The following is a 72,089-nucleotide window of genomic DNA, read 5'->3' on the forward strand; positions in this document are numbered from 1 at the left end:
TGATCTCGGAATCATTTATGATAGTTAGGTGGAGGTCACTACATAAATGCTTAAATACTTGTATTAAAATATACGAGTACTATAAAATGATAGATGTTCATTAATTCCTTCACTTCCTCTTTTGTAGTCAAAATTGTTTTATCAATCGCAATGGCAACTCCCATCACGTCCGTAACCACTAGTTCCAACACGCTCACCAATGTGTCATTGCTCCGATCCTTCAAGGATCGATGTAAGTTAGAAAAGAATGGGTCCAATTTCGCCAATTAGGACGCGCAACTTCGCTTGGCCGCGGAGGGTGACGATAAGCTTCGTTACCTTACCGAGGCATATCCCACCGAACCTAATGCTAGGTCCACCGCCGCCGCTAGGCAAGCCTATGTGGTTTATCAAAAGGAGTCGGCCACGATCAAAAACGTGTTGATCTTTGCGATGGAGGCCGATTTCCAAAGAAGTGCTATAAAGATTAGAACGGCTCATGAGATCTACATGAAACTTGTGAACATGTTTTCACGAGCTCCTAGGGTCATACAATATGAGGCGACTTCTGCATTCTTTGATCTTAACATCAAGGAGGGCCAAAAAGTTAGCCCTCATGTGCTCAAGTTGATGGAGCATGTTGAGACCTTGAAAATACATAAGGTGGAGATTCCCGATGAACTCGTGATTGATCGCATCCTTCATTCCCTCAACAAAATCAAAGCATATGTTCAATTCCGGGTGAATTTCAATATGCAAGATAAGAAGGTTTCCCTTGATGAGTTGCACAAAATGCTTGTGCAAGCCGAAAGGGATATGGGGCTAAGTGTTAACTCCACCAAAGATGTGCTCAATGTCAATCATAAGAGCAAGGGAACCTTCAAGAAGAGCGGGAAAAAGGGGAAGAAGCGAACTCCCAACAGGATTGTAGGTAAAGCTTGTGAAGCTAGTACCTCCAGGCCCAAGTACAGTGCCTCCACCGGAGACAAGTGCCACTATTGTTGTGGTGTTGGGCATTCGAAGAGAAACTGTTCCAAATACCTTGGCGACATCAAAGCTGGAAAGGTTATTCTAGTAGGTATATGACTATCCCTATCTTTTTTGTTTCTATCTCAACTTTGGTATGTTGATACAAGTTGTGATGATTACCCTCTTTATTGTAAATAGGGCCTCCTAGCAAGGACAAAGGCAAGAAGAAGCAAGCTTAGAGGATCATGTGGGAAGCTAGAGTAGCCAACCGTGATGATGGATCAATGGAAGCTTGGCTTTAATTTGCTTTGTCTTTAATTTTATGATATATTTGAAGATTTTAGAACTATTTTGATTTCCTTATGTGACTTGGAAATTGGTTTGTATCCTTTAAACAATTGTTGTGCTTTGGATATTTGTGATTTGGTTTTCAACCCAAATCACTTATTTTATTATATCACTTGTTCTAAAATCATCATCATATACTACTTGCATAGTGAAATATTAGATAAACAACTCAAATTGATCAAATAGACGATTATGATGATTGGATCATTATATGTCCATAAGCTATGAATTTGATTCTCCTTATGTCATTGTTACTAAAAGTAACAACTTACTTATGTAAGATCAATTATAAAGTTGAGATGAGCTATTGAACTCATAAAGTAGGGAATTTACGATAACATATGGACACATTATTCTAAACGGATGGTCAACCATGAGATACCTAGAATAGAGAGTCTATTAGACAGATGACATGGATAAGACTCATATATTACATGAATCAAACTGCCATGTTAGGGATGGCCTTTTGAAAGCTAATACATAGTCTATATAAGCCCCTAATATTCCACCATATATATGTTTGTAACTCACAAAGCTATCTCTCAAGAAGATAGATGTATTTCTGAGAGATAGAGTGAGAGTAGATTGGATCGTTACAAACATGTCTTATAGTGTTACTTTGTGAAAGTAATGAAACTATAGGGTGGGAGCATAGTTGCACATGTCTTATTGGTTAAAATATTAATTACTTTGTGAAAGTGATAGTATTATGACCTTGTTACATACGAGCCATTGCATTACAATCCAAAAATTGTTACTCCAGAGTAGATTTACTTTAAAGGGAGGGTCTCTTTAAAGGTAAATAGAGCTTTAGAGTACTCAAATTCATAAGATTGACATGAAGATGTTGATCAAGATTAGTCATGTTAGGCATTACCGTATTTCATTTTAATGAAAAATGGCAAATAAAATTCACTTTTCTAAAACGGGAATTTAGAGAAGGATGTGTTTGGAACACAAAATTTTAGATAAAGATCTAAGAGTCCTAATATCTTATGCGTAGCTATCTTAAGTGATCCTAGAATGGTCTTAAGCAAGCATTAAAGGATTATACATAAAGTTAAGTGGGAGCTAGAATTGTTTCTCCATGTCTTGTATGTTGATAACATATTACTTATTGAGAATAATGTACCAATACACTCTTCTGTGAAAGAGTGATTGGAGACTTGGAAAAGGGTGCAAAGTATTTTAGATTTTTGAATCTATGAGAGAGAATATTGACATAGAGTTGAGAATCTTATGAGGATAATATCTTTCGTAACTGTTGTACATCAACAAGGTTGAATAGGCTATTCATGTTGATGGAAGTGGAATTACTATGATGGAGTCATAGTCATTCACTGAACCTATTAAGTTGTTGATCACATGAAATCGATTAATAATGTTTCCGCCATTAGAATGATCATGTATGCCAACAGACGCACGTGTTGTGATGAACCATATGCTAGGAGCATAATGAGTCAATAACAAGTTAATTCATAAGATGGTCTTGTGAAAGCCTTAAAGAACAATTGAAGACTTGTTCGTATGTTTGGATGATAACCTAAGTTAGGTGTTGAAGGGTTGCACAAACTTTAGTTTCCAAACTTAAAGGGATTTGTTGTAATCCTAGGATGTCTTATTGACTTAGGAGTAAGAGACTAAGAAAAGTGTTTTAGTTTCATGCATTGCATATTCTACAAAAGGAATCTAAGTAAATTGTGATAAAATGGGCAACGTATGGATTAAGGGTCAATCCCTCTACAAATGACTTTAGCACAAGTTATGCGATAACAGTGGGAGCATCTTTCAAGTTAAAGAGCCCATGTCTAGCAAGAAAACTAGACAAATACTTAGAGATAAATTCAACTTATTAGAAATAACATTGAATAGAAGGAAATAGCAATTGACAAAGTTGGAATATATGGATATAGGGTATATCCACTTGCCAAGCTTTTATTGCATTTTAATTAGTGTTAATAATACACTAAAGATTATAAGATATAAAGTAGTAATAGTGTATTAACTATTCATATGTGATAATCGCATTTATCGTTAAGAGTTTTATTAAACTCGCCCGTTACCTTGTTGAATCCAAATGGGTTGTAGAGATAAATTGAACCCCATTAAAGTGAACTGGATTAACATGGTATTCGCCCCTAGTTACTTATATGAGGTGACGTCTCGAAGTGACTAGAGTGTGATGCGATTGATGGCAAGTTCAAGTGTCATAGAGTCATATGGGATGACTAATAGATCACATAGGCAGACTGTATGGGACACTCTGTCGGGCAGTGACCGCTTATAGAGTTCTGGTAATTCATAAAGCCTAGTCGTGGCAAGAGCTACTATAGTATTCTTGTGAGTCAATTATTTTGACTAGAGACTATTCGCCCAAGTTGGCACAAATTTCTGATTAGCTTTCATTTACACTCTACGGCTGTCGTAAATGAAGTCAAACTGGGTATATTTTGGGTTATGATGAACTGTGGCTAGGCGAATTGAATAGTGCGATAGGAATTGTCCACCCCCTTGTCAGGGTTGTTTGAAATCTCAAGGCCACTCGAGGAGTAGTGAATTGGAAATGCGTGGCCACGCTCGGAAGGTATCTATGGTAGATAATTCCGGTCAGACAGTTACTCTCCAGATCGAGGAAACCACTCAAGATATGATCAAGTGTAAGTACGACCTGCAAGACACCTTGCATTAGGTGGGAGATTGTAATAGGACAAGAGAATTGGTGACGCACACTTGTCTCGGACAAGTGGGAGATTGTTGGAAAATGTGTCCTCTACAATAGTGCGATCACATGATTTAATATCATAATTAAATCTCATATTAAGAATGCGTGAGGGATGATTTTTTATATAATCAACTGATCGTCATTAATCGGTAATAATTGGTTGACTAGAGTTTGACATTACTGTCGTATGACGGTGGTGGTCAGTTGATCCCTTAAGGTCACACCTAAAGGACAATTCCCTTAATGGATAAATTGATTAATTGTATGACGATACAAGGTAATCAATACCTTAAAATTGAGCAATTTACTTGTGAGAGAGAATATTGATATCTTATTGTAATGGGATTAAATAAAATTTATTTTGGTAATAAAACTGCTTTATAACTAAAATTGCTTATTGTTTGAGAAACGATAGAGATAAGAATGAATGGTTAATTATAATTACAAGATGTTATGAATTATAATTATATGACCCATTTTATTTATATGATTAAGTATCATTAGTCAATTTATTGTATGTAATTTAATTAATTTTTAAAATGATATTTATGTGATAAATATGCATTAAATTAATTAATAACATGTAACATGCTACATGTGACATATTGTGTGACAAATGACAAATTGACAAAATAAAATGGCAGTCCATTTTATGACATATGGACCAAATGGAGGGAGTATTAAGGGTGTGCGGATGACATTATTTTATGTGATAAAATAGAACATCATCATAGCTAGTGCATACTAGATTACACACCTAATATTTTGAGAAGACGAAAAGTAAAAGTAAGATGCCAATTTTTGGCACCTTCCGCTTGATCCCCACCAGTTATCCCTCCTATTTATGAGAATATTGTTCTCATTTTTACTACTTACTCATTCATTCACATCTCACACACGCAAATATACTCCTTCTCTCCCATATCTTTCTAAAACAAGTTTTTCGATACACAAGCTATTGTTCATCCATTCTAATATCAAGAAAAGATTACTAGTGTAGTAATAGTGATAATATTAGAATTAATTTTAAGGGTACTAGTATAATAATCTAGTTAATTAGTATACTAGTTTAAGGGTAAGTCTTGGGTGCAATCTAAGGAGTGGCTTCTATACTTGGAGTCTTTGGAGGATCATCCAACACATTAAGCTCAAGAACAAGTAAAGGAAGGTGACCTTACTTGTGCCCCGTATTTCGAACCATCTTACAATGTAAGGGACATTGTTTTTCTCATAAATCTTTCATTTAGTTATGCATGCACTAGATCTAAAGAACATATAATTAAGAAGTTAATTAGTTCACTATTAGAGGAGTCTAATAATAAGTATATGAACCTAACAGTAAAGAGGTATAAAATTAATTTTAGCAGTTGGGTGGGCTTCTTTTGAGGATTGATGCTGATGGTTGAGCTTGAAAGGGTATGCGGTTGTGTCCTTGTTGGGGGACTGCCTACGTATTCGCGTGTTTGCGAAATCAAACCAGATCGTAGTTTTAAGTGTGTGTGCAATGGGCTGCAAATTGAAGGTGTGAAAATTGAATGTGTGTGGTTGTGCCCTCGTAATAGGACTGTCTACGTATTCGCGTGTTTGCGAAATCAAACCAGATCGTAATTCTGCGTTTGTGTTGATAATTGATTTTGAGGTGTATGGTTGTGTCCTTGAAGGACTGCCTACGTATTCACGTGGTGTGAAATCAAACCAGATCGTAGTTCTGAATGTGTGTTGATAATTGATTTTGAGGTGTATGGTTGTGTCCTTGAAGGACTGCCTACGTATTCACGTGGTGTGAAATCAAACCAGATCTTAGTTCTGAATGTGTGTGCCTAAGCGAACTGTTAAGAACTTAAAGTGTGAGGGTCACGACGGTAAATTACGTTTGGTGACTCGAAAAATTGATTTGAGAGAATCCCTCCTTGATCATGAATCGAATAGGTGTGATTTGTGAAAATGTTCTTTATCATGTGAGCACACTAAAAAGTGGACCCTAAGGGTAGACTAGATATGTCCCGTTCTCGGTAGCAAAACACTAAGGACTCCGTATTTGGGTCCGGGTGAAAATAGCTTCGACATTATGGAATGTGGAGTTTGGTAATGATAGGTTTGTTTGACAGATAAAAATCTGGAGCTTAGGGTGATGACGGTCAATTCCGTTTGGTGACTCGAAGGTTGATTGGAGAGAAATCCCTCTTGATCATGAATCGAAGAGGCATAGTTTGTGAAAATGTTTCTTGTTACGTGAGCACACTAAAAAGTGTCTCTAAGAATGAAATGTGTATGTCCCGTCCCGGGGAACAATGTTTTTTGCAGACACCGTATCTGGGTCAGGGTGAAAGTGGCTTCGGCATTATGGAATGTGGAGCCTGGCAATAATAGGTTTGTTTGACAGATAAAAATCCGGAGTTTGTATTTTGTGGTGTTTAGGCCGATGGGTTACGGCTTGTAATGTGGTGCGGAATGAGGTCTTGGGCTTGATGTGGTCTGAGCACGAAATGGTTGGTAAACAAATGTAGGATCAGAATCCCATGTCTAGACCTTAAAGGTTAAGGTGTGATATTACGAGCTTGAGGGAAATCCTCAGAAGCTTAGATAGGTCTCCCTGTATCAGTCTCTAGAAGGACTTAGGGGTGAAGCAGTGTTGGTTGAGGTTTTGGTGTTTGGTGTATGGTGTTTTGGACTCATCGGTCCTGGATTTGGTGTGTTGTACTCATTGGTCCTGGGCTTTGGACTTGTTGGTCCTGGACTTGGTGTTTTGGACTTACTGGTCTGAGATTTTGTGTGTTGGACTCGTTGGTCTTCAGCTTTGGACTTATTGGTCCTGGACTTTGTATTTTGGACTCATTGGTCCGTGATTTTGTGTGTTGGACTCATTGGCCCTGGGCTTTGGACTTGTTGGTCCTGGACTTGGTGTTTTGGACTTATTGGTCCTAGGCTTTGGACTTGTTGGTCCTGGACTTGGTGTTTTGGACTCGTTGGTCCGCGATATTATGTGTTGGACTCAATGGTCCTGGGCTTTGGTGCTGGACTTATTGGTCCGAGGTTTGAAAAGTGACGGTTTTTAATTCCGTTGTTTGAGTCTTTGTGAAGATAACGAATTGAATTCCGTTATTTTATTTTTTGAAAAGTGACGGTATTTAATTCCTTCATTTGAAATTGTGGGAAAATAACGAATTTGAATTTCGCTATTTCATTTTTGTTTGGAAGAGGACGGTTTTTAAGTCCGACGTTTGAAATTTGTGAAAATAGCGAATTTGAATTTCGCTATTTTGTTTTTTGTTTGAAAAGGACGGTTTATTTCCGTCGTTTGGAATTTGTGAGAAAATAACAAATTTTGAATTCCGTTATTTCATTTTCTTGAAAAGTGACGGTTTTTTAATTCCGTCATTTGAAATTGTGGGAAAATAACGAATTTTGAATTTCGCTATTTCATATTTTGTTGAAAAGTGACGGTTTTTAACTTCGACGTTTGAAATTTGTGAAAATAGCGAATTTGAATTTCACTATTTGGTTTTTTGATTGAAAAGGACGGTTTTATTTCCGTCGTTTGGAATTTGTGTGAAAATGACAAATTTTGAATTCCGTTATTTCATTTTTTTGAAAAGTGACGGTTTTTTAATTCCGTCATTTGAAATTGTGGGAAAATAACGAATTTTGAAATTCGCTATTTCATTTTTGTTGAAAAGTGACTGTTTTAATTCCGTTGTTTGAAATTTGTGAAAATAGCGAATTTGAATTTCACTATTTTGCTTTTTGATTTGAAAATGAGGGTTTTTATTTCCGTCGTTTGAAATATATGAGCATAGAGAATTTGAATTTTAGTATTTTGTTTTTTTGATTTGAAAATGACGGTTTTTATTTCCGGTGTTTGAAATTTGTGAAAATAGCGAATTTGAATTTCACTATTTTGTTTTTTGATTTGAAAATGACGGTTTTATTTCCGACGTTTGAAATTGGTGAAAATAGCGAATTTGAATTTCACTATTTTGTTTTGTTTTTTTTTTTTTATTTGAAATTGGCGGTTTTTATTTCCGTCGTTTGAAATTTGTGAAAATAGCGAATTTGAATTTCACAATTTTTTTTTTGTTTTAGCTTTCGCTTTGGCTTTGGTTTTCGCCTTGTTTTGGCTTGGATCTATTGGTTCTTTGTCGTCCGTCGTTCGAGGAAGGTAAAGTTGCAGACGGGGATGTACCCGTTGGTGAGAGGTTGATACTTGGTGATGGGATGTTTTTATGGGGAATGGGCTTGCCTTCCGTCAATGATCGTGAACAAAGAGACGTTCTGGTTTGTTATCTGGGTTCGTCGTAGAATCCCTTTGATAAGAGCTCGTTCTAGATTGGGTGCTAATGAAAGGTTTCTATTGCCAGACATCGAATAGGTAAAGAGAATGGACACGGAGTTTCGAGTCCTTTGGTTGCTCGGACCGGAACGTCACTCGAGTGTACTCACGTTGAATTGGAACATGTTGTTTGTTTTAAATCAATTCTCAAATCAATTCTCGTTGTCAACAGGAAATGGTGAAGGGGAGAATATATGATAGTTAGAAATTGTGCTTTTATTTAGATAAATAAGATGTTAGCACAGACTCGATGAATACGTGTGACTCATGGGGACAACCCCCAGTTTGTCACTTAGCAATAAAAGGACAGACACTAGGATAGATATGAGAAATCCTAAGCCTCGGACTCAAACTCAAACTCAATCGTAGATACATACTCCTAATCATCACTTTCCTCTTCGAAGGTCTCTTTCACAGCATCCAGCGGCTTGAATGTTTGATCTTGAGCATTGACCCACTTGAGCACTTCACTCTCGTTGTTTGGGATGACATGAGGACAATAGTCCATGAGGCTTTCATCTCCTTGCAGAATGAGATGTTCATTAGGGTTATTTTCATCACTTGGTTGGCATAGGGATGAAGCTATCAGTTGATGGTTGTCAATCATATCTTGAATAGCATGTTTCAGTTTGAAGCACGTTTCAGTATCATGACCATTTCCTTGATGATATTGGCAATAGGCATTGCCGTCCCAGAAACGGGTTTTCCTACATTCAGACGGGTCCGGAGTGGGCCCGATTGGTTGTAGCTTCCCTTCAGTCACAAGTTGTTCAAGAGCTACGGCATAAGTTGTGTTGAGATTAATGTATGTCCTTTGAGAACGTTTGACTTTGTTGTTTGACTTGAGACATTTAGGAGGAATGTCTTGACTTAGAGGTGAGATTATGATTTTGCCAGCTTCGATCATATCTTGAATGGCATGTTTGAGTTTGAAGCAGGCTTCAGTATCATGGCCCTTGCCTTGATGATATTGGCAATAAGTGTAACACCCCCTCATACCAAGGTACCTTACCAAGAACTACCCTAGCATGAGAGGCTGTTGCCATCTCGGTTGCCCGAGGTTAGTATATCAAAAGCAACAATCCAAAACAACTTTAATAAAGTATAAAGAGTTTAATGATAACATAATCTCAGACCAACTCAAAATAAAAGCGTAAGGAACTCAATACAACTGAAATCAAAGACAGCTAAACTCGTAACAGCGGAAGCTAGACTCGAAGTGATGACTCCCCATGACTGTCCCATAGCTAAACATCTGCATAACCTATCAAAATCTGCTCACCATCCCCGAATGGATCACCGCAGGTTTTACAAAACAACAACACGGGGTCAGTACCGCTCAATCAATAAAAGACAACAAACAATACAACCAGCTGATCATCCTCCATCCCCGGTCTCCCGATCTCACACAGTAACCGACTACACACCGAAGTGTGTAGCCCTATCAGATTACCCATCGCAATAGGTAATCCTCGCCGCCAGTGGATAACCGCAGCCCATCCCCACCTAGTCCATCTCATCTACGAGCGACTAACAATCCCTGTCCCTTAATGTGCACATCCCTTCCCGTGACGGGTTCCACGGAGGGCGAACTAGGGTGTGAAGCCACTCCCGCAAGTGACTCTACCACAATCACACACACAACATCACAGCTGTCACAACACCACAACCGTCACAACACAACCACACCAACACCGTCACCACAACACCCAACCTCCAATGATCAGCAGATAACAACAATTATAAAACACATGTAATCTCAATCAATTAACAGTACTGAGTAGGAGAAACCCTACCTTTTCGCAATCCGCTTACGCTGCAATCAACCATACAAATGCATAACAAATACCACGTCGTCACCTACACCAACAATCACATAATACAATCACTAACTGCAAAACCCCAATTTCCCCCAATTCATAATCAAGAACAAACCCTAAAATATAAATCAGTGAATATGAAGATGGGGACTTACCGACGATGAATCAAAAGGAATGAATGTAATTGCTATGATCACCCACACACAAGGAGAGATTCGGAGATGATTAGGGCGTCGTAGAATGTTTTTAGGTTTGTAAAGCGTAATTAGAAACTATCTAGCGTAATATATATAATGCCCTAATCATTTCCGAATCAAACCGTGGAAAAACACTCGACAGACCGGATACTCGGTCGAGTATAGAGTATACTCGGCCGAGTACCCTCTACTCGGTCGAGTATTCCACATACTCGGTCGAGTATTCCTAGGCAGTAGCCAAACAGGGACCACGACACACTTTACTCGACCGAGTAGGCCATACTCGGTCGAGTACTAGCCTATAAAATCCGTAGTATTACAGTCTTCCCCCTCAAAAAGAACTTCGTCCCCGAAGTTCCAACTCAACCTATAAAACATGGACACCTAACATTAACTCCACCAACCACGCTTACTAGATAACATATTCTCTCGATATTGACTCCATAATATTATCGAATGACCACAATACAATGTTGCCAACCTTGTCTCACTTCCGTAACACTCACTAGCAACTCAATACCAAGACAATCCACAAAATAAGATCAACCATCAAAACAGAATGTTACATTCTACCATCCTTAAAACGAAATTCGTCCTCGAAGTTTACTCCCACACATAAACATCCTCACACAGTCCGTTACTCTCACTCATAAACATCATACTACTACGAGCACTGCCATTACCTGTAATAAAATCGGCAATCACACAAATCCATCCTTATTCTGCACCAACACTCAAAGTTTCAATTGCAACCTGTATGACCATCAAACTCTCTTGTCGCATCTTACTCCTCTTAAGATAAATGTTACGTCCTTGTAACTCACTAATACTAGGTCCTTTGCTATACCTCCCATAATCCTCATTACTACTGCATGACAACGATAACCCACTATAACCTTAACACCTACAACCATTCCTATATCCAGGACTCTCTTTCTTTAACAGTTCTCGTGACTCCAATTATTCTGCACTCCCATAACATATATCATAAAATCCTCAGTATAACCACTACTCCATCTCTTCTACATTACCACAACACAACATACTTCTAAATACATATACACCCATCTCCACCATCTTATCTCACAATCCTCAAGTGTGACACATACTTACATTAACTTCTCAAGTTCATCTTCTTTATTACCACTAGTCCCTTAACTTGACATGATACTAAGTCTTAAAACTCCATACTCCCCATCCCAAGGAAAGGTGCTAAACCACTTGTAGTTTCAAGTTCTATACCACACATGTTCCACAATTTCTTTTCACAACTATATCCACCAATGCCTCATCTAACACAAGATCAAAAGCACTCCAACAACCTCTCACAACGGTGTCCCATTAACAGAATATTACTATGCCATGACATCAACAACACCATACCCAACTCTCTCTCTCATACCATACTCTATTTTCACTCCTAAGCTGACACTGGTAAGAAACATCGGGAAACAACACAACGGTCTATATGCCCCGACCGACACTGACAAGAAGTAGTAGTAAAAAAACAACAATCGATGACAACACGAAAATACTCGTATCACAACACGAATTACCGTGCCCAGTGCACAACACCACATCGATAGTCATTACAACTCTTACAATCTCATAATACTGACTCAGCACAACTTCCTTGACCACAAGACTGTCTTAAAACTGCTCTACCAGATCACGGCGCAGCGCATTAGACGGGATCACAAATACCAACCTTATGAATATTAACCATACCATGACTCTTGAGGCCGGAACCTCACACCATAACTTACAGATATCATACATACACATATAACATATGACGCGGAACACATATAACGACTTGTAACTATCACGCCACACCATTACTCGTGAAGCCAGGACCTCACACAAATTTTTACACACCTCATGGACCCATAATCGAATCTAACTAGCCAATCCTGACCACGTAAGTTACCACTTGACAATAAATACCTCTCATCCGGACTTAACTCTGGTGCCTTTCATAACATATCCTCTCATACACACAATTATCACCCCTCCAACAAATGTAGCCATAACACTGTTGCTCAACTTCCAGCGAGCACATCATATATCTACATCTTATACTCCCTCACAACCAAACATACTAATCACTTCCACAAGATCAACCTCATTAGGACAGCTAACTTCCCTAAAGTAACATCATCCTCAACCACTAGTGACAATACTATGACGCCAACATCCTTCATGTGATTACTCTCTTACTATCACTTCTTAATATAACAATCTGTTTCCTCTCTTTGGTTATCATCCCAAATAACGAACATTCAATCCATCAAAAAAATCTACCTCAACATTATTCCCAATTCTGTCCTTTCTCATATCGTTACCTAACTCTCCACCGAAATCTCAGATCGTGCAAACACTCTACTAGCTTCTTATTCCCTTAATACCTCGAAACTCACGGCTAACACGTGGTCCTGCTCTCCTATATAACTATTAACTCACACCCTCTAGTGAGGCTATCGTACAAGCCATAATTTCCTACCTTCATGCTCCTTAACTCCGGTCAACGTTCTCTCAACTTACCTCCATCCCTCTTTCCCTCTTTTTACTCAATAATACCAATTAATAATTCATCTCCTTTCTCTTTCTACCTAACTCTTTAGTAATCCTATTACCTTCTTGTTACTCCACAACTCAAATTCCAGTAATTCATATCGATATCTTCTCTTTATTTCTTATCACTTATCTCCTCCCATCATACTATTCACTCGCACTTGTTACCATCAAGTCTACACACTAACGGTTATTCTTCAATAAGCCGTATCTCCCTGTGGTATCTCTAGGAAACCAAAAATTCATCTCATACCATTAATTGCCCAAAGAATTAAACACTAGGCTCACCTCTTGATTTTCCAAATTCCCAAATCAACCACTGTCTACTCATCGCGGCATAACTTGACCTCACTATACACTATTCGTTTCCATCTCTCTATAGCGACCTTTTACCACATATATCCTTAAGCAACTCAATCCAAACCGTCTCCCTCCATAAATCCTTACACATCCCAATATGCCACTATTCGTATCCCTCATCTCAATCTTTCATTCTCACGTTTCTTTACACTTACATCACCCTTGCCCATATACACTTACTTTTATATTACTCAACCCACGACTATATCACTCATCATATCTCACAAAACATGCTCCTTGTCTCGATTAGCTCATCAATCTACTCTTTTCTTGTTCCACTATCCCTCACAACCACATATAACTCATGTCCTTTATATCCAACACCTATCCCTCATACGCCGGCATCCTCCTTATCATAGCATTTGGTAACTTACGTATCAAGACCGTCACATATATAGAAGAATGCGTTAAGACTCAAAACATACGTGTGCACATACCCCACGACTCAAAACAAATGTAAGAACATAGCCACCGACTTAAAAAACATTAAGGTGAAAATATAGCCACCGACTCAAAATAGCCGCCCACTGAGGTACTCGGTCGAGTACATAGCATACTAGGTCGACTACAGGATACTCGGTCGAGTAACTATATTACTTGGCCGAGTTTTCGACTCCAGAAGCGAACGTAATTATCACAGAGTATTACTCGGTCGAGTATTGGGATTACTCGGCCGAGTAGCCCTTACTCGGTTGAGTATTACTTTACTCGGTCGAGTACCAACACAATTCTCAGCATCGTCCAGTTTTCGTAAAACAGTCATATCTCACACGTTACTTGGTCGTTTTGGGCGTGTGACCTATCGTTAGAAACGTAAGAAGATAAGATATCACCTCAACTTGGAATCACATCCATATCATTTCTAGAACTCGACTTACGACAGTTTTAAGACAACCCTTCCGTAATCAATCTTCATACAAATTAAATTTTCTAAACCCAAACAATTTGAACATGCATCAGGCAACAACAACAACTCAATACTTCAAGAAAGCAGTACATAATTGCACTCTTATCATACTCACATGAAAATTAAACACAACATTCATATATATATATATATATATATATATATATATATATATATATATATATATATATATATATATATATATATAAAATGCATGACCTTAGTCACATGCTACTACCAACAACCAAACATTAAAATCATCATGACCATATACGCATGTACCACTACCCTTTTGAAAGACACATAATAAACACTTAATATGCCAACATATTCCATACTAAAATTCAAATCAGTAAATCTCGCCACGCTTTTGTTGGAATATGTGTCCTCCGACAATAATGCGATCACAACTGTTGATCATGATGATCACATGTTTAAATCTCATTTTAAGAATACATGTGGGATGTAATATTTTACAGTCAACTGGTCCACACATATCGGTAATGATTGGTCGACTAGAGTTTGACATTACTGCGTGCGGCGACGGTGGTGATCAGTTGATCCCCTTAGGTCATACCTATAGGGAAATACTCTTAATTGATTATTTAATTAATCGTATACCGATACGAGTAAATTAAATTGCTTAAAATTGACGGATAATTTTGCGAGTATAATTTACGTATCTTATTGTAATATGATTAAATGAGACACGGTCTAAGTAATCGAATTGTTATATTACTTAGATGAAATTATTGTTTACAGAAACAATTGAAACTGAATGAATAAATTATTATAAATACAGAATGTTGTAGTTTATAATTCGGGAACACTTTTGGTACAAGTAATTACGAATTACTAGTCGATTTTGTAAATGACATATTTTATGAGTATGTTGATTTTTAATATGATAAAAATACATTGCATTGTAACATGTCATGTAACATGTTACATGTGACAAATTTGACAAATGACAAAATAAAATGGATTCTCCATTTCATGCATAAAACCGAAAATAAGGGTGTGTGTATGTAGTTTATATTGTGTTGTTTATTTTTAAATGGAGACACAATCATAACCCTAGGTTGTAGGCTTGGATGCCTAGTCTCTTGTGAAGAGCAAAAATGAAAAATATTGGGCAACCTACCCAAGCCAATTTTTTCGGCCAAAAAAAAGAAAAGAAAAGAGAAGAGTTTCTTCTTGACTACTCATTCATTCATTCAAGAATATAATTTTCTAGAGTAAGAAAATATATACTCTCTACATCTTATGAGATTTCTAGAGAAATAAACCACAAAAATACTCCCTCTTGACCGAAATATACAAGAGTAAAATACAATTTATTTTGTGTCAATTTTATAGTAAAACTAATATTATTACTAGATCTAAATAATATTGGTTATTATGAGTTTTCCTTGGGTATATGCTTTTGGGAGGGATTCTACACTTGAATCCTTATTCTTCCATTTGGAGAGCTCAAGAACAAGAGAGTAAGAGAACTCTCTTGTGCCATTAAGATCCGAAATAGCATTGTAAGAATGAAGTTTTCTTCCTTATTTTATTTATAGTTTGCATGCATAAGATCACCTTTTAATTTTATGACTAAATTAAAATTATAACATATATGAATATGTTGAGTAAAGAGATCTAGATTTATAACAAGCGGTATCATGAGCCTTTGGTTGTTTGCATGCAAATCGGTTATTGTTTTTCCGAGTTATATGATTAACAAACAAAACTTATAAATTTGTGTTTATTATGATATATCACGAAATTTATTATGCACGTTAAAGTTTCTGGTCCTAAAATGTTTTAGGATATTTTGGTTTAATTTATGGATTTTATTGTTCATTTTATATAATATGGGCATTAAAATGTGATTTTTATGATAAAAATGTCATTTTTGGACGAAAATTAGCTAAACTTCGAATTTTCCAGTGATTTTTGGATATGTTTTCACATATATTATTTTTAGATGATCTGGAAATGTTTAGAATTTTTGGAGTTTTTAAGCTCGAAATATGGATTTTTCATGATAAAAATCGGATTTAAATGAAAAATAGGTTAATATGAGATAAATTTCGAATCTGGTCATAGAAATTTAGTATGTTGTCACATGCAATTTTACAAGATGTGTGTAAAATAATAGGCTATAATGAAGTCTTCATGCATGATTTATGGATTTTTGATGAAAAATAGCATAAATAGTGCCTTAAGTAGTGAATAATTGCTAAAACATACTTCATGACTAAGGAAAAACGTCACATGTTGCATTTTATTATCTATTTCAGATCTAAAATTGAAAAGTTGATAAATATAATTTTTTAACCTTCGAAATTTTAACCTAATTTTTTAACCTAATTTTTTTGAACATTATGAGTGTCATGGTATTTTTCCAGAATGTTCATGAGTTTAAATTTCAAAATTTTGAATTTATTTGAAATTTTTATGATTTATTTGAAGTTTATGGCTTTTAATGTAATTTTAAGTCCTTTTAATGAACAATTTTAAGAAATATAAGTTAGTTATAGTCAAATGATTAGTGGAGACTAATTTTGAGTCCTACGTTGGTTAGGGTAATTAACTTGTGCATAAATATGAATTTATGTAATTATTGTGATTTTAAAAGGTTGAATCACGCAAATCCGTAAAAACCGATTAATATACGATATTGGCTCCTTAAAGGCGATTTAGCATAAAATTGGGCATGTTCATACATAATATAATGCTGCATTTTATTTATGATTGTCATAATTTTATTTTATGTAATTTTTGAATTATGTAATTTTTACTTAGTATGGCCTTATTTTTTAATTGGTATTACCCGAAATGTATGGGAATATCGATTCGGTTGTAATTTATTGTGATCTCGTATCACCGTTTTGTAATTTAATAGATTTATTTTATTTTAATTCTAAATGTATAATAGGAAATTATGTAATTTGTTATGTAATTTATTTATTCCGGAGTTCCTTGAAGACGGTGTCACTCAAGGAAGACGATTTATAAAGACGGTGTTACCTTGAGATGCGTGCCTCAACCGAAGTTCAAGGGACCAATGGAGTTGGTTTCCGAATATGTAATAGTTAATTAGATTTTCTATTTTAGGAAGGCCATACTAGGATTTATTTTTATGCTTTGTATTTTATTTATATGTCGTATGCATCGCTAAATCGCCATAACTAAAACATGCATTGTCATTTTAATCGAGTTTATCGACCGTGTCAATTAGAATTATCGTAGTTCACCGCTTTAGTTCACTTAAAACGTGATAGATAATAAATTGACATGACCTCTCGCTAAAATAATCAATTGAGACATAGCCTTACCAAAAAGTAGAAACCATGAAAACCTATTTCGTGAGGAAGTGCACTCGGCCACACCGGGGTACAAACCTTGTTACGTAGGGGAAGTGGGTGATAAATGTCTATCCACCGAATTTATGTTAATGAATGGTATTTCGGCACATCGTTCCCTAAGTTAATATGAGTTTGGATCATGGACACATTTATTCGAAATTTGGGTTGAACTCAACGAAAGTATTCACGACGTATTTCCGGATGTGTTTCGGGCTAGAGATAAATATTAATGTAATTTTATCGACCAAGAGTTCTAAGAGTAGAATCTATTAAAGAGTTAATCCACCGAGTTATATTAATAAAGGGTATTTCGGCACACCGTGCCCAAAGTTAATATGAATTTGGATCTTGGAATCATTTATCATAGTTGGGTAGAGGTCACTATGTAAATGCTTTACTTGTTATTTACAAGTATTATTATAACGATGAATGTTTTGTTTTCATTATTCCGTTATCATATTGTTCTATTTCTTCACCACAATTCATATACGATATCATTTCGATTTTTGATTCGAATCTCCATTAAAACATCGTAACTAAAGACAAATATGAATTTGCTTCTAAAACCTCAAATGAACCATTGCTAAGGATCTCTTATAAAGACTATAGATTAAAGTTATTCATTATCAAACAGGTTTTTGATTCTTGACTAACACATCTACTTATAATGGATTGTTTTTCATATACTTAATTAAATTAAGTACCTTGAAGCGATAAATTGTTTTGGTAATTAGATTTGTCGGAAATCGTAATAGACCAAAATACCGCAACCACTTCAATGAAAGTTTTAAGACTAAATAAACGAATGAGAAGTAGTCTTCATGAATATAATTTTGCTTCTCAAAGCAAAGACTCATTGAAATAAGTGGGAGCATTCTCTTAAACCGTTAAGAAAGGAATGAGGTTCAAGAAGTAAAGATTATATTGGAATTGATACAAGGTAATGTTGAAAGTAAAGTTGTTGAGAATAGCGATACTAAACCTATCAATCCCGACCGATAAAGTTTCCATTATCTTAAATGTTGGACACAAGAAAGGAAACTACCCCAAATTATTGAAGAATCAACAAGTTAGTTGTGGGACATCTAATGGGATCTTCTTCTTTAAATGTTTATTTGATTAACATAAATCTTGCTAGAACTACTTCGTCAATATTAGAAACCAATGGTGGTTTTCATCATTGTACTTGATACATAGGATGATTAGAATATGACGACTAGCAGCAATGAAGTCGAGAGATAGAGTCATTGTGTACTAAATCTAGTTTTCGGGTTTGGAGTTGTACTTAATTGTGACTATTAAGTGCATAAACTCTAAATAAGAATATAAACTTGTTAAGATACAAAAGAGGTTTCACTTTTGTGACCCTATACACCATATTTTGATGTATGGCTAGCCCATTATCAAGATGATTATATTCTAAACCAAACTAGAATGATATATCATGAAGATGATGTAAGACTCAAATTGGTAACCTAAGATTAAACCTTAGATTTTGGAATGATGAACGCAAAGAGTTATCGAGTACTCTTGAAACCATTAGATCTTATGGTATATGCGTATCTTGTATTCAAAGCAAGATGTCTCGTGATTTTTGGTTGAAAAGGAGATCGAGGTTGTAAATCATTGATCCAAAATAGGTTGACCATTCTCTTTAACCAACGATTTAAGTTGACGCTAAAATTTTCACTTAATAAGGTAAATAGAGAAATATTTGAAGAAGTTCAAAGTGTTCAAAGAATCACGATTTAGTCGTGATGGGATTATCAAAGTGAAGACTTTGATATAAGCCAAAGGAAATGTGTTATAGTATCACAAGTTAATATCTCTTAGCACGCATTATGGGATGATGTGTGGTTGGATAAGAAATCAAATGCTATTCGATATGGTTTGGACATCAATCAAGTTACTTTGAATTACTTGATTCTTTTGGGGATTTTATCATTTTGTCTAAGTTGTTTTTCCAATAAATCTAAATGAATCATATGAGATATGAAATGGTAGGGTACCATGTTTGTAAGTTTTCACAAGAAACAAATGCTCATTTTTCCCTTTCAATTATCACGAGTACGACGGGTTTGCGGCTCGTGAAGCTGTCTTTCTAAAATACAAGTTTATTTCTAGAAGACAGAGTGGGAGAAATTATTCAAGAGCCACAAAGAATGCCACAAAGAATGTTATGTCGCAAGAAACTGGTTTTTCTTGGCTACATGAGACATTTTGTGTAAAATGTTGTTCTTTAAAACCTAGGAGGTTAAACTCGTCACTTGTTGAAAATGATGAATTCATGCTACTTTTAAGAAAGTAAAGAGCTTATAAACTTACAAAAGAAATTGTTTGATTCAAGTTGATTACTTCTAGAAAGTAATGAACATATGACTTACATGAAAGTGTTTAAAGTCACAACTCAATACAAGGCTTAGAGCCATAAAAATCCGATATAAAAGGCTTACTTAGTGACAAAGGGTTTTGCACTAATAAAGAGAAATTTCAAAGCTTGATTGGTAGCAAAGGGTTTTGCACTAGTTGAAATGCTTAAGTCTATTTGGATCTTCTTAGGGATTGTGTTTCGTTATGAAATACATAGCGAGTGAATCTAAAACCAACTTCTTCAATTAGAAGGAATATATTCAATACATGTCATGAGTTTTATAGATTCTTACAATCCTAAGATAATGTGAAACTTAAGAGAGGGTCTTAAGTAGGACATCAATGAGTTGTTATGTTATAAAACTTTTCTCGATAAGTCGAGAAGTTGTGTTTATACATGGAGTTTAGTAGGAGTTACGGAAATTTTAATTAGTCTTATATGTGGATGACACATTGATCATTGGGAATGATCTAAGACTTATGGAGTATTATAATACATCTTTAATATCCGGATTTATAAAGATTAATCTATATGATATTAGCGTCAAATAAGAAGTCTTATGTTGATAAGATTCATGAATAGTTCAATCAAATTGAACATATTTGATTGATTCCATTTGCTTCCGCTGCCGGATCAATTAAATGAGTAATGATGTATAACACTTCATATACTTTGAGTATGATGAATTGTTTTCAAAATCGAATTTAAGTAATCTTTACCAAGTAAGCCATAAAGATTACCCTTAAGTGCTTGCAGAAGCATTAAGGAAGTAAAGCAAAGTGTTTATGATGCAATTTTTGTGTAAGAGTGTTACACAAGTGACAATTGACAATTGAGATTGCGCATGGTTTCCGACAAAACCATAATCAAAACACATTAGGATGGTTAAGATACCATTGTGGCTATGTTATTTAAGAAATAGATTTTCTAGAATCATTCTAGGCAATAAAGAACAATGAGAAATATTTACAACGGAAATTGAGTACACTTGCAATCATGAGATGTGCAAGAGGATGAGTCCCGCACACTGTGAAAACAGTGGGAGCTATACTTAGGCTAGAGGGCCTATGTCTTGATTGGATCTCGACACGTACTCAGAAAGTTTTGTAATGCAAATGTATACATTACAAAGGAAAACGAGTATGTAGTAAGGTTGAGTAAGGTACAAGAAGTTGATAAAACCTACTAACCAAAGCCTTCTTATAGGCTTAACATGATGAGTCATGTCATTATAATTGAATTGAGATTAATAACTACATAAAAGATCAAATTAGATTATAGAATATGAAATAGTAATCAGGCATTGACTATTCATATGTGATAATCGCATTTGTCGTTCGAGTTTTTACTTTAAAAACTCTTTTCTTATACTTTGTTACATCCAAACGGGTTGTAGAGACAATTGAACCCCGTTAAAGTGAACACGGATTAGCATTGTATTTGCCCATAGTCACTTACATGAGGTGACGTCTCGAAGTGACTAGAGTGTGATGCGATTGATGGCAAGTTCAAGTGCCACAGAGTCATGTGAGATGACTAGTCGATCACATAGGCAGACTGTTAGGAACACTTTGTTGGGCCTTATGACCGCTTATAGAGTTCTGGCAAATTTATATAGCCTGGTCGTGGTGAGAGCTACTATAGTATTCTAATGAGTCGATTCTTTTGACTAAAGACTGTTCGCCTAAGATGGCACAGTTTCAGATTAACTTTGATTTGTGTTACTACGACCTTCGTAAATGGGGTCAAATGGGCATATTTTGGGTTATGATGGTTGTGGCTAGTCGAAGGAATGAGTGCGATAGGAATTGTCCACCCCTAGTCAGGGTTATAACAATATCTCTGGGCCACTCGAGGAGTAATGAACCTGAAATGCGTGGCCACGCTCGGAAGGTATCCATGGTGGATAATTCCGGTCAATCGCTTATTCTCCGATCGAGGAAACCACTCTCGATATGATCACTTGCAAGTACGACCTGAAAGACACCTTGCATTGAGTGGGAGATAGTAATAGGACAAGAGAATTGGTGACGCACACTTGTCGAGGACAAGTGGGAGATTGTTGGAATATGTGTCCTCCAACAATAATGCGATCACAACTGTTGATCATGATGATCACATGTTTAAATCTCATTTTAAGAATACATGTGGGATGTAATATTTTATAGTCAACTGGTCCACACATATCGGTAATGATTGGCTGACTAGAGTTTGACATTACTGTCGTGCGACGGTGGTGATCAGTTGATCCCCTTAGGTCATACCTATAGGGAAATACTCTTAATTGATTATTTAATTAATCGTATACCTATACGAGTTAATTAAATTGCTTAAAATTGACGGATAATTTTGTGAGTATAATTTACGTATCTTATTGTAATATGATTAAATGAGACACGGTCTAAGTAATCGAATTGTTTTATTACTTAGATGAAATTATTGTTTACAGAAACAATTGAAACGGAATGAATAAATTATTATAAATACAGAATGTTGTAGTTTATAATTCGGGAACAGTTTTGGTACAAGTAATTACGAATTACTAGTCGATTTTGTAAATGACATATTTTATGAGTATGTTGATTTTTAATATGATAAAAATACATTGCATTGTAACATGTCATATAACATGTTACATGTGACAAATTTGACAAATGACAAAATAAAATGGATTCTCCATTTTATGCATAAAACCGAAAATAAGGGTGTGTGTATGTAGTTTATATTGTGTTGTTTATTTTTAAATGGAGACACAATCATAACCCTAGGTTGTAGGCTTGCATGCCTAGTCTCTTGTGAAGAGCAAAAATGAAAAATATTGGGCAACCTACCCAAGCCAATTTTTTCGGCCAAAAAAAAAAGAAAAGAGAAGAGTTTCTTCTTGACTACTCATTCATTCATTCAAGAATATAATTTTCTAGAGTAAGAAAATATATACTCTCTACATCTTATGAGATTTCTAGAGAAATAAACCACAAAAATACTCCCTCTTGACCGAAATATTCAAGAATAAAATACAATTTATTTTGTGTCAATTTTATAGTAAACTAATATTATTACTAGATCTAAATAATATTGGTTATTATGAGTTTTCCTTGGGTATATGCTTTTGGGAGGGATTCTACACTTGAATCCTTGTTCTTCCATTTGGAGAGCTCAAGAACAAGAGAGTAGGAGAACTCTCTTGTGCCCTTAAGATCCGAAATAGCATTGTAAGAATGAAGTTTTCTTCCTTATTTTATTTATAGTTTGCATGCATAAGATCGCCTTTTAATTTTATGACTAAATTAAAATTATAACATATATGAATATGTTGAGTAAAGAGATCTAGATTTCTAACAGCTTTTCACATGTTTCCTCATACCACTTCTCATACCGCATTATCCAACCATTCAAGTTCCAAGTACCACACACATACATGACTCGACACATAACAGTCCCCCCCATGTGACCGGCTTGAGATCATAAGGGCCTTAATGCGACTTCGGGACGTCTCCCAAGTCTTTACGGTAGCTCCAAACAACTCTCCCCAGGTTCATTTTATTTAGACTCCCTAAGTTCATTGGGTTCATTAGTTTTAGGTGCCGGAATCGTCGGCTCTTATACCACTTTGTAACACCCCCTCATACCAAGGTACCTTACCAAGGACTACCCTAGCCTGAGAGGCTGTTGCCATCTCGGTTGCCCGAGGTTAGTATATCAAAAGCAACAATCCAAAACAACTTTAATAAAGTATAAAGAGTTTAACGATAACATAATCTCAGACCAACTCAAAATAAAAGCGTAAGGAACTCAATACAACTGAAATCAAAGACAGCTAAACTCGTAACAGCGGAAGCTAGACTCGAAGTGATAACTCCCCATGACTGTCCCACAGCTAAACATCTGCATAACCTGTCATAATCTGCTCACCATCCCTGAATGGATCACCGCAAGTTTTACAAAACAACAACACGCGGTCAGTACCGCTCAATCAATATAAGACAACAAACAATACAACCAGCTGATCATCCTCCATCCCCGGTCTCCCGATCTCACACAGTAACCGACTACACACCTAAATGTGTAGCCCTGCCAGATTACCCATCGCAACAAGTAATCCTCGCCGCCAGTGGGTGACCGCATCCCATCCCTACCTAGTCCAGCTCATCAAGGAGCGACTAACAATACTTGTCCCTTAATGTGCACATCCCCTCACGTGACGGGTTCCACGGAGGGCGAACTAGGGTTTGAAGCCACTCCCGCAAGTGACTCCACCACAATCACACACACATCATCACAGCTGTCATAACACCACAACCGTCACAACACAACCACACCAACACCAACACCGTCACCACAACACCCAACCTCCGATGATCAGCAGATAACAACAATTATAAAACACATGTAATCTCAACCAATTAACAGTACTGCGTAGGAGAAACCCTACCTTTTCGCAATCCGCTTACTCTGCAATCAACCATACAAATGCATAACAAATACCACATCGTCACCTACACCAACAATCACATAATACAATCACTAACTGCAAAACCCTTATTTCCCCCAATTTATAATCAAGAACAAACCCTAAAATATAAATCAGTGAATATGAAGATGAGGACTTACCGACGATGAATCAAAAGGAATGAATGCAATTGCTATGATCACCCACACACAAGGAGAGATTCGGAGATGATTAGGGCATTGTAGAATGTTTTTAGGTTTGTAAAGTGTAATTAGAAACTGTCTAGCGTAATATATATAATGCCCTAATCATTTCCAAATCAAACCGCGGAAAAACACTCGACAGACCGGATACTCGGTCGAGTATAGAGTATACTCGGCCGACTACCCTCTACTCGGGCGAGTATTCCACATACTCGGCCGAGTATTCCTAGGCAGTAGCCAAACAGGGACCACGACACACTTTACTCGACCGAGTAGGCCATACTCGGTCGAGTACCAGCCTATAAAATCCATAGTATTACAATAAGCATTACCATCCGAGAATCGAGTTCTCCTGTGTTCTGGTGGGTCCGAAGTCGGACCAATGGGTTGCAGCATTCCTTCTGAAGCAAGTATCTCAATAGCGGTGCCATATGTTATTCACAAATATGTGAAAACCCTCTGATGTTTTCCCATGGTTCCCACATTGGTGTTTTTGGGAACGTTTTTGTGAGCTTTGTTTTTGTCAACCCTGAGCGGAAACAGGATTTGGTTGTTGTTAATCGGAAGTTTTTGGGATGTTGCTTGATATTTTGAAAGGGATTTTGGTGAGTTGATTTCATGTTCTTTGTTTGTAGGTTCGTGGATGTGGGAACCATCGGATGACTCCTCATTTTCAACAGTTGTTGGTTTGTGAACGGAGGGTTGGTTTTCTCCTTGATGGTCAGGTTCATTTTTGGTATTACCAAACCTTTTCTCCAAATTAGTTATTCGAGTGTTCAAGTCATCGATAGCCACTTGCAGCTTTGAGAATATGTTGTTGATAGAGACGGAGAGCATCATTATAGCTATTTGTATACCATCTTCGTCAATTGCATGAATTTACTCATCGTCGGGAGACATGAGGTGAGAGAAATCCAGGGAAGATTGCTCGCTGTGTCCAATAGGGTTTTCTGGAGGGTTGTTTTTGTTGTTTGCTAAGGGAGGTTGTGGTAATTCACCCTTTTCGATCATATCAAGGATGGCGCCTTTTAGGAGGAGACACATTTCAGTGTCATGTCCGCGACCTTGGTGATATTGACAAAACGGTTTTTCGTCCCATATTCGACCTCGCTTGTTTGGTAGAGGGTCTGGAATTGGACCAATCGGTTTGAGCTTTCCTTTGGAGACTAGCTTTTCCAACGCTGTGGCATAAGGCATACCCAAATCAGGGAAGGACCTATGAGGTCGTATGGTTTTGGTTGGTGGAGCACCTAAGGAATTGGCTTCAGTGGTTTTGATAGCCTTCCAACTAGGGTTGGTTTTGTCGTTGGCAAAATTCGGATTTCATGGAGCTTAACCCTTTGCTCAATATCAGAAGAGGGAAAATTCCCAGTTATCATTTTGTCCTCAACTTGGGAGAGACGAGTGCTCAAGTTTTCCTCGGTAGCTAGGAGTCGAAGGACCAAGTTGTTGATTTCGGCGGAAGTCATGGCGGATGCAGATTGATCGGCCTCTTGAGTTACTGGTTGGCGATTGATAGCACCCAAGGGATTCCTATTTGATATAACGATAGGCGTTATAACTTGTCTTGGCAAGGGATTGCACAAACAAAGGCAAGTACGATACATTTGTATAAAAGGCTGTTATGTCGTGAAGACGCGACAGTGCGACTAGATTTTGAGTTCATTAAAGAGCGTGGATGACTTTGAATTTAGACTCGAGTGCCGACTTTGACATAGTGATGCCTAGACAGACGACTTCTTACGGGATTTGGATGTGCGTTGCTGGCGTGACGCCGTAGGGCAAGACATGTACACACACTTGACCTTTGACTCCGTAATGTAGGGGAAAGACGGGTTTTATACCCGAGAGGTTTTGACTCTGCTAACACCATTGAAGATATCATAACAATTAGGCGACACGACCTAGACCAGAAGGTAAGACTAACTTTGGCGGAGAGTAGACGTTATCTACATGACTTGACTTGAAATCGACGAGACTCTTATTGACTCGGGGCTAAATTAGAATGGGGGACTGATATGTTCGATGTCATTATTTAAAAAGGATTTTCGAAAATAGAAAATTTTCAAAAAGAGAGATTTTCTTCAGGTTGTCTTTCGAAAAAGGTTGAGTTCATTTTCAGAAGACGGGTTTGAAATAATCGGGGGTTGCAACGGCTTAGAAAACGGTAAGTGGTTTTCAAAGACGGGTTTAGAAATTCAGAATCTCGGATTTGAAAATCGAAAATTGAAGAATTTGGAATCGTCATCACAATGGCCATGAAAATGGTTAAATTTATTTTCAAAGAATTTGAAATTGGGTTGAAAATTTGAAAACGGTTAAATTTGTTTTCAAACAATTTGAAATTGGAAAATTTGAAAACGGTTAAGATTGCTTTCAAGCAATTTGAAAATGGAAAATTTGAGAATGGTTAAATTTGTTTTCAAAAGATTTGATTTTAAATTAAAAAATTCAAAAATATGTAAATTTGTTTCCAAAGATTTGAAAATGGATTGAAAATTTGAAAACGGTTAAATTTGTTTTCAAAAGATTTTGGAAATGGAATTGAAATTTGAAAACGGATAAATTTGTTTTCAAATGATTTGAAATTGGATTTGAATCTGAAAACGGTTAAATTTGTTTTCAAGGAAATTGAAATTGTGTTGAAAATTTGAAAATGGTTAAATTTGTTTTCAAAGATATGATTTTGAGTTGAAATTTGAAAACGGTTAAATTTGTTTTCAAATGATTTGAATTTAAATTGAAATTTGAAAACGGTTAAATTTGTTTTCAAATGATTGAGTTTTGATTGGAAATTTGAAAACGGTTAAATTTTGTTTTCAATAATTTGACTTTTGAATTGAAATTTGAAAACGGTTAAATTTGTTATCAATTGGTTTGAAATTGGATTTGAAATCTGAAAACGGTTAAATTTGTTTTCAAAGATTTGATTTTGAAAATTGTGAGGATTGAATTCGTCATTACGACGGGTTAGAAAACCGCTTTAACCTTTGATAGACGGTATGCAAATCGAAAATTGTGAGGATTGAAATCGTCATTACGACGGCTTAGAAAAGCTAAATTTGATTTCGAAAACGAGATTTAAAATTTGGAAAGTTGCACCGGTTGAAATCGTAATTACGACGGTTTAAAAAACGTTTTTGTTTGAAAATTGATTTCGAATTTTGAAAATTTGAGGGTAGAATTCGTCATTATGACGGCGTAAAATGGGCGCTTTGAGAATGCAACGGTTGGCGAGGGACCGAGGTTTAAAACTGCCATTACGATGACGTAAAAGGGTATTTAAAATGGTTTGTGAAAACCGAGTTTGAAAATCGTCATTACGACGGCGTGAAAAGGTGTATTTGAAATGGTTATAAAAACCGGGTTTTGAAATGGCCATTATAACGGCATAAAAAGGTGCTTCGAAACGGTTGTAAAAATCGGGTTTGAAAATCGCCATTACGACGGCATAAAAAGGTGTGCAACGGTCGGCGAAAGACCTTTGAAACAGTTGTAAAAAGTGGTTTGAAAATCGTCATTACGACGGCCTAAAAAGGTGCTTTTTGAAATGGTTGTAGAAAAGTGGGTTAGAAAAGCGTCATTTCGACGGCCTAAAAAGGTTTGCAACGGTCGGCGAAAGAGCGAGGTTTGAAATGGCCATTATAATTGCGCAAAAAAGGTGTTTTTGAAAGTTTTGAAATGACACGGAAGGACTCGTGATCACATAACACATAAGCACTCACAGTTCATTATATTATGCGTAATGTTGACACGGGTTTTAGCTTAATAAGGGTGGTTACACACCCCGATTTTCGAGAGGGATACCAATCCAAACAAAATGTATAATGAGGGTGCCCTAGCCTCGTGCTCGAAGGAAATGAAAGCTCTTTGACGAAACAAAAATGTGTAATGTCAACGGTATGCTTGACGCAATCGGGATTCGAAACGCGGGGATGAGAAAACTCACGGCGATAGGACGAGCCAATTGGTCAGTAAAGGTTAGGATATGGGCCCGTATAAGGAACCGGACTTATGACCGTAATATCAATTAATGCACTTTAACCACGACCTTGTTCGAGTCTCACCATCTAGGGATCACAATGGCACAAGTGTCCTAGTTTTCCCCAGCAGAGTCGCCAATCTGTGCACATAGCCACGTACCCTCCAGGCCAATCTGTGGACGTATAGCGGTCTTTTGAAAGCCACCTCGGCGGCGTAAAAATGCTTTTGACTGGATCGTTTTAGATCGATCGGTTTCGTCTCGGCAAGGGTCTAGAAATGATGCAAGAGATGTTCGGAGTCGCCACCAAGCATTTGTGGGATGCTTGGAACCAGTTCAAATCCACTTTATACCTAGGTCAACCAAGGTAAAAAGCGGTGTTTGACATAGGTACTAAAGATAAGGAATCGTCCTTGTTTAGCATCATATCTCTAAAATGACTCTCGTACGCCCTGGATAAGGTCATCCATTATCCAAACTTTATGAGTAAGGGGTGAGGGTACGTATTGGGAACCCCTTTAATCGGACACCCAATCAGGCCCGCGTTAGCGGCCTCTACTGATCAATCGTGGTTTTTTAAGTGCAAAAGTTGATAAAACGGTAAATGCATGGATGCACATCCAAAAGTTTAACCTAACATGTGAGAATTTCCTAAGCCGGTTTGTTTATTCAAATATCAAGAAAATAATGTCGAGTTGGATTTAGGGTTGATTTGCATGTGAAAACGAGAATTAAACATCCATTTACCAAATTCGGATTATGATGCTCAACACAATCCATTTATTGTTAAAATGAAAGAATAAAAGGATGAATAAGAAAATGTTAAAATGTTTAAAAGAGTGTCAACTCGTCAATCTGATTCATGTAAATTCGGGTTAACCGTAATCGGAATCGTCCTAGACAAGTGCCAAAAACGAAACATAACAGTGTCAGGCACCCCCATTGAGCCAATAGGCGAGAGAACAAGGCATGCCCAGGTTTTGAAATATGAAAAAAGACGGTCTCTTGGGGCGCGAGCCAGATGACGAACCAAGGGACATCTCCTGGTTGTTAAAAAGGTTGTTTAAAACCGTATTTGTGATATAAATGATTTGCAAGTATGATTTGCATGACTCGGAATAATTACTATTACGTTAGTAATATTCGTTGTCGGATTTGCATGTTTGGAAAGCATAGTTTACAAATAAAAATGTAAAATATGTGTGCTTAACCATTTTATCACCGTTCTCGAATTAAATCGACATGGTATTTATTTTAACCAAGGGTGACATGCAATATGACCAAGACAAAGATGAAAATAAAATGTAATAAAAGTGAAAGGAAATTGTTTGATTTGAACTAATTATGTTAAGTTCATTTATTTTCTAATTAGTCAAGTTTGTCATTGTACTCAGATTAAACCGACATGGTATAAGGAACCAAAGATGATTATGAATTATGACTAATATGTTTACAAATGTAAAGAAATTAGAAAATGGTAAAGTAAAAGAAAAAGGTGTTAAAATACCTATTAATTTGTAATTAACCAAATAATATCACCGAGTCACAGATAAAACCGTCATGGTATAAGGAGCCAATGGTGATTATGATTTATGGTTAAAAACTTTGTCACAAAAATGATTTGAAACATTTGAAATGGTAAAAACCGATTGCAAATAAGAAATGAAATAAAGAGGAAAGGCGAGAACAAACACGGCTTGATTAAGGCCTGAGAGGGGGTTTAGGCGCGAGCCCTCCTGCTATACAAGCAGCCCCTTTCTCCGGCTAAAATCCGGTTTTAGCTCGTCTAACCTATATTTGAATCGTGTTATGCATTGTTCATGCTTATAAATTCATAAAAATGGTAAAAACATGAAATAAGTGAGATATTTACACCCTCAAACTTACATGTATTGATGTTTGCGAAGAAGATCACTTTAGAGACGGTTTTCTCGTTGTGACTAATCGCGATCAAAGAAGTTTAAAAAAGTGCCTTAAAAAAGGATTTAGTTTTGAAAATATGTCGAAAACATGTGGGTGAAGAACATGTTGATTAATATTGAGTTGGTCGAATGGGTCGGTCGAATGCACAGCGACGGTACGAAACAAAATGTGTAAGGCTTGTGTTTTCGATCGGTAGGTCAAAAACACGTGTCGATTTTGTGACTTAGGATGTCGAGTCTAGAAGTTTAAGGAAGATGTGAGGGGGCGGATGCTCGCGTAAGTATTGTGGTGTGTGAAGTAAGGTATTTATAGAGAAATGTGGGGTGGTAGGTCGGTTGAGTCTGCTTGGAGGCTAAGGAGATAGCCCATTGAGGCACGAGCAACCTAGTGATTGAAAGGGGTGTACTGTCCCTTTCAATTTGTGCGTGGCCTTTGCTCTATCCATTGTTTGGTTGGTTTGATTTGTGGTAATAAAAAAAGATGTCGTGTAACAATATGGGCACCTAATAAGATGATTTTGGGTATTACTTGGGGTAGGTACTTTGTGTGCTTGACTCAAGTTTGACCCGTGTGAGTCGGGATTTGAATTTGGAGTTGGTTTTTTTGCCCGTGTCGGTTTAGACTCTAATTAGTGTCATTTTAATGCAAATGGCGAGATAAAACCATTTATGGCATTATTTTTGACATTCGAGACTCGGGTTGACTCAGATTGACTCGAGTTGCGGGTTTCTGAGTCGGTTTTGGGTCCGGAGACGGTTTTAACTCTAAATAGTGTTGTTTTAATGCAAATGAAGTTAGAAAACCATTTTTGAAATCATTTTTCATATCCGAGTAATGCATTAAACTGTCTCATGTATAGCCAATCCATGCACGAATATCAAAAACATGTTATAGTCCGATCATCATCGGGTGGTTTTTGGAAGGTGAAGATACTGGGTATCTACACTAGGGAAGCCATGCAATAACTAATATATGTAAAATGTCAAATTAGGTTGGTATAATTTTGTCTAATTGTTTCTATTACATGTTTTTATCGTCACGATTAATCTTTGTTTAGTGGCCATATTCATCGATTAAGTTTGTTAATTTGTTCTATAAGTCGAGAGGCACGAAATCGGATTAGACTAAGCATGTGTAATAGGACGACCTAGTCATAATGAGAGTTTTCTAGGACCCGGTCTATGGTTGACACTAATATCGAGAGGTGGGTGTCTTTAAGCATAAAATATTGACAATGTTATTTATTCTGAGTTTTGCATGAATATATATTTACAATTGCATGTGTGACCCGACTCCCCTAAACTCCTTCAATCATATATTGTTATATCATGTTATTTGCTAAATCATCAAACCAAAACAAACCAATCAATCGTTATCGACCTTGATAGATTTCTATTCATAGGATTTCATAGCGCAATTCCCGTCTCCTTGTGTTCGACCCCTCGTACTACATTAATTTGTGTCAAGGGTAATTAACTTTGTTAGGTGTGCGACATAGCCTATCACTACTCTTGGCCTATGGCCATCATTATTTCACAATTAAGATAAAATATTTGAGACAAACTACCGACACAACATACTATTTCATAGTTCTTTCGCAACCGTTCTACCTCCTCCACCACACTCGACGACCGTATCACCATACCGTCACCAACAACCGCAATAGTCACATCGGTATCCACAACACTTACACTATCTCATGGACACGGCCTTAACCACCCATTATCCTCAAGGGATAATAACAACATTTTCCCTCAAATGGACAGTACAACACAATCACGATATATACCATGGACACTTTACCTAACGATGGGAAGTAACTTTACAAACAACATCTATACTTCCACTCATAGGGTCGGAGTCCCACACAACCACTTTCACACTTCATGCATACACACTTAAATAAAACGGTTACACTCTATAACACGAATGATCAAATACCCCAATGATATGATTGAATCCTCATGCATTACACGCCACACTATTACTCTCATGACCGTGAAAACCAAACTTGGTAATATTAAATCCACCATCATATATCTTAATTATATATCAACCAAAGTTTCCAAGTCATGCTCAATAACAATATCCCTCAACATTCAACTTAAACCTCGTTCATTATCCATAAGTTCAAATGTTCTACCTAGATCACACATTACTCATTATCCACAAATTACCTCATACGATCATTTTACTCAATTTAAGACACCTTACGCAAGCTAAAGTCACTTTCTTCTACTCCTAATTTCCAAACATGAATTATACACCTACCTACTCACACGGTTCAAATCCACATCAAACGGACAACATACATCAATCCCAATAAAACACATGTTTCACATTCATAACTCCCAAGATACAGCGCCACTCATCACACATTATTAGCACGCACTTTCCCCTTTATTCTCATAAGCTCGTCGATTCATTCTCGTTTCACATTGTCTCAATCATAACCACGTATGTCTGCACGTCTTTACTCATCAAAATCATAGAACTCACACGGTAAATAAGGCATTGAACTATATATAAGCCAAACAACACATTATTAACAAAGATTGCAACACTATAAAACAAAGGAACTATGATTTAAATACAAAATTTAAAAAATTAATTATATACTTTATGATATAAAAAAAACTTGGACAAACTTTTAAGGTAAGATTCTCGACTAAAGACAATATGTAGCATTATTAACAAAACTGAAGTCTTATTACTCAATTAAGTCACGAACACTTTAAAACAAAATTTTCAAATTTGAAGACCGTACCTAACATCATTAAACAACATTTGAATTTTTATGACATAATTAGACAAAAATAAATGGAGTATATAAAAATCAGATCTGTCGGTATAACTAACATAGATGTCAAAGCCTGAGGTGGTTTATTAAGAAAAACTGCTAGTTTAATACAACACAATGCAACGTCAACAAGAACTCGATACCAAGAAACAATTGGATCATGTTTTGAGTACAAAGATCAAAATCATTCATTTTAAGATGAAATTTTAAAAGATTTTGAGCAACATTTTAAAATGAAATTTTGATTCAAGATGATACATGCCGTCACCAACAACGAAAATTCAAATTTTATGCGCAAGAAGATTCTTGAGCCTCATTAGTCAACTAAGCTAAGTTTTTAAACATGAAGATCAAAACTTACGCATGAACATTAAAGTTTCAAAATTTTCAGGACAAAATTTTCAAGACAAATTTCAAACATATGATAAGAGTTAGCAATAACAACCAAACTTTAGTCCTTGTTAAACAATCAGCCATGCATCAAACACTAAATCAAATTATTGACTCAAGAATACATATTTTCGGGTTCATAAAATTTTCGGGCAAAGTTCAATATAAAATTTTATACTTGACATCATAAATGTTATAAAAGGTGATTTATATCATGAATCAAACGAAACATACAATTAATTGACAAAATTTGGAGGAATGAGCTTAGATTTAAACAAAATTAAATTGAGAAAAATTAAGAACAAGGAGAAAACATTCACATTGTTTAATTAGTAAAAAAATTAATGGGATACAATGGAGTAGAAAGCTTAAGTCCAACCAACAAACATCTACAATGGAGTTTTGGGATTTTTTTTTTTTTTTTTTTTTTTTTTTTTTGCGATTTTGGTAACTTTTGTTAGAGAAATGATAAAGAAATACAAGAGATAAGGTAATAATACAAATCTCCCGAAATTCACAACCGAGAAAATTGCATTGGGTCGAGTGCTGAGTCCACTCGGTCGAGTGCCTTCTCCACTCGGTCGAGTGACTGGTACTCGGTCGAGTACTAGCTCCCACTCGGATGGGAGCCTCTTTATGGTTTGCAATTTCCGACTAACAATTACTATTCTTATACTAGCGACTACTTTACTAACAACTATAACTAATCACACCCTACTATGACACTAGTGAAATCCAAACATATATGCGGTATTGAAATGCTAAAGGACGGGGCTAGTGCCCCTCACACACCAACACGTAATAACCACTTCCAAAACATGTTACACACATTATTCTTTTTCATCCAATTTTTCACATATTAACATGTACCAACTGAATGACTACATCATGTAAGAATCCTATCAACTTGTTGTAGAATACATGTAATCATATCAAATTTCACATATTCTTCACACATCGACACATAACAACTGTTCCAAAACTAATTACGCTCATCAATTAATTCATCCAACTTCCATACATGGTGACATTTCATTTGGGAGAGTAAATCATGCAAGATGTTCAACAAAACCATAACACACATATAATCATGCATCATTTCACTTCACGTTTCCAAACTCATACCCACCCACGTAGTGACCAACCGACATAATATGATCTAGTTTTGAAATGAGGGATCCTACTCACCCAAAACCGACCTCCTATTGTACTCATATCGGGTTCATTTTATTATACACTCCTAGATTCATTTTGATTCATTGGCTTAGGTTCCAAAATCGTCGCCCTGATACCACTTTGTAATACCCCCTTCTTACCCGCCCAAGGTAATTTGGAGATGTTACCATCTCGGTTTCCCAAGGCATTGAAATCGGAATTACAATTAAGAAACTCTTTATATAAATTACAAGTTTAGTAATTACATAAACGTAAACAAATGATAAATGTGAACTATACAAATTACAAGTCGACTACCATCTATGTCGTCTATGCTACACTACTCGACTCTGAGTTCAAGGCGCGACCCAAATCCCTATCATGTCAACAAGCAAACATGTACTCAACCTGCTCCCCTTATGATCGAAATTATCATATGGATCGACACAGGCCACCCCGAAAATAGGTGACAATTACACAAACACACAACGCGTCAATTTCAATAAATAAAGTGAGATACGATACAAATGTGTGAATGTGCAACATGACTATAACATGAATGAAACGCTATCAAAAAACCACCACGCTGGTACCGGGACATGCCCAGACGTACCCACAACCACCGGTGTCAGGGACACGCCTACAACACCACAACTCACAAACATGTAACTGTTGGAATAAGTGTCCTTCGACAATGATGCGATCACAATTGTCGATCATATTGATCACATATTTAAATCTCATAATAAGAATACATGTGGGATGTAATATTTTACAGTCAACTGGTCCACACATATCGGTAATGATTGGCTGACTAGAGTTTGACATTACTGTCGCGCGACGGTGGTGATCAGTTGATCCCCTTACGTCATACCTATAGGGAAATACTCTTAATTGATTATTTAATTAATCGTATGCCGATACGGGTTAATTAAATTCTTTAAAATTGACGAGTGATTTTTTTGAGTAAAATTACGTCTCTTATTGTAATTTGATTAAAAAAGATTCGGTCTAAGTAATCGAATTGTTTTATTACTTAGATTAATTTATTTTTTATGAAACAATTAAAAATATAATGAATAATTTATTATAACCACATGTAGATGTGATTTATAATCATATGACCCATTTTGGTACAAGTAATTTTTTAATTACTAGTTATTTTTGTATGTGACATATTTTATTAATATGATGATTTTTAATATGTTACAAATTCATTATAATGTAACATGTCATGTAACATGTCACATATGTCACAATTGACAAATGACAAAAATAAAATGGACCACTATTTTACATGGTAACCGAAATTGGGAGGGGTATTAAGGGTTTGTGTTGTTTAATTTATATATTATTCAACAAACACAATGATAACCCTAGGGTTGCATGCCTAGCCTCTTGTGAAGAGCAAAAATGAAAAGCATTGGGCATACTACCCAAGGCCATCATTTTTCGGCCACCAATAAGAAAAGGAAAGAGTTTTCTCTTCTTTACTTGATTATTCATTCTAGTCTAAAATATATTTTCTCTCTAGTGTTTGAGAAGACGCTTAAGAGCAAAAATAAACTCACAACTTACTCCCTCTTGAACCGAAATTTCAAGAGCAAAATAACAATTTATTTGTGTCATTTTAAGGAAGGATTTTATTAATACTAGTCTTATGTTAATAAAATCTATTAAGGGTATTTCTTGGGTATAATTCCTTGGGAGAGATTCTAAACTTGAATCTTGTTCATCCATTATTGGAAAGCTCAGGAACTAACAAGAAGGAGATCTTGTTGGTGCCCAAAAATCCGAAACACAAATGTAAGGGTTGATGATTTCTTCTCTACTTCTATTTATGTTTGCATGCATAAGATTTGTAATTATTTTATGACTAAATAAATTAATTCATATATGAATATGTAAATTAATGAGATTAATGAATTCTAACAAGTAGTATCAGAGCCTTAGGTTTTTTGCATGCAAATCGGTTATTGTTTTTCCGAGTTATAAGATTAACAAACAAAACTTATAAATTTGTGTTTATTATGATATATCACGAAATTTATTTGCATGTTAAATGTTTCTGGTCCTAAAATGTTTTTAGGATATTTTGGTTTAATTTATGGATTTTATTGTTCATTTTATATAATAATGGCATTAAAATGTGATTTTTATGATAAAAATGTCATTTTTGGACTAAAAATAGCTAAACTTCGATTTTTTCAGTGGTTTTTGGATATGTTTTCACATATATTATCTACTGATGGCCTGTAAATTTGCATAATAAAATGAGTTGTTATGCTCAAAATATGGATTTTTCAAATTAAAATCGTATTTAAATGGGAAAATAGGTTAATATGAGTTATATTTCGAATCTGGTCATGAAAATTTAGTATGTTGTCACATGCAATTTTACAAGATGTGTGTAAAAGTTTTGGCTATAATGAAATCTTTATGCATGATTTATGAATTTTTGATGAAAAATCACATAAATAGTGACTTTAATTAGTAAAAATGCTAAAACATACTTCATGACTAAAGAAAAATGTCACATGTTGCATTTTATCATATATTTCAGATCTAAAAGTGAAAAGTTGATAAAAATAATTTTTCTCATATTTTTATGGTAATAATTGATAAATCGATAAAACGCAACATTGTTTTTCACGATAAATTTTCGAAATTTTTAACCTAAAATTTTGAACATTATGAGTGTCATGGTATTTTTCCAGAATGTTCATGAGTTTAAATTTCAAATTTTAAAATTATTTTAAATTTTTATGATTTAATTTGAAGTTTATGACATAATTTTGTATTTTAAGTCCATTTATGAACAATATTAAGAAATCTAGGTTAATTATTGTCAAATGTTAGTGGAGACTAATTTTGAGTCCTAACAAGGTTAGGGTAATTAACTTGTACATAAATATGATTTTATGTAATTATTGTGTTTTTAAACGATTAAATCACGCAAATCCGTAAAAACCGATTAATATACGATATTGGCTCTTTAAAGGCGATTTAGCATAAAATTAGGCATGTTCATACATATTATAATGCTGCATTTTATTTATGATTGTCATAATTTAATTTTATGTAATTTTTGAATTATGTAATTTTACTTAGTATGACCTTAGTTTTAATTGGTATTACCCGAAATGAATGGGAATATCGATTCGGTTGTAATTATTGTGATCTTCTATCACTGTTTTGTAATTTAATAGATTTATTTTATTATAATTACAAATGTATAATAGGAAATTATGTAATTCATTTTGTAATTTTATTATTCCGGAGTTCCTTGAAGACGGTGCCATTCAAGAAGGCGATCCTTCAAAGAAAGTGTTGCCTTGAAATGCGTGCCAAGATCGAAGCTCAAGGGACCAAAGGAGTTGGTTTCCGAATTTGTAATAGTTTATTAGATTTACTATTTTAGGAAGGCCATACTAGAAATTTATTTATGCTTTGCATTTTATTTATATGTTGCATGCATCGCGAAATCGCCATAACTAAAACATGCATTATCATTTTAAATCGAGTTAATCGACCGTGTCAATTACAATTATCGTAGTTCACCGCTTTAGTTCACTTAAAACGTGATAGATAATAAATTGACATGACCTCTCGCTAAAATAAACAATTGAGACTTAGCCTTACCAAAAAGTAGAAACAATGAAAACCTATTTCATGAGGGAGTGCACTCGGCCCTACCGGGGTACAAACCTATTTACGTAGGGGAAGTGGGTGATAAATGTCTATCCACCGAATTTATGTTAATAAAGGGTATTTCGGCACACCGTGCTCTAAGTTAATATGAATTTGGATCATGGACACATTTATTCGAAATTTGGGTTGAACTCAACGAAAGTATTCACGACGATTTCCGGATGTGTTTCGGGCTAGAGATAAATATTAATGTAATTTTCTCGACCAAGTGTTCTAAAAGTATAATCGATTAAAGATTTAATCGACCGAGTTATGTTAATAAAGGGTATTTCGGCACACTGTGCCCCAAGTTAATATGAATTTGGATCTTGGAATCATTTATCATAGTTGGGGAGAGGTCACTATGTAAATGTTTTACTTGTTATTTACAAGTATTAATAAAACGACAAATGTTAAGTTTTCCACTATTCCGTTATCATTTTGTTCTATTTCTTTACCACAATTCATATACGGTATCATTTCGATTATAGTTCAAATCTCCATTAAAACATCGTAACTTAAAACAAAATTTGAATTTTCTTCTAAAACCTCGTATTATCCATTGTAAGGATCTCTTGTGAAGAGAATAGATAAAAGTTATTCGTGATCAAAAGGGTTTTTGATTTTTGACTAACATATCTACTTAATAATGAATTGTTTCTCATGTGCTTCATTGAGTTAAGTACTTTAAAACGTTACATCATTTTGGTAACTAGATTTGTTGGAAATCGAAATTGACCAAAATACCGCAACCACTTAAATGAAGTTTTAAAATTAAACAAACAAATGAAGAGTAGTCTTCATGATTTTCAATTTTGCTTCTCTTAGCAAAGATTCATTGAAATGAGTGGGAGCATTCTCTTAAACCGTTAAGAAAAGGATGAGGTTCAAAGAAGTAAAATTAGAATGGAATTGATACAAGGTAATGTTAAAGTTAAAGTTATTGAGAATAACGATACTAAACCTATCAATCCCGACAGATACAGTTTCCATTGTCTTAAATGTTGTACACTAGAAAAGAAACTACCCCAAATTATTGAAGAATCAACAAGTTAGTTGTGGGACATCTAATGAGACCTTCTTCTTTAAATGTTTATTTGATTGACATAAATTTTGCTAGTACTACTTCGTCAATATTAGAAACCGGTGGTGGTTTTCGTCATTGTATTTGATACATAGGATGATTAGAATATGACGACTAGCAACAATGGTGTCCAGAGATAGAGTCATTGTGTACTCAATCTAGTTTTGGGCTTATATTTATACCTTAATTATGACTATTAAGTGAATAAACTCTAAATAAGAATATAAACTTGTTAAGATACAAACGGGGTTTCACCTTTGTGACCTTATACACCATGATTTGATGTATGACTAGCCCATTATCAAGGTGATTATATTCTAAACCAAACTAGAATGATATATCATGTAGATGATGCAAAACTCAAATTGGTAACCTAAAATTAAACCTTAAATTCTAGAATGATGAACGCAAAGAGTTATCGAGTACTCCTGGAACCATTAGATTATAAATCTTATGGTATATGCGTATCTTGTATTCAAAGCAAGAGGTCTCGTGCTTTTGGTTGAAAAGGAGATCGAGAATGTAAATCATTGATATAGAATAGGTTGATCATTTAATTTTACCAACGATTTAAGTTGACACTAGTGTGTTCACTTAATAAGGTAAATAAAGAAATCTTTGAAGAAGTTCAAAGAGTTCAAACAATCACGATTTAGTCCTGATGGGATTATCAAAGTGAAGACTTTGATATAAGCCAAAGGAAATGTGATATAGTATCACAAATTAATCTCTCTTAGCACGCATTATGGGATAATGTGTGGTTGGATAAACAAATCAAACGCTATTCGATATGGTTTGGACTTCAATCAAGTTACTTTGAGTTACTTGATCCTCTTAGGGATTTTATCATTTTGTCTAAATTATTTTTCCACTAAATCTAAAACGAATCATATGAGATATGAAATGGTAGGGTACCAAGTTTGTAAGTTTTCAAAAGAAACAAATACTCATTTTTCCTTACTATAATCACGAGTACAACGGTTTTGTGGCTCGTGAAGCTGTCTTTCTAGAATACAAGTTTATTTCCAGAAGACAGAGTGGGAGAAATTTTTCAAGAGCCACAAAGAATGTTATGTGAGCCACAAAGAATGTTATGTTGCAAGAAACTGGTCTTTCTTGGCTACATGAGACGTTTTGTTTAAGACGTTGTTTCTTCGAGCCACAAAGAATGTTATGTGAGCCACAAATAATGTTATATCGCAAGAAACTGGTCATTCTTGGCTACATGAGACGTTTTGTGTAAGACGTTGTTTCTTCAAAATCTAGGAGGTTAAAGTCATCACTTGTTGAAGATGATGAATTAGTGTTACTTTTAGAAAGTAAAGAGCTTGCAACTTAAAAAGAAATTGTTTGATTCAAGTTGATTACTTCTGGAAAGTAATGAACATATGACTTACATGAGAGTGTTTAAGTCACAACTCAATACAAGGCTTAGAGCACTGAAAATCCGAAATAAATTCCAAGTGAATTATTATATATCAAAGCTTGATTGGTAGCAAAGGGTTTTGCACTAGTTGAAATGATTAAGTCTATTTGGATCTTCTTAGGAATTGTGTTTCATTATGAGATATATAGCGAGTAAATCTAAAACCCACTTCTTCAATTAGAAGGAATGTATTTAATACATGTCTTGAGTTTTGTAGATTCTTGCAATCCTAAGATAATGTGAAACTTAAGAGAGGGTCTTGAGTAGGACATCAATGAGTTGGAATCAATGATTTGATCATGGTATAAAAAAAAAATTCCCGATAAGTCGAGAAGTTGTGTTTATACATGAAGTTTAGTAGGAGTTACGGAAATTTTAATTAGTCTTATATGTGGATGACATATTGATCATTGCGAATGATTTAAGACTTGGAGATATATATAATACATCTTTAATATCCAGATTTATGGAGATAAATCCACATGATGTTAGCGTCAAATAAGAAGTCTTATGTTGATAAGATTCATGACTAGTTCAATCAAGTTGAACATATTTGATTGATTCCATTTGCTTCCGCTGCCGGATCAATTAAATGAGTAATGATGTACAACACTTCATATACTTTGAGTATGATGAATTGTTTCAAAATCGAATTTAAGTAATAGTTACTAAGTAGCCATATAGATTATTCTTAAGTGCTTGAGGAAGCATTAAGGATGGAAAGTTAAGTGTTTTTGATGCAATTTTGTGTAAGGGTGTTACAAATGACAATTGACAATTGAGATTGCGCATGGTTTCCGACAAAACCATAATCAAAACACATTAGGATGGTTAAGATACCATTGTGGCTATGTTATTTAAGAAATAGATTTTCTAGAATCGTTCTAGATAATAAAGAACAATGAGAAATATTTACAACGGAAATTGAGTACACTTGTAATCATGGGATGTGCAAGAGGGATGAGTCCCGCACACTGTGAAAACAGTGGGAGCTATTTTAAGGCAAGAAAGCCTATGTCTAGATTGGATCTAGACACGTACTCAGGAAGTTTTGTAATGCAAATGTATACATTGCAAAGGAAAACGAGTATGTAGTAAGGTTGAGTCAGGTACAAGAAGTTGATAAAACCTACTAACCAAAGTCTTCACATAGGCTTAACATGATGAGTCATGTCATATGTCATTTCAATTGCATTGAGATGAACAACTACATATAAGATGAAAATGGATTATAAAAACATGAAGTAGTAATCAGGTATTGACTATTCATATGTGATAATCACATTTGTCGTTCGAGTTTTTAAATCTAAAAAGAAACTCCTTTTACTTTGTTACATCCAAACGGGTTGTAGAGACAATATTGAACCCCGTTAAGGTGAACCTGGATTAACATGGTATTCGCCCATAGTCACATGTATGAGGTGACGTCTCGAAGTGACTAGAGTTTGATGCGATTGATGGCAAGTTCAAGCTAAGTGCCATAGAGTTATGTGAGATGACTAGTCGATCACATAGGCAGACTGTTAGGAACACTTTGTCGGGCCTTATGACTGCTTATAGAGTTCTGGCAAATTTATATAGCCTGGTCGTGGCGAGAGCTACTATACTATTCTAATGAGTCGATTCTTTTGACTAAAGATTGTTCGCCTAAGATGGCACAGTTTCAGATTAGCTTTGATTTATGTTACTACGACCTTCGTAAATGGGGTCAAATGGGCATATTTTGGGTTATGATAGCTGTGGCTAGTCAAAGGGAATAAGTGCGATAGGAATTATCCACCCCCTTGTTAGGGTTAAAACAATATCTCAGGGCCACTCGAGGAGTAATGAACTGGAAATGCGTGGCCACGCTCGGAAAGTATCTATGGTAGATAATTCCGGTCAATCAGTTATTCTCCAGATCGAGGAAACCACTCTTGATATGATCACTTGCAAGTACGACCTGAAAGACACCTTGCATTGAGTGGGAGATAGTAATAGGACAAGAGAATTGGTGACGCACACTTGTCGAGGACAAGTGGGAGATTGTTGGAATAAGTGTCCTCCGACAATAATGCGATCACAATTGTCGATCATATTGATCACATATTTAAATCTCATAATAAGAATACATGTGGGATGTAATATTTTACAGTCAACTGGTCCACACATATCGGTAATGATTGGCTGACTAGAGTTTGACATTACTGTCGTGCGACGGTGGTGATCAGTTGATCCCCTTAGGTCATACCTATAGGGAAATACTCTTAATTGATTATTTAATTAATCGTATGCCGATACGGGTTAATTAAATTCCTTAAAATTGACGAGTGATTTTGTGAGTAAAATTACGTCTCTTATTGTAATTTGATTAAATAAGATTCGGTCTAAGTAATCGAATTGTTTTATTACTTAGATTAATTTATTGTTTATGAAACAAATAAAAATAGAATGAATAATTTATTATAACCATATTTAGATGTGATTTATAATCATATGACCCATTTTGGTACAAGTAATTTTTTAATTACTAGTTATTTTTGTATGTGACATATTTTATTAATATGATGATTTTTAATATGTTAAAAATGCATTATAATGTAACATGTCACATATGTCACAATTGACAAATGACAAAAATAAAATGGACCACCATTTTACATGGTAACCGAAATTAGGAGGGGTATTAAGGGTTTGTGCTGTTTAATTTATATATTATTCAACAAACACAATGATAACCCTAGGGTTGCATGCCTAGCCTCTTGTGAAGAGCAAAAATGAAAAGCATTGGGCATACTACCAAAGGCCATCATTTTTCGGCCACCCATAAGAAAAGGAAAGAGTTTCCTCTTCTTTAATTGATTATTCATTCTAGTCTATAATATATTTTCTCTCTAGTTTTTGAGAAGAAGCTTAAGAGAAAAAATAAACTCACAACTTACTCCCTCTTGAACCGAAATTTCAAGAGCAAAATAACAATTTATTTGTGTCATTTTAAGGAAGGATTTTATTAATACTAGTCTTATGTTAATAAAATCTATTAAGGGTATTCCTTGGGTATAATTCCTTGAGAGAGATTCTAAACTTGAATCTTGTTCATCCATTATTGGAAAGCTCAAGAACTAACAAGAAGGAGATCTTGTTGGTGCCCAAAAATCCGAAACACAAATGTAAGGGTTGATGATTTCTTCTCTACTTCTATTTATGTTTGCATGCATAAGATTTGTAATTATTTTATGACTAAATAAATTAATTCATATATGAATATGTAAATTAATGAGATTAATGAATTCTAACAGCACCGGGACACGCCCAGACGTACCGGGATCGAAAGCCAACCGGGTCCCCTGCCAGACGTCGTGTCTCAACTATACGAGTCCCTCCAAACTCAAGTCATTAATGTGCACATCCCTTTTGGAGTGCAAAACTCCAAGAGGCGACTCAAGCGAAAGACGGTCTCCTCAACAAAAACCAAACAATCACAACTGTCATATTCTCAAATACAGATGACAAATACAATAAATGCAAGATACCACATAATATACCAATTTTCGACTCATCAAGTCATCTTAACCAATACCATGTCATAATGCATTTCCCGTAACGTAAGAATTCACGACAACATGTTATAATTCACTAACTGCTAAAACACGACTCACATGATCATTCAAATATATTAAAACTGAGTAGGATTAACCTACCTTATAGCAAATTCCGCTAAACAACAAAGCAACCGGATACAAGTGTGCTCCTCCATAAAGTCGGCACCTAATTATGATAATTAAATATAATTACTAACTAATCTAATTAAATTATTATTATATATTTTAAAATAGTAAATTATAATTAAATTCTCATCCCGACTCATAACCTCTTATACGATAATTAAAACCCGACTCATACTCCTCACTAAACACGGCTTAACCTGTGACTCACTCACACCCAAACTCTCTCCTTAACCACGACAACCACCTTCCTCCTGCAGCCACTGTGGACACCACCACCACCATCCGTGGTGGGACACGGCTAGCACCCCACAAAAGAGGCAGCAACAACCCCGACAACAGCCCCACCACAACAACACAACACATATTACATATACCCACACAAACACCACCAAAATGCCACAAATGCCGCCACCACCGTGAGACACCACCACCACAGTGGTCACGGCATGGCCCCACGACCTGACCGCCACCAGCCAAGCCCACCAACACCCACAACAACAACCACATTCGACAATAACAACAACCACACAATACACACAACCAACTCGTGCACCCTCCTTTAACACCCATTTTCGACCACCAAACGCCATCCATTCCACCACCCAAGACTACCACTAGACTCTCCTCACTCCCCACGATAAGGACCACCTAAGAGCTCCCTAAGTGGGCCACGAAAACCAAGGTAAAAATCCATCTTAAAACGGTCACACAATAACAGCAAATAACCATATTATACTCGGTAAAACTCGACATATAGTGGTCAACGGTGGTCCCATGGTGGTCAATGACGGTCCTAGGGCGGGTCAAGGTGGAGGCGGGTCAACGGTATTAATTAAATAATATATAAAGTAGTGTAAGACAGTCTTACCTTACGATCTTGAGGCGGTGAGACAAAATCTCCGTTGAAATTTCCCTATTTTCTTTCCTCTCATTTGTGTGGATTGTGTTGAGATTTTGTGGTGAGGTGAATGTATAAAATGGGTGGATGAGGCTTAGGGTGGGTGTATATATTTGGGTAGTTAGTATGGTAGTATACGTATATATACATGTATCGTATATTATTATTATTATTATTATTATTATTATTATTATTATTATTATTATTATTACTATTATTACTATTATTATTATTATTATTATTATTATTATTATTATTATTATTATTATTATTATTATTATTATTATTATTATTATTATTATATATATTTTATTTTTATTTTTATAAACCGCAAACTTTTATTAATCAATCAAAAGTTTACAAGAAATTAGTGGGCAGCCGAGATACAATCTGGGCCCCCACTCCCTTAGCGATAACAAAGCTAAGTCTAGTAAAAATGTAAGCGCCGTGCGAGCCCCTGCATCCTGAGAAACAAAGAATTTCTTGATCCGCTTAAGCAAAGCCACAACATCCATATCCAGTTCTCCTAGAGAAGAAAACGAGAAGGGTAGGAAACCATAACCAGCCGTCGTGCACAAATCCCGGTACTTGGCAGACTTTCGCTGAGCAGCATCAGCAACAACCCGGCCCGACAAAAAATCGGACAACCCAGTCTGAGACAAGGGGGAAGACCCTGTCAGATCGACACACACATCACGCCCCCTGTCCCAGGAATAAATAAGCAGATCCGCCGGATGAAGGGAGCTACCATGCCCATCAACCAAACCGATATCAACCTCCCTACCAGCAGAAATCCCCGACCTATAGCAGATGTCCAATAAGGTGTCGCGAACGAGGTTATGCCGAACAGTACCAGCACAGGACACAGCATGATCACCATAGACATCCCCGTCAAAAACCAGAGAATAAGCAGGACAGGGCCGAGACACCGAGAACAACTGGACACCCAATCGATAGCTAAGCACACTACGATAGGTCCTCCCATTCATAGTATGCCCTAAACAATAAATAGGAACCGCACGCAACCAATCAGAAGAATGAGCCCCTTGCTGATATGCATTCTGACACGGAGTCAAAGAGAAAACAGAGCCCGAAGTAGCGACAACCTTCGCGAAATATATATTTGCCAATTTCTTCATATGTTTAGAGGGAGCGATTTCACTAGGATCACGCAGAAGATCAGAACCTGTAACCTCATTAAAATTACGTAGGGCATCATCAAAAGTAGGGATAGCAGTGATGATATAGCAGGACGTAGGAGCTTAGCCTGCAACTTAGCAGACTGCAAACGGGATGCCTGAAAAGCATAATGCATGACATCCCCAGCCGCATAAACCCCGATCCTACCAAAATGAAAAGGAAAGTTGGCAAGCCGCCACTACCAATCCCCAAAACCAGGTCCAGACGCAGTGACAATACGTTCCAAGCTAGAACGGAGTGCCACATCAAAAGAAAGTTGGGCCGACCCAAAGACACGTGGAGAATGAGTACGCATGGCGAAGTAAAGCTTAGAAATACCAGTACAGGCCCGAAGCAGAAGCAACTCACAGTGTGGGTCATCAATCCTCGCGACAAAATCCATAAGCTTGATGGTTTTAGTCACTCTCTTTGCCACAAGTTCGCTGCCGAAAACAGGACACGTACTGACAGGACCACCTAGAATAGTGACACCGTGTAAAGGCCGAGCAATAGAGTGGGGGAAGACACCAGGAAGCCAACTCATGGGATCCTTCGTAGGCCAAAAGACCTCGGTCTTACCAACATTAAGATGGAGACCAAATCGAGGACCATTTTCCATAATCAGATCCAAGACCTTCCCCACAACCAAAGTGTCCCAAACAATAGTGCCATCATCTAAGTACCCAGCCTGCAAACTCAGGTCAAAGGAGTACCTGATCTTGCACACCAACGGATCCAACACCAAAGCAAAAAGCAAAGGGCCCAACGGATCGCCCTGCTGAACACCCTGACAAGACCATAAGCTATGCTCCCCATAATACAGCCGGGCAGGACTAGAGTAACAAAAGTCCACCCATCGGGATAGGACCGGGCAGTGACGGTGAACCTCCTGAAGCATGGTCCCACGATCAACTAAGTTGAACGCATTCTGGAAGTCGACCAGCAACAAAGAAAGACCCTCCTCACCACCACGAGCCACAACGAACCGATTCAACGCATGTAGAATTATTAGGTTCATATACCTATTATTAGACTCTTCTAATAGTGAACTAATTAACTTTTTAATATGTGTTCTTTAGATCTAGTGCATGCATAACAAAATAAGAGATTAATAAAGAAAAACAATGTCCCTTACATTGTTGAGTGGCTCGAAAATAAGGGCACAAATAAGGTCACCTTCCTTATTTGTTCTTGAGCTATAATGTGTTGGATGATCCTCCAAAATCCCAATGTAGAGATCCTCCTTTGATTGCACCCAAGACTAATCCCTTAAACTAGTATATTAATTAACTAGATTAATATAGTAGTACCCTTAAAATAATTCTAATAATATACTTATTACTACACTAGTAATCTTATATTGTGTTTACAATTTATGATGAACAATTTCTTATTTCTAAAACAAGTTTAGAGAGAAGTGGGAGAGTTGAGTGAAATTTTGCATGTAAATATATGAATGAATGTGTGATAAAAAATGAGAACAAAATTCTCATAAAAGAGGAGCATGGAACCGGCTAGCATAAGGCCAAATATGGCATCTTGCTTTTTCTTTTTCACTTCTCCATGCAATAGGCTTGTAAGGCTATGTGGCGTAGGTATGCATATTTTAAATTTATCACATAAAATAATCCAACCATACACCCACAATAACCCCTCCATTTCGGTCCACTTTACATAAAATGGACAACCATTTTATTTTGCCATTTGTCACACAATATGTCACATGTAGTATGTTACATGTTATTAATTAATTTAATGCATATTTATCAAATAAATATAATTTTATAAATTAATTAAATCACATACAGCAAATTGACTAATGATTGTTGATCACATAAATAAAATGGGTCATATAATTATAATTCACAACATATTGTAATTATAATTAACCATTCATTCTTATCTCAATTGTTTCACAAACAATAATCAATTTTAGTAATAAAGTATCTTCATTACTAAAATAAATCTTATTTAATCCAATTACAATAAGATATAAATATTTTCTCTCACAAATGAATTGTTCAATTTTAAGGAATTGATTAACTTGTATCGTCATACAATTAATCAATTTGTCTATTAAGGGAATTGTCCTTTAGGTGTGACCTTAAGGGATCAACTGATCACCACCGTCAAACGACAGTAATATCTAACTCTAGTTAGCAGAACATTACTGATTAATGTTGATCAGTTGTCTATATAAATAAATTTTCCCTTACGTATTCTTAATATGAAATTTAAACATGTGATCGCACTATTGTTGAGGACACATATTCCAACAATCTCCCACTTGTCCGAGACAAGTGCGCGTCACCAATTCTCTTGTCCTATTACAATCTCTCACGTAATGCAAGGTGTCTCGCAGGTCGTACTTGCATTTGATCATATCTTGAGTGGTTTCCTCGATCTGGAGTGTAACTGTCTGACCGGAATTATCTACCATAGATACTTTCTGAGCGTGGCCACGCATTTCCAGTTTACTACTCCTCGAGTGGCCTTGAGATTTCAAATAACCCTGACAAGGGGGTGGACAATTCCTATCGCACTATTCCCTTTGTTTAGCCACAGTTCATCATAACCCAAACTATACTCATTTGACCTCAGTTACGACAATCGTAGAGCATAGATCAAAGCCAATCAGAAATTTGTGCCAACTTGGGCGAATAGTCTCCAGTCAAAAGAATTGACTCATAATAATACTATAGTAGCTCTTGCCACGACCAGGCTTTATGAATTACCAGAACTCTATAAGCGGTCACTGCCCGATAGAGTGTCCCATACAGTCTGCCTATGTGATCGACTAGTCATCCCATATGACTCTATGACACTTGAACTTGCCATCAATCACATCACATTCTAGTTACTTTGAGACGTCACCTCATTTAAGTAACTAGAGGCGAATACTATGTCAATCCAGTTCACTTTAATGGGGTTTAATTTGTCTCTACAACCGATTTGGATATAACAAAGTAATGGGTGAGTTTAATAAAACTCAAACGATAAATGCAATTATCATAAATGAATAGTCGATACACTATTACTACTTCATATCTTATAATCTTTAGTGTACCTTTTACACTTAGTTGAAATGCAATAAAAGCTTGGCAAGTGGATATACCATATATCTGTATATTCCAACTTTATACATTTCTGTTTTCTTCTATTCAATGTTATTTCTAATAACATGAATTTATCTAAGTATATGTCTAGTCTTCTTACTAGACTTGGGCTCTTTAACTTGAAAGATGCTCCCACTGTTATCACATAACTTGTGATAAAGTCTTTGGTAGAGGAATCTACTCTCATTCCCTACGTTGACCATTTTATCACAATTTACATAGATTCTGTTTGTAGAATTTGCAATGGTCGAAAGTAAAACACTTCTCTAGTCTCTTACTCCTAAGTCAATAAAAACAGCCTAGGATTTCGACAAATCCTTTTCGGTTTGGAAACTAAAGTTTGTGTAACCTTTCAACACACAACTCAGTATATCATCCAAACATATGAACGAATCCTTAATTCACTTCAAGAATCTCAAAGGCTTTTCTTTAAGGCTTTCACAAGACCATCTTATGAATTAAATCGTTATTGACTTATTATGCTCTAAGCATATGTTACATCATGGCATGTGCGTCTGTTGGCATACATGATCGTTCTAATGACGGAAACATTAGCAAACGATTTTATGTGATCGACAACTTAATAGGTTCAGTGAACGACTATGACTTCATCATAGCAATTCCACTTTCATCAACATGAATAACCTACTCAACCTTGTTGATGTTAAAACATATATGAAAGATCTTATCATCATAAGACTCTCAACTCTATGCCAATATTCTCTCACATAGATTCAGAAATCTAGAATACATCGCACCTTTTCCTAGTCTCCCAATCACTCTTCACAGAGGAGAGTATTGGTACATTATTCTCAATAAGTAATATGTTATCAACATATAAGACATGGAAAAATAATTCTGGCTCCTACTTAACTTCATGTATAAACATGATTCTTCAATCATGTGAATGATACCATTCTCAATTATCACATGAACGAAAAGTATAACCAATTAATGCTTGCTTAAGACTATTCTAGGATCACTTAAGAAAGCTACACATAATACGTTAGGATTCTTAGATCTTTATCTAAGGTTTTGTGTTCCAAACACATCCTTCTCTAAATTCCCATTTTAGAAAAGCGAATTTTTAATATCATTTGCCATTCTTCATTAAAATGAAATGCGGAAATTCCTAACATAATTTATCTTGATTAACATCTTCATGTCAATCTATGCACTTAAGTACTATAAAGCTCTATTTACTTTTAAAGAGACCCTCGCCTTAAAGTAAATCTACACTTGAGTAACAATTTTTGGATTGTAATGCTATGGCTCGTTTGTAATAAGTTAGGAACAAGGTCATAATACCATTACTTTCGAAAAGCAACATTTTAACAATAAGACATGTGTGCTATACTCCCACTCTATCTTTATAGATTATAGTTCCATTACTTTCACAAAGTAACACATTAACTATAAGATATGTTTGTTACGATCTAATCTACTCCCACTCTATCTCTCAGAAATACATCTATCTTCTTCAGAGATAGCTTTGTGAATCACAAACATATATATGGTAGAGTATTAGAAGTTTCTCTAGACTGATGCATTAGCTTATAAAAGACTAGCTCTTTTATGGCTGTTTGATTCATGTAATATGCGAGTCTTATCCATGTCATCTGTTAAATAGACTCTCTATTTTAGGTATCTCCTGGTTGACCCTTCGTTCTTAATAACGTGTCCGTTTTGGATTGCGAATTCCCAAAATTGAGTTCGATAAATCAAACCGACTCATATTAGTTTGATTTTATGGGTAGTGACACAAGGTCATAATCCACATGTAATGAATCAAATTCATTACTTAGATCCTTGCCACTACGATCGGATCATAATGGTTTAGTACTTTGTTTAATTGGTTCTCTACGTCATTTTGAAATTCTTTTAATTTCTCAAATGCTTCACTTTATATTTGTTTAAGTAAACATACCCATATCTACTTAAATCATCGGTAAAAGTGACAAAGTAGTCATAAATTCCCCTTGCGGTGATGCTCATTGGAACACATACATCGGCATGTATTAGTCCTAACAAATCACTTGCTTGTGTCCCTTTACTACTAAAGGGAATATGAATCAATTTTGCGAAGGAGACAAGATTCGAATATTCCGTATGATTGAAAATCAAATGGTTCAATAAATCTAGTCGACACTAGCTTTTTAATGCGTTTCTTATTTATGAGACCTAATCGACAATACCAAATGTATAAATCATCTGGATTACTTATTTGAGTCTTTTGGATAGTATGTTATAGATATCTTTAGTTGAGTTAGAAGTGTCTAAAACATGAATACCATTAAGAGAAGTGACTTGGTTCCCAACCATGTCAATTTTTAAACAAAATACAACGATTGTTTTTGATGGCGAAAGAAAAATCCTTCCATGTCTAACATAGAAATGAAAATAATGTTTTAGACAAAATGGGTACATAATCACCATTATGTAGATGCAATTTAAAATCACTTAGCTAAGGCAATCACAAACGTTCCCTTTGAAATGGCGGCTACTCTAGTTCCATTTGCGAATTGGAGATCCATGTTACCCTTGCTAAGTGCTTCCACAATCCTTAACTGTAACTGGAATGACAAGTCCAGCTTTGATCTCCTAAATACTTCGGGCAATTTCGTTTCCAATGGCCCATGACATTATAATAATGACATTCTTCGTAAGATTGGGCACCCTTCTTGGTTTTGGTTGTGGTAGTCTCACTATCCATTTCCAATTCATTATCAGGTTTGGGTTTCTCACCCATCTTTGCCTTTCCTTTAATAATACCATTATTCCTTTCAGTTGCAAGAACATTCTTGCTAGAACTCCCACTGAATTTAATATTTCTCCTTGTTTTTTCAAACAAGGATGCCTTGGGTTTAGTGAGATTTTCTTCACAATATTTTCTAACAATAGAGGCGGGCATTAATATTGGAGTGGGAGGCGTGGAAGTGGTAAAGTAGCAAAGATTTCCATCCTGACCAATGCCAAAGGGTAATTCTCTAATCGTATCATTTTCATACTCGGAGCACTTTTCATCGAATAATTGGGGCCATGAATTAATGGTGATTGGTGTAAAAGTATTAAATGAATCCATTGCGTATAAATAACTATAAAAACGGAATTGAAGGAAATAATAAACATCTATCGTTTTAATAATACTTGTAAACATTTTAAACAAGTTTTAAGCATTTATATAGTGACCTCTACCCAACTATTATAAATGATCCCGAGATCCGAATTCATATCAAATCAGGCACGGTGAGCCGATTCATCCCTTATCAATATAATTCGGTGGATTAACTCTTTAATCGATTCTACTTCTAGAACTCTCGGTCGATAAAATTACTTTAATATTTATCTTTAGCTCGGAACACATGCGACTACGGTCACAAATACTTCCGTTGAGCTCAATCCAAATTTCGATGTAATTACATTTTATTACCCATTTACCCAACATAACAAGTTTAGCACCCCGGTGAGCCGAGCCTACTTCCTTATGAAATTGGGACTCATGGTTTCTACTATTTGGTAAGGCTAATTCTCAATTATTATTTAGTGAGAGGTCTTGTCAATTTATTATCTATCACGTTTTAAGTGAACTAAAGTGGTGAACTACGATAATTATAATCGGCACGGTCGATGACTCGATATGATATGCATGTGTTGTTATGGCGATTTGGCAATGCATGCAACATATTAAAATAAATGCAAAGCAATAATAAAAATTCCTAGTATGGCCCTCCTAAAATAGAAAATCAAATAATCTATTACATATTCGGAAACCAACTCCTTTGGTCCCTTGAACCTTCAAGTGGCACGCCTTCCAAGAATACCGTCTTCGTCGGAACACCTTTCCGAATGGCACCGTCTTGAAGAAACTCCATGATTACAAATAATAATAAAAATACAAAGCTATTCCTATTATACATTTGTAATATGAAAAACTAGTAAAAATAAAAGTGATACGAGATCACATTAAATTACAACCGAATCAATATTCCCTTTCATTACGGGTAATATCGATTAAAACTAAGGCCATACTAAGATAAAATTACATAATTCAAAATTATATAAATAAAAAGACATTCAACAATTGAAATATGCAGCATTATAATATGTATCTATCATGCCAAATTATGTGCCAAATCGCCCTATTTAACTTATATCGATTATATAACCCGGTTTTATGGAAATGCGTGATAATAACTTATTAAAATCACTAATCAATACTTAAATCAAATTTAAGCTCAAGTTAATTATTCTAACACTCTTAGGACTTAAAAATTAGTCATCACTCAATTTTTGACAATAATTCAACTTGATATAATTTTATGCTCATTTTGACCTTAAAATTATAACATTTATGAAATAAATCCAAATTCAATTACAATAATTTCAAACTTTTAATTTTAATTTTTTTGAACATTCTGGAATATTTCCATGACACTCATAATGTCAAAAATCATGGTTAAAATTTTCGAATTTAATTTCGAGAAAATAAAGTTGCAATTTATCGGTTTTACAACTTTAGATCTGATAAGTAGGATATTTATGCAACCTAAAATAATTTTTTCATGCCATGCAATTCGGTTTAGTTATTTATGCTAAAATAGTCACTATTTATGCCATTTTTTACTCTAAAAATTCATAAATCATGCTAAATGAAACCATTTCATTTCAAAATTTACATACAGTGTGTAAATTTTGTATCTGACAACATAAGAAAATATCATGGCCTATTTCGAAATTTAACTATATTTAACCATTTTACCTCCTTTTAATCCATTTTTATCTCATAGAAGTCATAAATCATGCAATATTAATCAAATTAATACGAGATTTTACATACAATAAGTAAAATATGCATGTGAGGTCATATAAAAATTTCAAAGTCAGAAACTAAGTTTAACCATTTTTAGTCATTTAACCTCCATTTATACCATTTTTATCGCATAAAAATCATAAATCATGAAATATTAATCACATTAATATGAAATTTTACATACAATACATAAAATATTCATGTGAGGCCATACTAAATAATAACGGCGAGTTGTGAAGGTTAACTTATTTTAGTGAATAAAAGTTCATTTTACTCATAAAAATGTAATTATTTCACTAAAAATCATTAAAATGAGCAATAAAATACCATAAATCATAAAAATGACCTAAAATATTTTAGGACTAGAATATATAACATGCATCATGATTTCGTGACTTACTCTTATAAATCATAAATTTTTAGTTTTATATGTTAACATTTTAACTCGGAAAAACAATAACCGATTATGCATGCAACATCCTATGCTCTGATACCAGTTGTTAGGTTCATATACCTATTATTATACTCTTCTAATAGTTAACTAATTAACTTCTTAATATGTGTTCTTTAGATCTAGTGCATGCATAACAAAATAAGAGATTAATAAAGAAAAACAATGTCCCTTACATTATTGAGTGGCTCGAAAATAAGGGCACAAATAAGGTCACCTTCCTTATTTGTTCTTGAGCTATAATGTGTTGGATGATCCTCCAAAATCCTAATGTAGAGATCCACCTTTGATAGCACCCAAGACTAATCCCTTAAACTACTATATTAATTAACTAGATTAATATAGTAGTACCCTTAAAATAATTTTAATAATATACTTATTCTACACTAGTAATCTTATATTGTGTTCAGAATTTATGATGAACAATTTCTTATTTTTAAAATAAGTTTAGAGAGAAGTGGGAGAGTTGAGTGAAATTTTGCATGTGAAGATATGAATGAATGTGTGATAAAAAATGAGAACAAAATTCTCATAAAAGAGGAGCATGGAGCCGGCTAGCATAAGGCCAAATATGGCATCTTGCTTTTTCTTTTTCACTTCTCCATGTAGTAGGCTTGTAAGGCTATGTAGTGTAGGTATGTATATTTTAAATTTTATCACATAAAATAATCCAACCATACACCCACAATAACCCCTCCATTTCGGTCCACTTTACATAAAATGGACTACCATTTTATTTTGTCAATTTGTCATTTATCACACAATATGTCACATGTAGTATGTTACATGTTATTAATTAATTTAATGCATATTTATCAAATAAATATCATTTTATAAATTAATTAAGTCACATACAACAAATTGACTACTGATTCTTGATCACATAAATAAAATGGGTCATATAATTATAATTCACAACATATTGTAATTATAATTAACCATTCCTTCTTATCTCAATTGTTTCACAAACAATAATCAATTTTAGTAATAAAGTATTTTCATTACTAAAATAAATCTTATTTAATCCAATTACAATAAGATATAAATATTCTCTCTCACAAATGAATTGTTCAATTTTAAGGAATTGATTAACTTGTATCGTCATAAAATTAATCAATTTGTGTATTAAGGGAATTGTCCTTTAGGTGTGACCTTAAGGGATCAACTGATCACCACCGTCAAACGACAGTAATGTCTAACTCTAGTTAGCTGATCATTACCGATTAATGTTGATCAGTTGACTATATAAATAAATCATTCCTTACGTATTCTTAATATGAGATTTAAACATGTGATCACACTATTGTTGAGGACACATATTCCAACAAGAATAGCCTCTCCTCCATCGGATACCCCGACCCCAAACTGAAGACCAGCAAAATAGATGGACGAACCAAAAAAGCACCAACCTTTGAGACAAGGCGTCTCCAAACAGTGTCAACAGCAATAGGACGTGTACCACCACCTGGTTTAACAAGCGGCGTGAGCGAAGCACTAGCTATGTACTCACCTAGAGCCGGCGCACATCGGCCCACAAGAAAAAGATTAACCACCTGAGTAATAGAGGCGGTCAAATCGTCAGAAATAGCCACAACAGCTCTACTCAAACAATCCATAAGGTGGTGGGCACGAAAACTATCCCGTCCATAAGAAGTGCCACGCGGGAAACTCCGAATCATATCCAACACAACAGTCGTAGAGGCAACGAGGGGATGATGATCAACAGGCAAAGGTAGAAGGATGGAGATGTAATACTACGGTTTTCTATGTTTATGAGTACTCTATCGAGTGGGGCATACTCTGTCGAGTAAGTATGTTTTTACGCAAAATAGTAGTCTACCTGTTGGGTACTCGATCGAGTACGTGTGATACTCAATCGAGTAAGGGTCACTTACTCGATCAAGTAAGTCACTTACTCGATCGAGTAAGTGAGACTTACGGGTTATTTTAGCCGGGATTCGTTAATGACGCGTGATTAATATAAAAGGTTTCCTTCATTGTTCTTAATCATCTTTACAATTTTCTAAAACCTTTCAAGTGAGAAAAAGAGTTACGTTGTCTTCATTCTTCGCGTTGTTAACAAATCCTAAGGCTAGGATCGTCGGATTGTCTTGTTCTTTACGCCGTTGAGATCGTCGTGTCAAGGGTAAGCTTCTTGTATAATTTTTATTATGTTTCATTGAGTTTGGTTAAAACCCTAATTAGGTAGATTTGAGAGTTTTGGGTGTATTCTATTGTTTGGGTGATGATTGTATGAATATGTGTTATAGGAGGAGGATTCATTGAGGAACATTACTGATTAACTGCTGTGACGGTCTTGTGATTGCTATTCCAGGTAGGGTTTCCCTACTCAGTATTGTTTACATGGCATTGTTAATGATTGATTTTTTGTTGTTGGTTTACATCATATCGGATTTGGAATTGGTGATTGTTGATTGTTGATTGTATAATGTGGTTGTTGTATAATTGTCTGTGGTTTGCGAGGTGCGTCCTCGGCTGAGTGGAGTCACTTGCGGGAGTGGCTTCACGCCCTTTATTCGCCTTATGCGGAACCCGACATAGAAGGGATGTGCATATTTAGGAACTTGGGTTTATCGCTCGGATGAGATGAGTGGGGCTTAGGTGGGAACGGCTACAGTCCCCCCACTAACGGTGTAGAATACTTGTTGCGATAAGTATTCTGGCAGGACTACACACTTTAGTATGTACTCAGGTGTGTGGAGTGGTGATGGAGATTGGTTGATTAGCTTGGATTGTATAATGTTTCAGCTGTATTGTTTTGTGTAATCAGTACTGACCCCGTTTAATTATTTTAAAAACTGTGGTGATCCATTCGGGGATGGTAAGCAGCTATTGAGCAGGTATGAGTTGGCTGGCATGAGGGATAGCTGGGATGGAGTCATCACATGAGTCACTAGAGTCTTCCGATGTGTCATGAACTTCTTTTACTTTAGTTGGTTTGACAGTTTTGAGGAACAGTTGTATTCATTTTACCAGTTTTGGATTTTTGGACATGTATCACTTTAAATTTATTTACTAAAGTATGTTTCTTTATTGTCTATTTGATATAAATTGCCTAGGGTAACCGGGATGGTAGCATTCTTATGCCTTAAGTGGTCCTGGTAAGGCACTTGGAGTATGGGGGTGTTACAAAGTGGTATCGGAGCGACGATTTTGGAACCTGTAACTAATGAACCCAATGAACTTAGGGAGTCAAAATAAAATGAACCCGGGTAGGAGTTGTTAGGAGCTAATGCAAATACGTGGGAGACGTCCTAAAGTCGCGATCTCGCCCAACAACTTTGAACCGGTCACTATGGGGTGTGTCTTGGGATCATTAAGTGTTTATTAATGTAAGTTGCCTATCTATATAGCAATGTGTTGTATGAATCGGTGGATGAATACATGTGGAGGATGGATAATGTTACGGTGAAAGATGATGAGTAATATGAATATGTATGCTGATTGAATAACGGAATTGCATGATGAATGATTTATAACGTGGCTTGTTAGAAACATGTGAAGTAGGATGTCGTTTGTTGTATATATATATATATATATATATATATATATATATATATATATATATATATATATATATATATATATATATATATATATATATATATATATATGTTTGTCGTTTTATATATATATAGTTGGTTGGAAAGTAGTTTAGTTGAGCATGCTGGTAGTATACGAGTCAGTATGACTCGATCGAGTGGGGGGCACTCGATCGAGTAGGTGAGTGACTCGATCTAGTGGGTGTGACTCGATCGAGTGGGTTGTTTTTCGTTTCTGGGCAGTGTACTGTTTTTGGGCACTCGATCGAGTAGGTTAAGGGACTCGATCGGGCGAGGTCAACTCGATCGAGTAGATAGTGGGCTCGATCGAGTAAGGTTTTTGGTGCATTCAGGTTAGGTTCTTGAGTCGAGGCACTCAATCGAGTAAGTGGGCAACTCGATAGAGTGGCCTCAACTCGATCGAGTAGGTTCTGCTCAGGTCATATACGTCTTTGAGTTGTGGGATGTGTGTTCATGTTTACCTTTTCTCTTATATAGTGCAAAGATGCTGCCAAAGAGAAATGCGTTGTATGCCAGGGCTGAGAATATGAGAATTGATGAGATAGTTAAGATGCTAGAGCATCAACACGCTCTCACTGATCCTTTAAATAAGTTTGGGAAAGATAAAGAGGCTGGAGTGGATTTCGCTAAGATGAGCATCAACATCGCTCGGTTTAACCCAAAAGAGTACATGGGTACAGGTGCGCCAATCTTGCTTGATAATTGGCACAGAGAGATGGAGAATATACTTAATGTGGTTCATTGCCCTGAGGACTTCAGAGTGGAACAAGTTGCGTTCTACTTGAGGGATGCGGCCGGAGAGTGGTGGGACAAGGTTAGAGAGAGTGCCTTGGATCTGTATGTGAAACAGAGGTTGTCAGCTATACCTTGGAGTGAGTTCAAGAGGGCTATGCGTCGAGAGTTTGTGCCGGAACATGTCCGTAGCAAGTTGAGGGAGGAGTTTGATGATTTCAAGATGGCTCCGGACGTGACCGTAGCTGAGTACTATCACAAGTTTAATGAGAGGTCTATGTACGCAGAGGATATGGGGTTGAGTCAAGAGAACTTGGCATTGAGGTTTGAGAAGGGTTTGACACCCAAGATCATAGAGAAGCTGCCTGTAGGAGTCCTTACTGATGTTAAGGAGGTATATGAGCGTGCCGGGAGAGCTGAGAGGTTGGTAGAGATGTCTAAGGAGAATAGGGAGAGAGCTTCTGAGAAGAGGAAGGCTGAGAGCGAGGGTTGTGGTCAGTCTACTTACAAGAGGGGCAACCATAACCAGGCGAGTGCTTACTCTAAGGGGTCGGGGTTCAGTGCTAGAGCTACTTTTGGGCGTGGCCGAGGTGGTGGTAGTAGCAGATGGGGAATATCTTGCTTTAACTGTGGCAGTATGGGCCACAAGAGACATGAGTGCACCAGTTGGTCGTACTCACTTGGAGGTTTAGTTTTTGGTTACTTGTCGTTAAGAGCACCTAGACCAAAACAATACTTATAACTTCACAAACAACTCTACTATTAGTAAAGAGGCAAGTAAAGGTCGGATCCCAAGGGACGGGTATTGAAGTAAGATTTTCAATTGTAAGTAGCGGTGTCTAGGGGTGTCACAATTTGGGGTTTGAAGTAGAAGATCACTAAACTAAATAGCAATAAAAGTAAATAAGCAAGATGATTAAAAAGGGATGTAAACAATTGATAAAAGGCACTAGGGTGTCATGGGGTAATAGGGGATTCATGGGAATTGATCATACAAACATATTCTCAAATTATAAGCAAGCAATTATTGTTGTGATGGATCGAGTTGGTTTATATCTTACAATACTAGGAAGGTTTGGGTCCCGGAGCTGAATCGATTAGATTGTACAACACCTACAAGTCGACTTAATCCTCCCTACTCAACTACATGCATGGTCTAATGACACTCGAGTTGGTTTATGTCTTACAAGTCTCATTGGAAAGGTAAGTGATGGGTAAAAAAATGCAAGGATTCATAGGCTCGCATTTCATCAAACATAACATGTGCATAAGTTGAGATCACAACAAACAAGCAAATAAACTATGAAAACATATTAAATTAAGCATGAATCATTCCCCATGTTGGTTTCCCCTAATTACCCATTAACCCTAGTTAAGGAAACTACTCACTCATTATCAAGTTTAGCAAGTTAACAAGGTTGTCAATCACATTAACAAAGCATGACATGATGAATAAATGAAGATGATAAACAATAATTAAAAAGGGATTAAGAGAATTATACCTACTGATGATTCCAATAATAAAGCAAAGAATAATAGAAGTACTTGATGATTGATTGGAAGGTTGTCAATCTCCCAATAATAACCCAAATAATCTTCAATTACCCAAAATAAAAGATGAACAAAAGAGAGATTAAGGAAATGAGATTTGTATTAAGACTTGATTAAAAGTTGATTATAAGATTAAGAAGAGATTAGAATGATATAAACTATACTAGAAATTGATAAGAAGAACATGATTATCTAATTAGACTAATGGGGTATTTATAGTGGGGATTATGTACACAAATTAGGGTTTACTAAGGGCTTAAATGACGATTAAGTCCTTGAGGAATCGCTCCTCTCAAAAGAGATGCCGGTCTCCTTTTTGCCGGTCTTTCCAAAATAAGTGCATCCTTCATAGAGCAAGAAGAAAACGGAAGTAGCTGTAACACGATCCGAGCGTCCAAGGCAGCGGGACGAGCGGATTCCTTGTCTGCTGGACGAGCGGATTCCATGGCCGGACGCTCGGATTCTTGCTTTCCTGGACGAGCGTCCCGAGGGTCAAGCCGCTCGGATTCTGGGTCAGCTTCCTTCTTTTCTTCTTTTCTTCCTCCTTCTTCCAACAATCCTCGGGGATCTTGTCGGAGATGCAAGGATATTTCCTCATCATTGCCCATCTACTATAATATGTATAAAGGCCTTCTAGTCTTGTCTTCTCTTTGATGCTTGGTCATCGAATTCAATCAATTTAGCTCTATTTTGCCATGAAAATGCAAGGTTTGCACTCCTTTCCTACTAAGGGAACAAAACCTCAAAGAACATGCAAAACAAAGGACTAAAGACAATAAATGACCCAAATATGCACTACAAAGCATGGGAACAAGGCTAATTCGGGGACTAAATATGCTCAAATAATAGTCACATCAAATATCCCCAAACCGAACCTTCCCTCGTCCCGAGTAAAGAGGTGACAAAAACTAGGACCGTTATTTAAACTAACCTAATAGCATAGCCGGTATGAGACAATTAGCGGGTCTCACTCCGCCCCTTCAACTCATAACAAGACAACCATGAGGTAGGATGCCTCCTTGTAAGGCAAGGTGGGTCTTGCCAAAATGGCGACACATCCAATCATTAAAGCACACAAAATCAAGCAATGGATGCATCTATAAATGAATAGCCACTTTCCTCATCTAAGTGGAGGAAATTATTTATAAGGGAAGAAATTCAAGGGTACAAACTCCTTCATAAATGCAATTTCTTCAAACTACTAAGCCTAGAAGGATATCAATAAATCACCTCCAAATTGTGTCAAGCTAGGGTACCTTTGTCCTCAATCGTTAAATGCTTTTGTCAAGAATAGACTCCCTATGATGTTAGAAACACTGGAGGATTGCGGAATTCCTCTTCTTGCCTAGACAAGAAGAAGGGTCGTACCCTCTCTACCATGCACAAAAATGGATACGATGGATAAAGGGATCGATAGTATTTGAGTTTCATTTGGGAGTTTGCTTTTGTTGTTGTTTTCCCCCGAATTTCTTGTGGCATATAACATTTGAGAACACTTTCTTGCCATTTCTTTTGATGTTTGGCATTTCAATACTTGACAACTTTTTGCATTTTCTTTTGAACATTTTCAAAGTCACCCCAATTAGTAACGAGGGTGCCTTATATTTGAAGCATAGGAGTTTTCATTTTTGTTACTCCTCTTTTCTTTTGATGCATCTTGCAAACTTTTTCATTTTCTTTTCAATTCTTGAACTCAAATCAATTTCTTTTTGTGCCCATTCCCTTTGATGACAAAATGTATGGTAGAACATGGATGAATGATGGTTTCATGGTTTCAAGGGTCACCTTGGAATAAACGGTAGCCAAGGAGTTATCACACCACAAGGTACTCTTGACTAGGCCTTAATCCATGGGTCAAAGGATACTAGCATGACACATCCTAGGGTGTTTTACAAGTATTCTAACAAGCAAAATCTTAAGAAGAAAAAGCATCTACTAGGGCCTATATACACTTGTCAAGCTTCCCAAATAGACGGTTTCACAAAATTTTTCTAACATGCAAACTACATGCCATGATGCAACTAACATTTATACATCCTAATGCATATGCTTCTACCAACTAATATGCCAAATAATCTAAATGCAAGTCCTAAATTCACATTGTTTATACCGCATCAATCAAAATAAAGCCACATAGTCATTAACATAAAGAGGAAAAGGAGATTGGAAAGATCATACCATGCGGTCTTCAATATCCTCATGTCTCGGATGTGGCGTAGTCGATCAATGTGAACAGGGATAGAGAAACACAATATATACAACAATATAAACAAGACTACACTACAAAGGAAATGAACTTGTTTTTGGGTTTTCAATTTTTTTGATTTTATCGAATTTTTTTTTGATGTTTTGGATTTTTGAATAAAAGTCAAGTTAGAATTTTCCATCCCCACACTAGTATGGGCATTGTCCTCAATGGCCAATATGATAGGAAATTATGCAAGTATGATGCATGATTTCTAAACTAAATGCAAGCTATACTAAGCTACACTACATGATGCATGGGTTTTTGTTATGGCGGAGAGCGTAATTTAGATTACGTATGCATGTACTTCCCCAAACCAAAATAGACATTATTTCTAATTTCTTAAATTTCGGGGTAGTTCATGCACACGGAATGCAATGCATGAACTATAAATTGTCATTTTGGATTTTTCATGTGGGAACAATAAAAAGAACACCTTAATGGAGCCAAGGTGTTAGTCCTCCGTGTTGCTAGGACTCTCCAAAGTATGATCAAGATAAAATAAAGAAAACAAAAGAAGTAGACAAACCATAAGAGTGTAGGAGCCTCCAAGGTTTGCTAATCCTCCATCATATCATTATTATCATCATTTTCCTCCATAGAAGTGGAATCATCTCCACTCCCGCTTTCACTTCCTTGATCTTCCTCACTTTCTTCTCCTTCCTCTTCTTGAGCTTCTTCTTCAACATTTTCTTGGACCTCTTGTTCTTCACCTACCTCTTCATCACCACCCTCATCATCGACAACTTCATCATCAACATTCTCCGCTCCACCCGGTCTTTCACCACTAGATGTGCTTGGAAAGAAAACCTCCCTATCCGCCCAACTAGGCAAAGGACATGATGGATCAAGTAGTCCTTGCCTAGCTAAATGAAGGAGGGGCGGATATTGGGCCTTTTAGGCATCCACTCGATCATTATATGCTTGTTGGTGCATTTCTCTCATGAGTAGGGTTAAGTAATCATTTCCTACTTCAACATCCTTGGGTTTGAACTCTTGATATTTGAATGGGTAGGGTGGTGTGACAATGGAGGAGGAGGGCTCTTCGATTTCGCCTCTTTGTCGATGAATGATATACTTGGCTTCCTCGGAGAGTGGGAGAAGGTAGTTTGGTCGGTGGACACTCAATCGGCAAATCTTTGAAGGCAAGGTGAAGGATCTAGCTTCATTGGTTAGCCACCCATAGTTGGTGTCAAGAGGATCATGCTTGACCCACTTATACTTGTTAATCATGGCGTCCATATAAATGAGATGGCCTTCTTTGACCGCTACGTAAGTTTTGTCTTTGTTGAAATTTGGGTCAAAGTGCTTGGCCAAAAAGGTAACTAGTCCTCCATTCATAATAAAAGCGGTGCCCTCTTTACCACAATCTACATTGAGCCATCTTTCAACCAAAAGCCTTAGAGCATTATATGGCTTAGTATACTTCCTTCCTATGTTCAAGGCCGACTCAAGAAGAACAAAATCGAGCTTGGTAAGATGATTAATGTCATTTATTGCTATCAAAGTATTTCCAATGACCTTGTGCCATACTCTAATGCCCGGATGGTGGACTAATAGAGCACGACAAGCATGAAAGCTCACAAATTTCTTCCTGAAAATTGCCTCCCAAAGAGTAGCGGGGTCATACTTTTCGGGGATCTTATGATAGTACGGGGCATCACTAAGGCCTAATATATTACTCAAAACATCAAAGGTGATGCGTCTATTCACATTTGCAAGACGAAACTCGATGTATTCTCTAGTCTCCACCTTAGTCACTTTCAATGAACTTATGAATTCCAAGGTGAGGGAGGGGTATGTCAATTCTCTCATGGTAAACAGTTTACCCAATCCCATGGCCTCAAAGAAGGCTTTGGTTTGCTCAAGAACACCCAACTTTGTCAAGGCATTTTCACAAATGAATTTTGTAGGCATAATGGTCTTCTTAGCAAAATGGACAAATTTATCCCTATGAGAATCGGAAGTGAAAATTACCTCCGGATAGTCGGATAATTGAGCAATAACCGGAGTTGTTGATGTTGTTGCTTCCATAGAGGGATCTTGTTGTTGAATTTCCAAATTTGCATTAGAAACTACCAAAGCCTTTGAAGCTTTCCTTGTTTGAAGAAGTTGTTGCCTTTTTTAAAGTGCCTTTGCCTTGAGTGCCTTTGTTGCTCCTTTAGTTCTTGCCATTGTTGATTACACCAAAGAAAGATTGAAATCTCCAATCTCTAGCTATGCTCAAATCGATTCAAGATGAAAGGATGTTGCTTTATATCTCAAAAATCGATTCAAAAGTTGAAGATTTTGGTGTTTGAATCAATTGATTTTGTAAAAGGAGTGATTAATTGTTGTTGTGAGGAAGTTTTGATTTGTTTTTGTTGAATTTGGTTAAGGAAATCTTATTTTTAGTGATGGAGAGGATGAGGGTTTTGGGGTTTATGGGTAGTGTTTGAATGTTGATAGAATGAAATGAATGAGGGAATGGGGTTTAAAATACCCGAAATTTTCAAAACAGCAGGAGAAGACGAGCGGCTGGGGGCACGGGACGCTCCGATTCTGCATAAATAGGCTTCAGAAAAACTCGCCACAAGACGAGCGTCTTTCAGAGAAGACGAGCGGATTCTTCTATGTGGGACGAGTGTCTTTTGTCAAAGACGAGCGGATTCTGTTACAGGAACTTTTCTTAAGATGTTGCAGCAAAAAGACGAGCGGATTCTTCTTAAGACGGGCGTCCAAAATCAGACGAGCGTCTTCTCAGGTGGGACGCTCGGATTCTGTTACAGACCAAATCTTCGATTTTTGCAGCTCACCAGGACGAATGGATTCCTACTCAGACACTCGGATTCCTGTAAGACGAGCGGATTACCCTTTAAGCCGCTCGGATTCTTCTTGGACAACACGGATTCAGGTCCATTCGTGCACTGCATAACCCGTTTCATTTCCATTCTTCAAATCTCGTGTTCTACATTGTAGAGGCACTACAAAGGCATGAATAGCCTAAGCAATTTCTATCCCCACACTAAGTTAAAGCACTACACATCAATAAAATCATTAGTCCCTCCCTCACTTCTCTCAAAAATGATGAATATCTTGATCAAGGCACAAAAATCCAAAAATGACAAAAAATGCAATATAAGAATTAAAATGCAAGTTACGGAGTTAGAAATATTGACAAATGGTAGTTTGGAGAGGACTCCACCAAACTCTCATCATTAGTGAGATGTCATGGGGGCATGTTCAAGGTGTTGTTGATGTTACCCAACACCTTGAAGAAGTAGTCGAAAGCCTGTTCATTATTATGATAAAGATCCTCAATAGATCTTTGCACTTGTTGTCCTTCATGATGGTCTTGATCAATAGCGTTGCCAATATAGGGATTGAAAATCCCTTCAAACTCATCATCCCAAAGACCGCAAACTTCGTCTACTTGATCATTAAAAATCTCTTGAGTTGATAGAGACAACTCTCTTCCTTTATTGATTTGGCCAATGAGGTCATCCTCTTCACTTGTCATGGGTGAGATTTTCAAGCTCTCTTTGTTGCTATTCTCTTGCTCTTTTGATGGAGCATCATCAACTTTCTTTTTCCATTGGAATTCCGACTTCATCCTATCATCCTTCCGGCTATAGTGATCAACCATAAAACATGGTTCATGCAAACGGGGAGCTCTCATGGTCTTATCAAGATTGAAAGTTATGCTCTCATGTCCTACCTCTAGAGTGAGCTCTCCATGCTTCACATCTATCACCACACCCGCGGTGTGTAAGAAAGGTCTACCTAGAATGATTGGAATATTGGAGTCTTCATCCATGTCAACAATGACAAAGTCCACCGGGATGAAAAATTTCCCAACTCTTACGGGAACATCTTCCCATATCCCTAATGGTGTCTTTGTCGATCTATCGGCCATTTAGAGTGTGATGTTGGTACAATTAATCTCTCCCATCCCTAACCTTTTACTCACCGAATACGGCATAAAACTCACACTAGCCCCTAGATCACATAAGGCCTTGTTAATCGTGGTGTCGCCAATGGTACATGGTATTGAGAAGCTTCTCGGATCTTTAAGTTTTGGAGGTGAACTCCCTTGAAGGATTTCACTACTCACCTTAGTGAAGGCGATGGTTTCAAGCTTCCGGATCGACTTCTTTTTCGTAAGGATATCCTTCATGTACTTCACATAGGCCGGCACGTGATTGATTAATTCCGTAAAAGGAATCGAAACTTCCAAATTCTTCACAATTTCCATGAATTTTCCTAGTTGGTCATCAAATTTGGGCTTAGCTTGACGACTTGGAAAAGGAAGTCTAATCACAATGGGTTCCTTCTCCTTAGCCTTGTCTTCACTTTTCTTTGAAACTTCTTCTTTTGTTGGTTCTCCATCCTTGGAGTTTTGCACAACTTCTTCTTTGTCACTAGCTTCCACAACTTCACCCTCAACTTGGTTCTTCGGTCCTTCATACCTCGTACCACTCCTCAAGTGATTGGCACTAACCGTTCCATGTCTTGGGGGATTACTTTGAGGTGGTAATTGCCCCTTTTGCCTTTGAGAACTTGAAGATGCTAGTTGAGTCAATTGGGTTTCCAACATTTTGGTGTGGGCTAGGATGTTGTTGATGTTGGAATATGTGTCCTCCGACAATAATGCGATCACGACTGTTGATCATGATGATCACATGTTTAAGTCTCATTAAAATGAATGCAATTGGGAAGTAATATTATTCTTCATCAATCGGTCAACATATATCGGTAATGATTGGCTGACTAGAGTTTGACATTACTGTCGTGTGACGGTGGTGATCAGTTGACCCCCTAGGTCATACCTAAAGGGCAATACTCTTAATTGATTATTTAATTAATCGTATAATGTTACGAGTTAATTAAATTACTTGAAAATTGACGGACGATTTTGGAAGTATATTTTACGTATCAAATTGAAATGTGATTAAATGAGATACGGTCTGAGTAATCAAATTGTATAATTACTCGGATAAAATAATTGTTTAATGTAACAATTAAATTGAATGAATTATTATAAATACAATTTGTTGTGATTTATAAATTGGTAAAATATTTTGGCACAAGTAATTATGAAATTACTAAGTCGATTTTTGTATGTGACGTATTTTTATCAATACGTTGATTTTTAATATGTTAAAAATTACATAACAAATATATGTGACATATGACATGTTACATATAGACAATTGACAAAAATAATATGGACACCATATTATGTTTGTACCGAAATATTGGGGTATTAGGTTAATAATTGTGTTGATTAATTTATTAACTAAACATAATCATTACCTAATTGTATAGCCATGCATGCCTATGGACTTTGTTTAGAACAACAACTTCATGCATTGGCTCCCCAAAAACCCCCTCCTCTTACCCGGTTTTGAGAAGGCAAAAGCCATCATGGCTTTTGTTTTTATTTTACCAAATAATATACAAAAGTGTTGTATTTTATTTTTCATTCTATTCCATTATCTTAGAAGAGATTTTAGTGAGATAAAAAAGCTCTCTTCTCCTCCCTCTCTAAACCGAAAATATTCAAAGTGTTAACAATATTTTTGGTTCAATTTTCTCATAGATTAATATTATACTAGTATTGTAATATTAATTAGATTAAGCGAAAGCCTTGGGTATTAAGCATAGGGAGAGATCTTACTCTTAGATCTTTGTTCTTCCATTGGAATAAGCTCAAGAACAAAAGAGAAAGGTGATCTCTTTTGTGCCCTTATAGCCGAAATTTACCATGTAAGAACATGATTTCTCCTCTATTCATTTTATTGTTTGCATGCATAAGTTCCGTTATTAATTTTATGACAAATTATTAGACATATAAGACTATGTTATTATGTATATGAATCTACATTTCCTTCAATCGGTATCATGAGCCACGGTTGTTTGCATGCAAATTGGTTAAAAGTTTTTCCGAGTTATATGAATAACAAAATAAAACTTGTAAAATTTGTGTTATTATGATATATCACGAAATAATTACATGCATGTTAATATTTCTGGTCCTAAAGTGTTTTAGGATATTTTGGTTAATTTTTCGGATTTTTATTGTTCATATTTAATAATAATGACATTTAAATGTGATTTTATGAGTAAAAATGTCATTTTTGGTCTAAAAATAGCTATACTTCGAATTTTCACTTGGTTTTTGGATATGTTGTTACATATATTATTTTGAGATAACCTGTAAATTTTCATAATTTTTGCACTTGTTATGCTCGAAAAATGAATTTTTCATTATTAAATGCGGATTTAAGAGAAAAATAGGTTAATATGAGTTAAATTTCGAATCTGGTCATAGAAAATTTATATGTTGTCACATGCAATTTTACAAGATGTGTGTAAAATAATTGGCTATAAAGAAGTCTTTTAGCATGATTTATGAATTTTTGAAGAAAAATGACATAAATAGTGACTTTATTAGTGAAAATTAATAAAATATAATCTATGACTTAGGAAAAACGTCTAATGTTGCATTTTATTATATTTTTCAGATCTAAAATTGAAAAGTTAATGAAAATAATTTTTCCATGTTTTTATGATTATTTTATTAAATATCGATAAACCGCAACATTGTTTTCCGGAAAATTTTCAAAATTTTTAACCTAAGATTTTGAACATTATGAGTGTCATGGAATTTTTCCAGAATGTTCATGAATTTAAATTTCAAATTTTGAATTTATTTGGAATTTTTGGTTTTATTTGAAGTTTAATAGCTTAATTTTGTATTTTTGGCCCTTTTATGAACAATTTTGTAAATAAAAGTTAATTATGGTCAAATTATTAGTGAAGACTATATTTTGAGTCCTAAGAGGTTAGGGTAATTAACTTATGCATAAATATGAGTTTATGTATTTTTGTGATTATAAAATGTTGAAATCACGCAAATCCGTAAAAAAACCGAGTAATATACGATATTGGCTAATTAAAAGGCGATTTAGCATAAAATTTGAGCATGTTTATACATATTATAATGCTGCATTTTTCTTTATGATTGTCATAATTTTAATTTATGTAATTTTGAATTATGTAATTTAACTTAGTATGGCCTTAGATTTTAATTGGTATTTCCCGAAATGTATGGGAATATCGATTCGGTTGTAATTTTTATTGTGATCTCGTATCACCGTTTTGTAATTTAATAGATTTATTTTATTTTAGTTACAAATGTATAATAGGAAATTATGTAATTTATTATGTAATTTTATTCATTCCGGAGTTCCAAAAGACGGATTTCTTCAAGAATGGCGATACATAAAGACGGTGTTACCTCGAGATGCGTGCCACAACCGAAGATCAAGGGACCAATGGAGTTGGTTTCCGAATATGTAATAGATTAATAGTTTTTCTATTTTAGGAAAGGCCATACTAGGATTTATTTACTTTTATGCTTGCATTTTATTTTATGTCACATGCATCGCTAAATCGCCATAACTAAACATGCATTGTCTTCTTTTATCGAGTTTTTCGACCGTGTCAATTAGAATTATCGTAGTTCACCGCTTTAGTTCACTTAAAACGTGATAGATAATAAATTGACATGACCTCTCGCTAAAACTATCAATTGAGACATAGCCTTACCAAATAGTAGAAACCATGAAAACCTATTTCGTGAGGGAGTGCACTCGGCCACACCGGGGTACAAACCTTGTTACGTAGGGGAAGTGGGTGATGAATGTTAATCCACCGAATTCATGTTGATGAGGGATGTATCGGCCCCACCGTGCCCAAGTTAATGTGGGTTTGGATCATGGACACATTTATTCGAAATTTGGATTGAACTCAACAAAAGTATTTGATAAGGGATGTATCGGCCCCACCGTGCCCTTGTCGATGTGTTTTGGGCTATAGATAATAGTTAATGTAATATTATCGACCAAGAGTTCTAAAAGTAGAATCGATTAAACGTTAATCCACCGAGTTATATTGATGAAGGATGTATCGGCCCCACCGTGCCTAAGTCGATATGAATTTGGGTCTTGGAATCATTTATCTAGTTGGGTAGAGGTCACTAGAAAAATGCGTAAAACTTGTTTAAATCATACATTTTTACGAGTATAATTAAAACGACATTTGTTTTACTCCTTATTTTTGTTTTGTAGACCACTTCTTATTCATAACAAATGGCAACACCAACTCCTAATGCTACACCACTCGCTACTTCATCATGGCTCCGATCCTTTATGGATCGATGTAAACTTGAAAAGAATGGGTCAAATTTCTCCGAGTGGGATGCCCAACTCAAATTAGCCGCCGAAGGTGACGACAAGCTTCGTTACCTTACCGAGGCCTCTCCACCCGAACCCTCCACTAGGTCCACCGCGGCCACTAGGGAAGCCTATGAGGCTTACCAAAAGGAGTCCGCCGCAATGAAAAATGTATTAATATTTGCGATGGAGGCGGAGCTCCAAAGGAGAGCCTTCAAAATGGGCAATGCTAATGAGATTTACTCCAAACTTGTGACCATGTTTTCACAAACTCCGCGGATCGTCCAATATGAGGCGGCCGCGGCATTCTTTGATCTCGACTTCAAAGAGGGCCAAAAGGTTAGCCCTCATGTGCTCAAACTCATGGAGCTTGTCGAGACCTTGAAGATTCAAAAGGTTGAAATCCCCAAAGAACTCATCGTAGATAGGATTCTACACTCCTTGTCTAAGGTTAAGGCATATGTGCAATTCCGGGTGAATTTCAATATGCAAGACAAGGATGTGTCTCTTGAGGAGTTGCACAAGTTACTTGTGCAAGCCGAGAGGGACATGGGGTTAAAT

Source organism: Silene latifolia, chromosome 1 (assembly GCF_048544455.1).
Source record: "Silene latifolia isolate original U9 population chromosome 1, ASM4854445v1, whole genome shotgun sequence".
NCBI lineage: Eukaryota > Viridiplantae > Streptophyta > Magnoliopsida > Caryophyllales > Caryophyllaceae > Silene > Silene latifolia.